A 68,959-nucleotide genomic window follows, 5' to 3' on the forward strand; every position below is an offset into this window, starting at 1 on the left:
TCGACACTGGCATGCTTACAGTGGGTGGAAAAGCTTGAAAATGACAACCACTACAAGATATATGTTGATACAGATGTCGAAGAAAATGAAACTACTGCTCAAATGGTCCAAATGGATAACAACTCCTTTGTCCATGTCCACAACTCGGAAACAGACGAGAACATGTGAAGCAGCAGGTGTAGAAAGCAGCGAATGCACTTTTGGACTTTTCCCAAAAGCTGCTTTTGCTTTTCAGAAAAGAACAAGGGTGAAAAACATTTCACCAAAGAGAATCTGCTTTTGCCAATCGACCCCCATCATCAGAAGCACTCACAAAAGCAGAAATTCAAGTAGTTGTTCTGTACATTTTTATGTTTTGAATTCTGGTTTGAGTTCCGCTCCCTATATAATGAGCTTTAGTTTCATTTGTTAAGGCATCGAAAAATCCCACCATCAGAGTAATCTCATATTAGCCTTAGAAACACTGTACTCTTTCCTTCCTGTCTAATGTGAAGCAGTGTGCTTTCATTACAAATAAGTATCTAATCATTCTCATGGATAGCTAAACAGTTTTTTAGCTGTTACCTAAGAATGAGGCTCTGAGTTTCTAAGTTTGTACTTATGTTTGAATAAATAATAATTCAAGAAAGCTCACCCACTTTGTTATGTTTTCAGTACTTCAAATTTTTAGTTGATATTTTTAGCTTATTTCTTGTACGACCTTTAAGCTTAGAATTGATGATTTTTAGAAGAAATTTTTTTTTTTGCCTCAGCTTAGGATAGAAACAAGCAGCAGTGATTCCACCTGTTAAATTAACTGCTTGGCAGGGAGTCGTTAGGTGAAAAACTTGGGCATGTTGAATGCTAGTTTTGTTTTTCTCTAAAAGTTGGAATAGTTTTTTTTTTAGAAAAAATAAATTTTGAGCCCAAAAAGTTAGCATAGGATGCATTAGGCACTACTTTAGAAAGACTACCCTTATGAGTCTTTTTCCTAAAAGAGTTGTGTAACTTGGCACAATACAAACTTGTTGGTGCAAGTGGGCAAAATACTAAGGATTTATGAGTAAACGGGAATTGACCCTATTCCAATTTCTTTCCTCATCAATTACCTCTGAGACTAAAAGGGGAGTGAACCTGTTTGAAGTGTCTGTAGGGATAATTAAACCACCATTTTGGTTCGGGACCCATCTGTCCTTCCACACATCTATACTCTTCCCATTCTTCACTTGCCACAAAGCATTATCAGCAATAACATCTCTCCCTGCAAGAAGACTATTCCAAACCCAAGAGGGTCTGGGAACTTTCTTTGCGTTGAGGAAGGAGGAGTTGTTGAAGTATCTGGCTTTTAAAATTCTTCCCCACAATGACTTGGGGTTGTTGATAAGTCTCCAGCACTGTTTTGCTAATAGAGCCTTGTTGTAAGTCTGCAGGTCTTTAAAGCCAATACCTCCCTCGACTTTGCTTTTGCAGAGATAATCCCAAGCCCTCCAGTGGATTTTTTCATGTGAATCCGAAAAACCCCACCAAAAATTTGCTATATCCGAATTGATAGCTTTGCATAGAATAACCGACATCAAGAAAATCGACATGGGATAGGCCGGCACCACCATAGCTACAGCCTTGATTAGAGTTTCTCTTCCTGCTTGAGAGAGAACATTGGACTTCCAGCCATTTAATTTATGTTTGATTCTTTCCCGAATGTAAGCTAAAGCCTCCCTTTTGGAGTTACCCCAATGAGTAGGAAGTCCAAGATAAACTTCTAGTTTCTCAGAGATTGGGACACTGAGAGCATCAGCAATATCGTTTTGGACCACATGTGGGGTATTGGCGGAGAAGAAGAGTGAGGACTTATTAAAATTGATTGATTGGCCCGAAGCTAGACAGTACTCATTGAGGATTTTACTAAGATTTCGGCAATTTGATATTGTAGCCTTCAAGAAGAATAACATATTATCTGCGAAAAGAAGATGTGATAAGCCAGGGCACTTCGCACTCAATTTCAGGCAATGAAGATGATTGTTTGAGATGGCTGCAGATATATTTCTTGAGAGCACTTCTCCTACAATCAGGAAGAGATAGGGGGATAGAGGGTCCCCCTGTCTTAAACCTCTAGAAGGGATGAAATATTGGCCTTGCTTTCCATTGATATTGATCGAGAAAGAGACTGAGGTTACCAATTCCATAATCAACCTTACCCAGCCACTGTTGAAGCCAAACTTTAGAAGCGCAGCCTCCAAAAAATCTCATTCGACCCTGTCATAGGCCTTATTCATATCTAGCTTTAGAGCAAGCTCATGATCCGATCTCGACTTTTTCAACTTCAAATAATGATAGGCTTCATGGGCTAAAATGAGGTTATCCTGAATTTATCTTCCGGGAACAGATGCATTTTGATGCTCAGAGATAATTTGTGGAAAGATTGGTTTCATTCTGTTGGCAAGAAGCTTTGCTAAGATCTTGATCGAGTTGTTGCACAAACTGATGGGCCGGAATTGGTTGAGAGATTCCGAGTGAGGGACCTTCGGAATGAGGACAATAATAGTCTTGTTTAGACTGGTCACGAAGACCTCCCCATTGTAGAAGCAAGAGACTGCATTGATGATGTTTTCATGAACAGTGGTCCAATACTGACTGTAGAAAAGGCCGGGGAAACCGTCAGGTCCGGGGGCCTTAAGGGAACCTAGTTGTTTAGTAGCCTTGTAAATTTCCTCAAGATAAAAAAGCTTCATGAGATTATGATTTTGTTTCGGAGACCCAATGGCCTGGACATTGTCAAAGTAGTGCCCCAACTTCTAGGGCCTGATGAAGTGTAGAGCTTTCCAAAGAAAGTGCCAAAAGCCTCTCCGATCTGTGGTTCCCCACTGATCCAGACGTCGTTGTCTAGGCAGAGGCTACTTATTCGGTTTCTTTGTCTTCTTTGAATGGCGGTAAGGTGAAAAAATTTGGTGTTTCTATCCCCATTTAGCAACCAGTTGACTCTAGATCTCTGTATCTATCCCCACTTAAATTTCATTCTATATTTGCTTTCATGGCTGCCGAGCTTCCAATAATAAAATATTGAGTTCTAAACAAAAGAAAAGGCAACAAAGCAAAATTTATAGCAGATTTTTTATTTTCTTATACAAAAGTGAACGGGTCTTAACGCAACTAGATCAAAACTATAGATTAGTCTAACCCTGAGATTTTCTAAAAATAAAGTTGATGTAAGATTTTCATGACAAAAGAAAAGAGTAAGCATATTACCCAAAGGGAATAAATGGGTTTCAATATTTTTGTTTTTGTTTTTTTTCTTCAATTGTCTATCAAATCAAAAGAAAAGTAATAAGTAAGCATGCAAAAGGAGAAAACATACATTCTTCTCTGATCAACGATCAACATGGCCACATGGTCAGAAAGATGCTCCATGGTAAAATCACTAAAATGGTGTGACATGCTAAAAAAACATCAAATAAAGATACCTCGGGTTTTCTTCTCATACATGCCTGGCACATATTCTAATCTGTTTAGTTAATTATTAGAATCAAGTCATTTCCATTTTCACTTGTTTTTTATGTCGTTCATTGGTGAATAACAAATGCTAAGAGCACAATTAATGCTTAAATAACTTATAGATAAAAGAATATTATCTTGGAGATACCGTCGTTAAAGAACTTGTGTGTGTATGTATATACATTTGAAGGAATTTTCATTATTGATAATTTGATATCATTCCTTAGGGTTCCTTTTGGATAGCTTAGGATAATTTCTGCATATTTCATTTTATCCATGCATCGATCACTACTTTCCTGGAAGGTGAACATTTTTTCTAGTTCTAAATTAATTATCGGCATCTAAATTATCAGCACATCAATGTTCACCAATTTCTGGATCTGATGAAGTTGAAACACTACATTTTATCGCATTTCGATATGATACTGTCATTCCGATTTCCTTCATTTTATAGGCAAAGTTGGATAAAACCGAATAATATTCTCACGGCTCTGTAAAGCATAACAAAAGTTTTTGGGTAGTTATAGTCAATGTAGGGGTGGAATTTGTCCCATCAATTGGACCCTATTTTTGACCCACCATATTGCAGAAATTTGATGATTCTACACTACTATTAAAAGAAAAAATTTGACAGAAATGATCCTAGAAAATTAAAAAAATTTCAGAACTAATTCAATCACAAGAACACTAATGATATTTATAAAATATATTTTATTTAAAAAAAATGTACAACCCACTATTTTTTCTCTATAATGATTTTTCTTTTTTTCAATTTTCTGAAATAAATTTTTTTTTTTCACATACAGAATATGTGTGGAGAAGTATTAATATATTACTAACTCAACTAAAGTCTTAAAAAACAAAAAAATAATAAATATAAAACTAGAAAAATAAGACAATGCAGCTTAAATGGATGTTTAATGGATGACATGTCCATCTGTTAATTGACGGTGGAGCCAATCATTCATTCATCTAAACATATTTAAAAATATAATTGGAAGATTAATGAAAACTTGATTTTTTTTTTGGGAATCGGCAAATCTAGTGATGTCTTTTCAATCTAAACATTACCAGTTCATCTCGTCAATATTCTCTACTCTCCCGCTTCACTCCCGCAATCTTGCTCTTCTGTTCGCGATTGGGCCACAGCATGTAAAGAAATTTTTTATATAAAATTGTTGCCATGAAAAGTATATACTTTTAGAAATAAATATATATACTTACATAAATATATTATATACTCATGCTATGTTAACTTTTAATAAGCTCAACTGCTCAAGTGAGATTTTTTGAAACTGATCGAGAGATCCGTATTACTTCAATATACGTAGTGCTCTAATTCTTGACATTTATAATTATCAAGATATGACTATACTTTAGAATATTCTTGAAAGATTGCACGGAAGATAGGAATATGTAGAATATCTTGGTTAGTTAGGAAAAAGTAGGATGAGGAATAACAACACCAATTCGGAGTCAACAGTTTGATGTGAACGGGGGAATATATGCGCATAAACCACCTCAAATTGAACCCAAAACACTCCTTATCCCTTTATCCATTCACACCTTACCTCTCTTAATGTTTGATTCCATGAATGACAATATAGACCACGTGACTTGAAGAAGAGATTACTACACGTAAGTAAATCAAAAACATAATTATTTATAGTGTTCTGAAGTTTTAAAATTTCAGTATTTAGAGTTATTAGATTAGATATATTGTATACAATATTTTACAATACTGAAATTCTATAACTGAGAGTCTTTAGATTAGCTCATTATACATAACAATCAAATTATAAGTTTATAATTCACGATTAGGAAATTTCACTACTCTGAATTAATACATCCAGATTTTATTTTATTTTGTGCGAATCTACCAAGCTAGAAGGTTTGAAGTCGTCTACGACTTCGTCTCTGATCAAAAAGCAAATCAGAAAGAGACTAGTCAGCCATGCAAATGGAGAAGAGGACATAGCAAAGGTCAAACAAATAATTTGAGATGGGGAGACGTGGCAGAAGGGGGCTTAGATCTAGTTGGCCACATGTCCAGTTGGGTCCCGTGGATGCACCCACGTGTCGAGGACTGGGGGGAAGGGGTAATTGGATGTAGGCACATGGGGGGACTGAGTCGATGAGGCAGGGGATGGGTTCATGCAAAACCCGGCCAAACCCTTTTCTTTGCTTTTTGGGGCCTATAAATCAGAGGACAGTTTCAGTCTCTTCCTCATCTGCAAATCTTCACGTGCTTTCTGTACTCTCTAATTTGTTCTCTTCTCATCTTCGTCTGCAAACCTTATCCGATTTCTGCTTTCTGGGTCGTTAAAGAGATAACTATCAACCATCAGAGGAGAGAGTAGTTAAAGTCGTTCGTTGCCTGACAGAGAAAGCTAGCAGTATCAGTAACGACCTAACTAGCTATGGATCAGAACAAGAAGCAAGTAGGCACGACAAGCCATAGCCATGGCTCTTCTTCTTCCTCTTCATCCACGAACCTTGACCATCTCTTTGGTCCTAAGGACTCGTCGTCTTCAGCTTCTTCATCTCTATTCGGCTCTATTTTCCCACCACCACCATCCACGGTACCATTTCGATCAGTTTATCAGTTTAGTTAATTAACCAGCTTATTACATCCCTTGTTTCTGGAGTTTGATCGAAAATCTCATTAATCTGAATCTTTTTTCTTTTTCTTTTTTTCTTTTTTGTTTTAGGGACCGGGGAGAGAAAGAAACTCTGGTAATACTACTCGAGGCAGCAGCAAGGGTTCCGTGCATCAGAATAATGAAGGTGTGGATCGTCCTTGCAACTTTAACTCATCAATCTACTACGGCGGCCAAGAAAACTATGATGCTCCTAAAAGTGGGAGTACTTATGAGTCCCAGCACCACCAGCATAACGTAAGTATATATAATTAAAGTGCCGGCTTGATAAACATGTTAATTCATTGATATATGGGATTACTAGCTTGTAACGTTTATGGCTTTTGTTTCTTCAATTAGTTGATTTATATGAAGTATATACTGATTTACGTTCTTAATTATGATCAGTCTAAGAAAGATGGGGGTGATGATGATTCGAATGGAAATAATTCAAACAGTACTTCAAGAGGAAACTGGTGGAAGGGTATGATATTTTGCTTATGGTTAATGATTAGTGATCAACATTATTAGTGTATTCTTCATTACCAACTATAGGTACTGTACCTAATCCTTAGTATAATTTTCATTTATGCAGGGTCACTTTATTACTAAATCAGTAAATCTTGCTGCAAGTACTATGCGAATTCACCACCCGAAAGAGGTAATTAATTAACCTAAGTTCTTGGCCTATCTTACGCCTTTTAGTATGAAGACTCATTGCACTAATTAAGATGCCTGCAGTATTTGGTTAATTTTCTGACTCAAAGGTACGTGCTTCTGATTTTGCAGGTGTGTATCACTCTCTATGAGTCTGCTGTGAGACTATACAATCTACCTTAATTAAGAGTACGGAAATAAGATGGTGCGTTATAGTAGATATGTACATGGTAGCAAGAGCTAGCGATCTATCTAGCAAGCAGAAGAACCTCGACTTCTCTTAACTAGCTTTGTTGGGTTTTTTTAGTGACTATCTGTGGGCAAGTTATGTGTGATCGTATAATTGTTACTGCATTATGTGTGTCTAAGAGCATCTCTGGCTAAAAGCCAAATGTTTTTAGTTTACCAAAAACAGAATATTCCCTCTAGTATGTTTTTTTAGCCTACCAACAAAATACAGTGCTGCCACTTTGTAGGCTAAAATCAAATATCATCACATCTAACGGCTATAATTTAATTTGATAATGACAAAAGAAACGGCTATTTTTCCCAGCTCAGAGTATATTTCCGAGTATGGTTTTGACGAGGCTATCAATAAAACTAGTTGATTTAGTTAAATGAAAATAAGTATATCATAAAAATTAATGGTTACACATTTATTTTAAAAATTCTAAACATATCAAATATTGGGTTCATATTAAAGATTTCAACAAGATATTTACAATGATGTAATTTTAATATTTAGTAACATTATAAATAACCCATGTATATATGAAAAATGATTTTTCTTAAATATAAAATTTATGTTCTTAATGAAACAAAAAAAAAAGTCAACAGGACCCACTATTTGGCTTACCAAATCTGAGCCCAAATTTGGCCTAGCAAATTTGAGAAGGGCCAAAAAAATTTCTTGGTCCTTGAGATTATAGGTTACGGTGGGAGCATGTTGTAGGCCATAAATAAGATTATAACTTACGATGGGAGATATCCTAACCTCCTTAATCTTAAACTTCCATATACTCCTCCGTTTTATAGATAAATAGCTTTCTATGTACTTATTTTTCATCGAGTGTGTGTTTTGTAATTTTGATTAATAATCTTGATCTAATTTTTGGATGAGTTTTGGTGACCTCATTCTAGATTAACAATCGGATATGGAGACGTTCTTATTAGATCAAGATAAACTCAAAAGCTAAAAATATAAAGATAAACTGAAATTCTCATGTTGTATACTGGTGTTTGTAGAATTAAGGTCCATTCGGAAAGCATGAACAAGGAAGTTGTAACATGCAAAGTCGCAAATTATATTATATTTTTCATGCGTAGCTATATATTTAAACTTGTAACGTGCAGAAACTATAGACTAATTAGGCTTTAAATTAATGCAATACATTTGGGAATGTAAACATATTACTATCACCGATATATCAGTGTAAGCTAGCGACAAGAGTCTAGAGAACCATAGGTCGGGATGCACCATGCTACATAAATAATTAATTACTAATATTGTTCTCTACTTTTCTGCGCTTTTGAAGCTTGGCACCATAATCTTCAAAAGTGCTATGAATACTTCGTCATTTTGCAGAATTTACGCTAACTTAACGTATGAAATTAAAATTCAAGAAAATAAAATAGAAAATAAACGAACAATCCATTGATTACCTCCGCACCTGTAACCCTCGAGTGTAGATTGTTTGCAACGTTTAGGGATGGTGATCGCAATTTTCGGCTTCAGCCCGCGGCTCTGAGCTACTTTAGAGAGTACGATGGCACAGAGGCACCGTGTGTGTTCCTTCTTCACCAGAGCACAACACTTCTTAGAAACCTCCACCTTCTCACTTTGTATTGCTACTGCACACGGCGCCATTTGCTCTACCAAAACCTCCGGGTTCACTTTCCCACACTCGCTTCCAAGCCCATCAACCCTATCAACTAACCCATAAATCGTGCCTACAATTACAAACAAAGCCAAGATGTTGAAAAGGTTCTTGATTGTTGCAACTTGCAGCCTTATTCCATTTTTCTGATTGATTGATTAATTTCTTACTGAAAATATTTTCATTTCTTGTATACATAAATCTCCGTCAAGGGTTGAGGGCAGCCGCACCCGTCCTTTATTCAAAAAAAAAAATCTTCATCTACCTAATTTGCATTAGATCCATTATTAGCTCATTTAATTTCTGGCTTCCATGATCCATAATATCAAGGGCTTTTGTCCATTTACCCCATTTCTAGGGATTTTTTTCCCACTTATCCCATTAAGTTTTTTTAATTCTCTCTTACCCAATACACTCTAAGGGAGTCTTTCCTAATACCTCATTAAGATTTTTTTTTTGTTTTTAATTTTTTTTAATACTGTTTTACCCCTCACCCCTTTGTTACTTAGAGAGAGAGATAGAGAAAATGGAAGAGAGAGAAACCATATGAGACTTCGCCGGAATCCGGTCACCGGAAGCCGGATTCCGGCCAACTTTCTCCGGAATCCGGCTGCCGCCCACCAGAATTTGCTACAAATCTCACCAGAAAGTTTTTTTGCCCCCAATGGACATCTATTGCCCCCCAATAGACATCTATTGCCCCAATAGTCTATTGCCCCCTAATAGACTTCTATTGGCCCCCAATAGACGACTATCAGCCATGTATTGCCCCCCAGTAGATGTATGTTGCCCCCTAATAGAACTTTCGGTCACTGGAATGAGAACTAATTTTCCTAAATTTAGACAAACAAAACTTTGATTAAAGAAAAAAAAAAAGATTACATCAATTCAAAACGTCTATTACCCCCCAATAGACGTCTATTGCATGTCTATTGGAGGGCAATAGACGTCTATTGCCCCCAAATAAAACTTTTTTTTTCTTTGATTATAGGCCTCCTGCCCCATGTTATTTATTAAAAAAAAATGTCCCAAAAAAAAAAAAGGAAGAAATGGTCGATCTCAGACGGAAAAAAAAAAAAATTGCAGAGGGATCTGATCTTCGTCTCCGACAAAGAATCAAAGGAAGGTCCAGATCCGGAGCTTTCTGGAGGAGAGTTAGAGTTCAGGCTGGGCACCCAAGTCAAAAGCAGGCGCCGGTGCTTCAAATCTGTGACTCCGAGATCGTGTACCAGGTCGTCTTCAAACAGCTTCGTCGTCGCTCCTCGACTCCGGCCGCCGCGAACCTACCAAACCTCCGACTCCGGCGTTTCTCTTCGTTCGACTCCGGCTACCACGTAGCTTCAGATCGCTTCCTTGCCGCTGACGAGCCGACCAGGATCCGAACTGTGCAGGCAAAATCGACCCAGCCCTAGCAACTTAGTGCCGACGAGATCCGGTGCGGCATCGACACCGGCGTGAACAAGGACACAGAGAGAGAGAGAGAGAGAGAGTGATCGGAGAGGGACTGCGACGGGGTCGCGCTGGAGAGAGAGAGAGAGGACGCAGTGGCATGTTGTAATATTTTAATTGGATTGAGAGCAAAATGGTCATTTTCTGTTAAAATGGGCAAGTGAGAACAAAAATCTCTTGTTGGAGTAAGTGGGATAATTTTCCCTCATTTTGGGGCTTTGAGTCAAGGACCCTAATATCAAATTGTTTATCAAGACCAATCACGTATATATATTAAGTGGAAATAAACATATTTAGCATTCTCTTAAATATGTCAGCCACAAATTACACCAATATATAAACTTGGTCTATATATCTTTCAGTTGACCCAATATCTTGGTTTCTTGCTAGATGATATATATGAACTAGCAACATGGAAGTGATGGAAACTAAAGCGAAACTCCAACTCAGTGATATGCATGCATCCTCACACTTGCTCTTAATTTCTTCAATTACCCTTCAAGGCATTGTATGACCTGCAACCCAGAAGTCAAAATCAGCTTTATTACAAGCATTTTTAAGAAATAAAATGGTGATCACATTATATGCAGACCTCCGTACGATCGATACGGTTCGGAATGTTGCAACATCTTGGAAAAGTTGGTGCAATTTCGCTCCGTTTGCTTTGCATTAAATCATTAATAGAAAGAGCAGTACGTAGTGGCACAGAGGCAACTCGGTTTTCTGATCAAATTTTTCACCTCAATGCAGCGCTTAACCGAAACCTTCACGTTCCGGTCTTTACTTGCTGCAATGCATGGATCAAACTTCCAACCAGCTCTCTGTGTGCTAATGTTACCACATTCTCCTGCGCCATGACTTTCAATACCACCAAACAGGCAATGCTCACAAGAAGAAAGGCTAAACAGAAAACCTGCTTAATTGGAGCATTCATTTTCGCATTCTGTTATAAAACTTTATGATGGCCTAGCTTGTGCTTTTATGCTGGGTTTAGCATTACTGATAGTGAGACAAGAGTATTGGCTTTACCAGAGTCGTAGTGCATCTTGACAATTTGGGTAAAGAACAGATTCTTTTTATTCAAATTGACAACTTTATGGCTGCAAAAAAATGAGGATAACTTTCCCTTAATCCCTTCCAAATCGAACCTCATTTGTGATTCTATTTTAAAAAAATAAATAAAAAAATAAAATCCTTATTTGTGGGTTGATCGAATGTACTATATGGTCTCTTCTGTATTTGCTTTGACCTTACATACTCAATATATGGAACGACCTTGTTCTTGAGGTTTAAATTCCATGCATGAGACCATGATCTCACTTATTGTAGAAATTAGAATGAACTGGCCATAAATCTTCTGCCCGGCCATAAATCTTCAGAATAGGAGTTTAACACTTTAACCTAAGAAGCAAAAGAGATGCCAAACTACAGATTATAAACCTGATGGTGACATTTGTTCTCTGGCTGATGGAAGTTCTTATCATTCATTTGGTACTTTTAACTATAGATTTGGTTGGAACATTCTATGCGACCTCGTTGATAATCAAAGATGGAGAACTAAGACAAGCAATTGCTTCGTATGGCGTAGTAATTTACAAATCACTCTGTATTGAGATGCCATAAACATGTGCTGCAGATTTTATGACTACCAAAACCATGTCTGAGTGCTTTGAAATCATGTGATTGATTAGCAAATCATTCTTGATTATTTGATTACTCTTATGAGAAGCATCCATCAATGAAGCTATAAGTGTAGCTAAACTCTGTTTTATTTTTGGGTGTTTCTGATTAGTTAGAAAACAAGACAAATGATGCTAAACAATGATAAAATGAAGATTATGAAGAGGGTTAAACTTAAACACAAACACTACTATTTATTATTTCAGGTAGTAAAAAGCTACATGAAGTAGTTACAGAAATAGTGCGATACAATTTCGTAGTAAAAAGCTACATGAAGTAGTTACAGAAATAGTGCGATACAATTTCCAGCACTCCTTGGACAGTCTTCAGGGTAATGTATAACCTGCAAAAAAGAGAATAAAGAGTGTTAATTTCAAATGAGAATGTAAAAAGCATCAATAAAAGTTGATTGAACTCGATAAACAGTGTCGATAAATTTTCCACAAACCTCCACACTTGTAGCCAACAGGACGATCAGGAATGTTACAACGTTTAGGAATAGTAAGAGCAACTTCTGGTTTCACTCCTGAAATCTTAGCAGTATTAGAAAGCATCACGGCACAGAGGCAGCTTGGGTTCTGACCTATACTCTTTACCTGACTGCAGCACTTAGAAGAAACTGCAGCATTCTCATCTTGTGCTGCTGCTGCACAAGGAGCCAGCTTCCAAGCCACAGTGTCTGGGTTGGATTTTCCACATTCACCAGCCCCATTAGCCCCATCGAACTGAGCGACACCCAGAATCACAAGAAAAGCTACAAGGCAAATGTTCTTCATTGCAGCTTCCATTTCTTCAATGCAATGCAGAAACACTAACCCAACTTGCTGATTTATACTACAACAAGCAACTGAAAAGTTACTTACACAGTTACACTATAAACCCACCAGACATATATAAGTGGAGGTAGCACTATGAAGGCGGTATGTTTTTTTATTGCAGCACGGCAGCACCTACTCCTTCAGGCAATGGATTATGATTACCTGGCAAATTAGGCCAATGAAAATTATCCATGGCTCAAGTGTTTGCCACACCATTCCATTACTTTTTGTCACATAATTATCAGCAGAGGCAAATTAAGGAGCAGCAGATAGCATAGCAGAAACCCATTTCAAACATCTCCCCAGCTACCTACTACTTCAATATTGTTTCTCGATCTGGAGTATAAACCCAATAGCTATAGCTGAAATCACTCTTACTCAATTACCTCCTACCTCAGCATTTAATTGTTTCTCTAGAGTACGTTATATTCCAAACCCAGAAGCCATAGCTCAAGTGAAACTTACTGAGAGCTGGAATAAGAACCGAAAGTTCAATTCTTATTACGATGTTAAGTATTGAACTGCCGCCAATCTTTAAATTTTATGAACCAACATTTGCACTATGATGACACCAATGACCAATCCCACTCCGCTCATATAAGACAGTGCTGGTGGGCCATTTCAGATACTGATGCTATTGCATCAGTGTCCAATCTGGGGGTGTTCTATCGTGCTCGAGTTCAATAGTCGGGAGCCGTTACATTAGTGCATTGTATTGAACTAACAATAATCGAGTAATCGCAAAAAAATATCATCACTTCATGTCGACGAATAGTACGTACCACTCATCCTAACATTCCATTAATTCCTACAGTTACAATCAAAATCAAAATAAAAATCAAATCTTCATTGATACACCACTCACATATCTAACTTAATTAGTCAACAAAACCATGAACAAACGAAAACCAAAATTCAATTTCCTCATCGAGTGAAAGCATAGAGAACAGTGACGACGTAGATGACGAGGCCCACGGGGACGAAGATGACGAGAGGAACGACGGCGGCGAGAGTGTGGTAGCTCCCGCAGGCGGGAGTGCCGAGCTTGATCTGGACGACGTTGACCAAGGCGAGCATGAGGAAGACGCAGCCGGAGACGGAGCCGACAGCGGAGACGAGCATCCCGGCGCGGAGGAGGGTGCTGTTGACGCGGGCGAGAATCTCGGCGGGGTGGTAGGAGGGGGTCCGGGTGAGGCGGATCCCCTGCTTGAGGGCGAGGGCGACGAGGCTGGAGAAGAGGAAGGAGGAGAAGGAGTACACGTGGAAGGCCACGAGGTCCTCGACGACGGAGGGGCCGGGGGTGCAGTAGGCGGAGTCTTCTTGCTCGATGAGGGTGTTCGAGGGGTCTCTGGGGTCCGATGAAAGGCCGATGAAGACGGCGAGGGTGAAGAGGGAGTTCACCGTCACGATGCCGTCAAGGGCCGTCATGTGGATGGCGGTTCCGACCGAGGGCATTTTGGGAAAGATGGGAATATTGGTAAACTTTTGCAGACTGCGAAATTTCTGGGACTTCTCAGTGTGATTGTTGGAATCAGCTGAGTGGGGGAAAGTGGCCACCAGACAACGTTTTAACGTTTTTTATTTCCAAAACTACGTCATGGCTTAGAATATAAACAAAATTAAAACGACCAAACGACGTCGTCCCTCTGGAAAAATGAGCAAAGACAACAACAAAAAAAGCGCCGTTGCCGGGGATCGAACCCGGGTCACCCGCGTGACAGGCGGGAATACTTACCACTATACTACAACGACCTTGTTGTTATAGTGGGTCTAAATATTTTTCTTTGTTCACTGTATTTGTTTTTTCTATTTGAAAAATAGCACACTATATATATATCGGGCACAAATTGCACTTTGGCTTAGGTTCCATATGCCTCTATTGTAGTCAAGTTTTCAAAATTTGTTTTTTTTGTTTTTTATCAGTTACTTGAATTACAAAGAGAATGAATAAGACATTTGAACAAGCAATCTCTTGTCAATATATTCCTTCTGCATAAATTAACAAACATTCTGATCTGATGTCTCTATTCTATCTCCTTTTAGCTACATTCAAATGCAAACCAGGGACTTAACAAACAGATTAAATTCCCCCCAACTTAAAATCATAAATACTTAGTTACACCAAGAGGGTAGTAGTAGAGGTTTTCTATCTTAAACTTCCTTTGCATCTCTAGTTCTATCATTTGTTTCCAACACTTTGACTCACATACTTCAAGAGACTGGTTTAGGAGGCAAAGCCTCAGCGGTCAAGTTGGCGCGATTTGGTCCCATTTTGGTGGGAAGAGTCCTTCTGACGATCCAAAGTTTCTGTGCCGTGTATGGAAACAGACCCTTCAACTGTGTTGCTACATATCCTTGGCTTTGTCTCGACACCAAGATAATTTGTCAAGACTTTTCTAACTCCAAAGCCGCGACGAGGAGGCTTGTCAACATTATTGTTGTTGTTGCTGCGGAGAAAAGGAGTCCTCTCTCCCCTTGCAGGGCTGATTAAAGGTGCAGGGGATAAGTTAGGATTTGTAGAAGCTCTTCTGAAAGGAGTGCTTGAGTGAGGCACCGAAAATGTGACTGGAACCTTCTTTCGAGAAATCACACTGACTGCAGTAACTGATGAGATTCTATCAGTCTGTTTAGCCAAGTCATCCACATACAGCAAGTCATCAATGCGAGCCACAATGTTAAACGCGAGGCTCTCCAGAACTCTTGAATAGCTCTCAAGAATGGATTTCCCAACATCCTGAAAGTTTTGAATGTTACCATTACAAGCTTATAAGGAGATAAACAAAATTAGAGGAAAAAGGACTTCAAAGTTATCTAACCTTGTTGTATTGAATCTTGCTGGTGTCCAAGGTAGTTTGTGTAAGACAAGGGAAACGCTGCTTCAATGAAAGCAGGAGGCTTTCAGCTCTTTCTGCCAGCAAAGCTCTCTTATCCACATCAATCACTAGGTCCTTGACCATTTCCCATGATGACTTTGTAGTGGAGCGGTTTGGAATAGTTTGGGATTTTGAGTTACCGTGACCTCTTCGACGCCAAACAAATATTGAGGCTTCAACACGGTTTGCAATCTCAAGAGCAACATGTTCACTGGACAGGTCAAGGCAATCAAGCAGAAACTCTGGCGAGAATTTATCTGATGTAATATATCGGTAGATTATATCCCCAAGGCAGGCCCTCCCATTCTGATCACATATCATGCCAAAACTCAATGTCAGATCATCCTTTCCAAAGATCCAGAAAACATCATGAAAAATTTTCTATCATTTGTAATCTTATAGCTGTGAAGAGCAGCACACAGTAACTCCTAAACTAATTTCTATATATCAGTATGACAGTATCACCTTTAAAAGTTATTACGAACAATTTTGTAACTTCTACTTAAGTTCAAAAAGACTACTAGTATTGAAATCAAGTGCATGTTGTGCATTCACTTCTTGAAAGTTAAAGCATATAAAGAAACAAAAGGTTTGGCAAATCTAAAAAGTGTTGGTTTTCAAACCTTAGGAAGAGTTTCCAAGTACGATTCTGGAACTTCCATGTCTGCTAAAGCAAGGCTATTGATAGCCATTGCAGCTTTTAGTATCTGATTTGTGCATTCCCTTGTGTGATGCAGCTGCTTTCTTGCACTTTCACTGAGACCATCAGATGCTACACGTGGTACAGGTAGCCACCACTTCTCCTCTTGCCGCTGGACTGTTTTGCGAAAAGAGGCTGAGCCATCGGCTTCTGGAGCTATAACTCCTTGATCAACATACCAGAACTCCGTATTGGCGAAACTATCTATTATATCCTAGATAAGGAAAAAAGGGCAGGTTAACTCAGAAAGTTCGTAAAATTGAAAACAGAACATAATGAAATAATCAAGGTTAGGACTCACAAGAAGCATATTGTCTAGCTTGCGCAGTGCTGGGAGATTCATAAAGATATCTGATCTGGGCGTGCAAGTCATGACCTACAGAATACACCAGCAATAAAAACAATAAATATTATGTTGAGGTTTGATGGTGGCCTTTTAAAGAAAAACAGCTGCAGAATTAGGCTCATAGAACACATGTCACACATTAAGTTATTCAAGTTTAAATGTAATTACTTTCCTATCTTTGCTAATAAAAAGGACACAGATTAAGCAAAATTCAGAGCAGAATTAAGACTGCAAAATTCAGAGCAGAATTAGGACTGTATAACAAGAATTTACCTCTAGCTTTTTTCCATCAGGAAATGTTTGCCAAGAGGGTATCAATTCCACAATATGATCACTAACGCAAATTAGCCATTCCATCTCTCGTTTCCACATCGATTTCTTTTCAGAAGGCAAGGGTTCCAATCTCCACAGTTGCCCAAAAATGGTAGCTTCGTATTGAACAAAATTTGAATCAATGAAAAAAATAAAATAAAATAAAGATTGATAATGGATTATACTGAATTTCAAATTTCAAGAATCTGGGAAAATGAACATACCACAAAGATTGGTAATGGCATTTGAAATAGCCATGGCTGTGCAAACCCCTTTACCAGACCCTGACATGTCTTCACCAAGCAACAATTTTGAAAATCTCTCTTTCATCATATCCATCTCTGAATTTACAAACACCCAAAAACAATTACAAAAAAGCACAAATAGGCATAGTTTCCAAATCCAAAAACAGATAATAATCACAAAAAATCCTACAACAAAGGAAATAGTTTCAAACATACTAAAGTTTCAAACTTTCACAATCCTATAGCAACCCAATTAAGCACAAGTCATGAAAACAGAATCCAACCTGCAATTTTGGCAGCCAAATCCTTATACTTTGAATCATCAACATGTTCCTTCTCCTCAGCTTCATCCAAATCAGCTAAAGCAGTTGAGGTTTTGCACAATTCAGCTTTCCTTATAGGCCAGCCCAACAGAGCCGGCGAGTTGGGCCCTTTTCTCTTCCCTTCCTCACTTGAAGTCTCTGAGCTCGATCTACTCGAGCTGCTCTCTCTCGACTCGGCACTGGAATCGGTCAGTGACTCGGTCCCAGCAGAAGACTTGAACCCACTACTTCTCTTTTTCTCACAACTCTCCCTTTTCTTCGATAAAGCTTCCATCTTTTCAACCTCAGAATAAGCTTGAACAACACAGGGAATGCAGAAGAGTTGAGCCAGTGTGTTTTAGCTCAGTTGCATTTGAAACTCTCAAGGGATTTGTGAGATGGGTTTTTAAAATCTGTAGTACGTGAACGTGTGGTGGTGTTAGATAGGAGAAACTGTACCATATGACTTTGTACTCACTCCTTTCTTGGAAAAATTTGAGTTTTGATGAAGGTAACTGTCAAAATGCCACATGCCATTGCCCAACGTCTCTTTTCTTTTTATCTCTCTCTCTCTCTCTCTCTCACCCTCTGAGTAGAGAATACGTTCAAAAAATTAATAAACTATTGGACCATTGTAGAAGAGAGAGTACGGATTTGTCAATTGTAATTACAAGACTACCCCTTAAATTGTATGAATTGAAAGGAACAGGTGGGTTAGGTTTGGATTTGAGATACTTGTTGCTTATCATCATGTTTTAAAAAACCAGTGGGGGGTTTTACGCTTCAAAAAAAAAAAACCAGTGGGGTTTTACACATTGAAGGTAGCCTGCCATTTTTAATCTGTTACTTTTCTTTTATGAATGAAACTTATTCTGATTAATGACCAAAATAATTCAAAACCAACCTCCAAAAATCAAATCATTCCGAAAGTGGCATGTCATTTGGTACCCGAATACCAAATCCTGAACTGTATTTAATCTCTGGATTTTTGCTTTCATTGGCGTAGTGATTATAATTTATGAGAACCATATATTATAGGTAGCAACCATAGACTAATTCACTAAGCCAGAAGGCAAATTTAATTGCTATTTAAGTTTCTGGATTTCTTTTAATGGCTAGAAATAGTGATGCCCATAGTTAAGACCTTTTATGAAGAATGTGAACCAGAAGATGTAATTTGGTGAGGGATTTGGAGCAATTATACAAGGCTATATTTGGGTGAAAACAGATGGAGGGCTATTTTGGTAATCTGGGTTTCCGTTGCAAAATTTGAATGTGATTCCAGATTCGATAGCCGTTTAAACTTTAAGGGGTGGTGTAGGTTCTGTTTCATGTGGGACGAAATGGTCCATCATCTACAGAAAGCACCTCGGAGAATGACTCTTTTACCTTATTCTATTCACCTCCTAAATTTCCTTTTGGACCTTTTTGCTTGAATTTTAGTGAAAAGTGAAAAAAAAAAAACCTACAAATTAAAAAGTGCACAAAATTTATTGAGCTTTAGTGTTGTTTGGACTTTGGTGTTGTTGTGGCATAAAGAAATTTTAAGTTTAAACGTTAGAATTTGGATCGGGTACGATTGAAGATCATGAATTTTTAAAATATATACTTCAAATACTTAGAGAATACTTATCAAATAACGAGTTGAAAATCGTGGACTTTTACATCTGGGAACAGTTGGTTATTGAGCTCTAAATCATCTTGGTGTGGGTGCCTTAGGCATAGATGAGTAAAATCATTCACATTTAAGATTTGGAGCTGCATTTGATTGGTTTACTCAAGTCCTCTAAACTAGGGTTATAAAAGGTTAGTCATTAGTGGAATGTTCATAGAATTCCTCTTTTATTTTAGGTTGAATTCCAACTCCCCAAATGTTGCCAACTTCCAAAAGGTCAAGTGGCCTAGAGGCAAAAGCCCCACAAGTTTATAATTTGGGGTGATTTTACTTGCATGGTGGAGTGGGAGCAGCAACAATTAGATGTCCAAAATTTCAAGATCCCAAGTCCCAGTTAAATAGAAAAATGAATGAAGAACAAAAGCATAAAACTTGACTTGTATATAGCCGTTTGTGACGGCGAAAGCAATAACTTACGAAATCCTTGACTTTGGTATGTGCATTGCTTTTCCAAAGTTTGTATTTTTAATCATTCACTTCTTCCCCCTTTTTCTATTCAACTTTGATGAGTATGACTATTGAACTAACATTTAGCTGTGGACTTCCCAGACATACTATCGTGCAAATAAGTGTTGATGGGATGCTTCATAGCTTGGTTTATGAAAGACTTTGAATTTTGAACAGGTTCATCTCTTTTGCAGATAGCTTTGTACAAGAATTTACTATAAATATAACATCATCTCCTAGTTTTGTTTGTAGAGATTGTATCTCGCTTGTTTATTTTAAATCACAAAATAGATCGGCCTCTACTAGATTATGGATCTGAAACACACCTTGTTCAACTCTACATGCGGGAGAATTTAAGACTTTGTAGACAAGGCTTGGAGCCTATTCCATTCAAATGCCCATAGGATAGAATAAATACATAGTATGGAGTAGTACACAGTACATGTGAGTAATGGGCGCGTCTTTGTCACAAGGAGACCCTTTATTCAAATTTAATGACACATAGAATTTGGGTGAAAGTGTGGAATTATTTATACCAATCTATCTTCTCACCACACCCATTTCCAAAGTGGCCAACAGACCATATGCCTCCTTTTATAGCCCATCAGCAAAGACAAATCTCATTGGGCTTTTCTCCCTCAGCCCACTTGATCAAGAGAAACCATGATACTGATAAGTGCTGTAAGTACTACAAAATCTTAAAACCGTTATGATCTATTTGGTAACTACATGCCATCATACTGTTATCCAATTTGAGTGTTGCTGATGTCTGATTGATTTTATTATGGTGATCAATCCGGATCTCTGCAACCCCTTATATGACCATGATGTTATAAACTTGGTGCCTCCATGTCTCTTAAAGATCATTCAAGTTTATGGAAGAAAAAACTTGGTTATTAGCCCCCGTGAAGTGTCTATTAATGTGTTTGTCTCGAACAAGTTAACCATTTCGCTCTTTTTGGCCCTTCAAGAAACAACTCTAACGATAAGAGTTTTGGAAGTACTACTTGATTATCAAAGCTTAGCTTCCCAACCGATCATGAGATTGCGACGTTGTTGTTACTTCGTTATCGTTTACATCTAGCTACCACGAATCCTTAAGTTGGTTTAGAAATCTGTACGTCACAGATGCAGAGCTACTCCTATATGGCTATATGCTAATGAAATTCATGCAATTGTTTAGTTGGTTTTCTAAATTTGTGGATTCCGCAGCTGAATTGGCTTAGTATCTGTAAAACAGTAATCTTAGAAGTAATGCAGGAAATTCTTAGAGGTCTGCTACATTTTCTTCATTCACTTCCCTCCTCTCTTTTTTGTTCAGCATTGACAAATATTGACGTTGCAATAGAAGAGTCCACAAATATACTTCATTTCAAACTCATTGATATCACTTTGAGCTCAATCTAGATCTTCAGTGTTTGAAAGATATAATTGTTGAATTGGGTTGTAGTTGGTTTTTCAGCTACCACATTTGTCTTCACATAAGTCAGGAGTTGTGTTGTGAGTAGCTGTGAAGGTAGTAGGTGCAACCATCACTGGATCACAAACCCAGAAATGAGAGGGACAAAAATACCCCTATGACTCGGCTTCTCATCCATAACCAATATATAATGGCTTGGACCAAAAACAGAAACAGAAGAATAGAACATTGAATTAGAATCTGAGTATTTTGTCACCAAGGATTCAATTAGCAGCGACACAATTCAGACAAGAATCTTCGAGGCAAAGGTCCCATTTCTCTGATTCAGCAAAGGTTCGGCTTTTATATGATTCCCAGAATCTCGATACAAATTATTATTATGTAAAATAATCTGAAAATATTACATAGGATCGTCTCCATGCTTGCTTTTGATGTCTTGGATCACAAAGTATTGATCTTTAATGCCTTTATTATTGATTATGCTATTTTATTTCATTCTTTGACATTGGTTGATTTAGATGCAAAAGTTGAGCTCTTTGTTCAATCTGTTGTTAATTTCTAATGTCGAAATTCAATCTATTGGATGCGAATTAGTAAGTTATATTGTAAACCATGATTTCCACATTAGATTATATGTATCTTGGCAAATGACTTGCATAATCGAATGTAGACATCTATCAAAACTTAGCTTCCAACAGTATCAATTGGATTAGAATCAAACTGGCCTAACTGAACCTCCTAAAGTCCTAAGTTGATTCATGCTTCATGCCCTGGAAACAGTAGTGATGTACAATTTCTTGATTAAGGCGTGTTTACCAGTAGGAGAAATTAGTCTTTTTCCTTATAATTGTTTAGTTCCGAAACCTTACATTTTCGCGTGTTATAACTGCAACAGGTTGTAGAGAATCATATACCCTAAAAACAGTTTGGGAGAAAGATATGACGGGCTAACTGAGTGAAACCACTTCGACTATTTAGAAGTTCGAGTGTTGTGGTGGAAAACCATAGCGAATTTGGTTAATCATGTGGCCTTCATATCTGCTGTTTAACAAGAGGGAAGATGTAGAAGCATCAGATGGTGAAAATTCTGATTTGGTAGAATCATACCCATTTGAACAGTCACCGAGAGATGGCAAATGCCGTCTTTCTGCCTTGCCATGCTCACACTTTGTTGAAGTGAGTGCTTGTGACCTATCCTTACCTTTCTTATTGATACTGTATATTCAATTTTTTTTTTTTTCATTTTGATGCTCTGATACAATATATGGATCCAAATTCAAAAGAAGACATTAAATTTGAAGTTAGTTTGAATATTTTTAGGTGTCTTGGTGCTTATAGGTCCCACACATAAACCAGCTATATTCTTGGGATTGTGGCCTCGCCTGCGTTCTGATGGTTTTTAGGACCGTTGGCATTGATAGCTGCGATATTCAGACATTGGCAGAGCTTTGTTGCACAAATAGGTGTTTCCTTGTTTACGAATTCAGATCTTTAATTCCTTCTGTTATATACTTTCTCCTGTAAACTCTAGTCTTTATAATTCGTTCGTGTTTCATGAATTAATGAGTTTGGAGATTAGTGACTATAGAAAGTTTAGAACACTGAAACCCTGCCTTGATCTATTGTGAACGTACTCAAGTTCAAGTTCTAGTGCCAGATAAAATTATTCGTTCCTAAAAGGTCTTTTGTTACAGAAGGACTTACTATATCCAATAGATTCCATTACAAAATGAATAACGTGAAATACTTCTCTTCTTTTCTCATTCCATGGCAGATGACTTTATATTATTACATCTTGTGTTGATCAAATAAATGAATATATGCTGTAAAGTTGTAATAAATGCTTGGAACTTTTTTGTTGCTAAATTTCTTAGGTTTATACTTTATGCATCAGTCAGCAGTCACATATTCAAGTGTTGCACTTAGGTTGATATTTAATGTAAGCTTATATGAAAAGTTTCTGATACATCTATCCTAATATCTTATTGCAGCATTTGGACTGTTGATCTAGCATATCTGTTACAAAAGTTCTCTATTAGTTTTTCCTACTACACAGTAACATTTGGAGCAAACCCAAACTATTCTGGCGAGACATTTTACAAGGTGATTACCTCTTATTCATATAGATAATAATTTGAATAACAGCATTTCTTGCTGGTGAGTGTGAAGTGTGACTAGGCTAAAATGGCTGTCTGCAAGTTCCAAAGTGCACTTCCTACTCTAATTGTCTATTCATTATAGATTTGTATATATCATATGACATGAGAAGCAAACTGCATATCAATATCTTTGTCTATTATGCTTTCCAGGCACTAGCTGAATGCATGAATGCAAATGCCACTTATTGTGTATCTGGAAATGAAAAGAAACTTAGAAAAATGTTACTTATTTTTATTTTTAAATGGTTTTGGATGTAAAGATGTTGTTTCACATGAACTTTGCTCATCTGTTATCATCCTGATAAAGTTTTGGGTTATTTATTCTGCAGGAGCAATTACCTAATGATTTGGTGCGAGTTGATACACTATTTCAAAAAGCACTGGAAGCTGGAATTAGGATAAAGGTATAATTGTTTTGGGGAAAATTAGTTAAAAAATTGCCCTCCTGTTAAATTCATTGTAGTACATTTGCAAAGAAAAGACAATTTGCAAAAAGGGAGTCTTCCTGAGGATGGGTTAGTTGGGGGCAGGGACTACAGTTTGATACTCAAGTATGACCGGGGAGATACATGCTATATTTCATAAAGTGTCACATCACATCTAAGGCTTGCATTATGGTGGTATTCTTTGTTTTTCTTTTGTATGACCTGAAGGCATTGGTTGTTTCATAAAGTGTTGCATCTCATCTTAGGCTTGCATCATGGTGGTATTCGTTTGTTTTCTTTTGTGTGACTTGAAGTTTATGTATTCCATTGGAGGTAATAAGGTGGTTGATTTTCTGCAAAAGGACCAAAAAAATAGAGCTTTGCATTTATCTTTTTCCAAAATCAAGACATCATTTTTATTTTCTTGGAGCAAGGCAATAAACCTTAGTTTTTACAGTGCAGGTCAGTCAGTCGAGAAGAAATTTGTTTCTTGATTCTCTGTGGGAAATACATTGCCATAGTACTGGTTGATCAGTATAAGTTGAGGTACAACTTTTGCATATGCTCATCTTTCATTTTCCCCCTTGATTGGCAAGTTTCCTCCTTTATTGTTTGCAATACATATGAGATATATGTCTCCTTCCTCTATGTTATTATGAATAGTTTATTAGCATTTCATTTGGCCATATTTCTTATGTACATCTCCATTTTTGTATCTTTCCTCCAAATTCTCCTTGTTTATGGTTGAGTTACAATTAGAGTATTTAATAGTGTGCTAATGTGAAATATTTCTGGAAAACTTGTGTCACAGCCCATCTAGTCAGGACAATGTTTTTATTTCAGACCGTTGTGGGAGCAACTCTGATTACACAGGTAGGACTATTTCTTTTGGATACACGGTTTCAGTAAGAATTTAAATCAAAGTTTCCTGCCAGTCAGTGTTGAGAGTTATGCCTTTGGTTTAGTACAGGCTAAATATATGGTTTGTGACAAGCTTAATGGTACTTTTGTTTTTATTTTTCTGATGAGAAAGAGAGAGCTTCATTGAGGCAATATACTGTAGATGTATCAGTGTATGAAAGGAAGTAAGAATAAGTTTGTCTTAGACTCTAGTGATACATTTAGTGAAATTTATTCTAGCATATATATCCCTGGAGATGTAAGATCTTTCTACACATTGTTCAAATGTAGTGGGACAGGTTGTAGACTACTTGGGTTCACAACGATGATAGCATGGCTTCTGGGCCTATGGGCCACTGTTTCATGTTAATGACTTTCCTAGAAAGGTAGTCGTACGCAGAAATTAGTTTTATCGTAAGATACCCCTCTAACATGATAACCTTCTTAGTACACAGCTTATAGTATAACAGTTATAGTTAACCATTTTCCTGCGAATTTTGGGTGCCTGGATGAATTGATTACAGAGTCATTTGTTCTCTTATATAGGTCATTATGTGATAATTTGTGGGTATGACACTGCTACGGATGAGTTTGAGATTAGAGATCCGGCCTGTTCAAGGTATTATCTTCGCTGCGACTCAATTTCTGTTGGTAAGAAAGACTAGTTGTTCATTATCATGTATCAACTCTATGACATTCCCTTTACTGGGTTTGAACATCAAACAAATATGAGTACTACCACAAGAAAATCACAATGAGCTAATCATAATCTGCAAATGTAACTTAGAGGCTGTGTTATGCTGGAATGTAGTTGATACTGCTGAAGAAGACAAATTGGATGGATATTTTTGTTACTGAACTGGCTTTGATTTCTCGTACCTATAGATAATAATTACATGTACCAGCATTAACACTTGGAACTCTTTTAGGCACTTTCTTGGATGCACATTTGAATTGTACTCCTACTATTCACATTACATCTTTTATTGGGTACCCAAGTTCATCTAGCTTATTGAAGTGTGTATTTGGATAAACTGTGCAGGAAACGTGAAAAAGTATCGTCAACATGCTTAGAAGCAGCCCGTAAATCCTTTGGTACTGATGAAGATCTTCTCTTGGTAATCCAAATAGGCCTCAACCATCTTTCACTTGCTCATTAGTTCTTAATTGCTAGGTGGTTGTTGGCATGACTACATAGATATCTATGCATTCATCTCTTGTGAAGTTTTTATCTGACATTATCCAGGAACAGAAAGAATGGAAAATGGAGAAAATTATCTGTGCTGGGAGTTGAAGCTTATCCCGATTAATAAATTTTGTCTGGATTTGCTTGCAGATCTCTTTGAGGAAGAGTAGGAAGCCAGATAGCCCCTCAATACAACTTTCTCGGAATGATAATATTAATTCCTGACATGTATTATTGGTCGAGAAGAAAAGCATATATCACAGGTTCTTCGTGTACAGCATGTCTTACAAAGCAGAGAATTATTTGTCTGTTGATAAATATCCCATTATGGACCAGCCGATTTGTGACGCTTGCACAGCAATTATACATACCAATTAATTGTATGCCATGTAACTTGTATCAACTTTATACCATCTCCAGCGACAGATTCTTAAAGCTCCATAAATTAAGATCACATGATCTTTCCTGGTTTGCTGTCATTCCTCAAGTTCATTTGGATTTAATCTCCAGTCAGTACACTTTAACCGTTTTAGCCATCTTCTTTCAATCTTCCTAGTTTTTTCCAACTCCAACTCTTGCATGCAAGATGTTATTGTTTCAGTTGAGAAAGCAACTAAATTTTCAGACTGATATATACTTGTGGCCCAATTCTTCTTATCTGAGATTTCCGGGGTAAAAGCGAACCATGAAAATTGGGTCCTCGGCCTTTCAAGTATATTCACACGAAATACCTACCGACTACCGTTGTATAAATTTGGGCAAAGTAGGAATATGAGGGTTTGAGACGGTTGTCTCATTTAGCTGCACATCGTATCCAACCGACAATTTAGAGAAGTTGACAGCCTAACTTACCAGTACCTAAGCGACATGCATGCAAATCATGTAGCCATCGTTTTCTTCCATGTAACTTCATCTTATGGTTCATGCTCTCCTCGTCAGAATTGTAAATGTTTCTTTAAACGATCTTGGTTCTGGACTTCGTTTTCATGGAGACTTCGTGCCACCATGTGTGGTTTTGGACCTAATTAACTAAATGCATTAATGCTCTGCTGTAAATATGTTTCAAGTGCCGACATTGGAAGAAGACACACACATGCACGTGTGCGCACGTATATGTATTTTGTAATATACCAAATTCCCAAGGTGGGTTTTAGACTTTTAGTCCTTGTCTCGGCCTCTCGGGGTAGTCTTTCTCCACAATTGAGGCACCACTTCCATGTCTGCGTCTTAATAAAACCCTAAAAAACCCTAATCTAAAACAAACACTACCCTATAAACTATAAACAATGGAAGATCGAGTTGGCTATGGTCAAAGCCTCAAAGGAGGGTTCTTGGTTTTTAGCCATCCAAGAATCTCCTAAAACAAAGATTCCGACAGGCAACCCTTTCTTTCCCGGAGAACAATGAAACATGTTCCTCCATACAAAGCCCATAAGTAGTACTATGTTTTATACATGTATGCATGATTCTCTTTGATTTCTTTTATAAAGGCAAGAATGGTAAGCCATGCTCTTATCTGGGTCTAAAGTCTATGCCACCATCATCATGTAGGTCAAAATAATGGTCACCATGTAGGTGCATCTTCTGTTGCCCTCTTATTCGTTTTAGTTCTGAAATTACAAGAAATAAGCAGACAAGCAACAAAAATCGAATAGATGCAGAAAACCTATCAAGTCATGGAGTCATGGAGTCATGGAGATAGAAAAGCTAACCCTAGTTGGCAATGAAGATGTTTAGATTCAACACAAAACTAATACAATAGTTCGGAAAGATAATACAAAACCTGATATATTGTGACACAAAAGCTCATTTATATTTATATTTAAGTTCTATAATATGAATCAATGTATCCATAAGCTAGGTGAAAATAGATAATATGAGTTAAAAGCATTAGTAATTGAAAATAGTAGAGACGACAGCCCTACGTAATCTCAACTCAAAGTTCTTCAATGCTCTCAACACACTCCGTACGTGTTGCGAGCTTCTATGTGAACAACTAGGCTAGTCAATTAGTCATCGCGAGCGGCCCATTGATCATCAAGTCTTGTATCCAGCTATTTTGTGCGACACTTTCACATTGCTTGATTTAGCTACAGAATATATAAATCATGGGTCAGATGGATTCTCTCTCTAGGACTCTTATCCTGTCTGTGCGTTCTTTTCCTTTTTTTCCTTCCATTCCTGTTTGTTCAATATGTTTGGCCCCAAAGAATGTGATCAAGAAAGCTAAATAGAAGGAGAAGAAGGAAGCATGTGAATCCTCTACTTGTCCCAATTGATTGAGACTATGCGACACCAGAATTGGAAGCACGTATATATTTTGCCCCTCTCATTACACGAAGCTTGAGACACCGACACCTCTAGTCTCTGTCGATTCTCTTATATATCTATTATTTCTGCCCTGGTTTGGTTCATTGGTTGATATTTTAGGCAGCGCCGCTAGTTACAGATGAAATAAATTGGCTTCTGATTAAATCAGGTCCAAATTCAATGTCAGAAGAATAACACTCTGGATTTGGTGAGTTTTGGAGGCAACTAGGCTTGGGACACACACACACATATACTGGATCATGGATTCACATCATAAGAAGAACTAGCCAGATCCAATGAACCAGTTACTTCAATGGAAGTGGGAATCAATTTACGAAAATGTCGTGTAAACCCGAAGATGTGGTTTCGTATCAATTAGGGAACAAGCGAAAAATTTAATAGCATGCAAAAATATGATACAGGAGATTGAGATAGATGTCTGAATTTTTATATGGCGTTAAAAGCTAGCTACGTACATTTCGTTCAAATGCAATTTCACAAGCCTTGTGTGTGATTTTTGTGTGAGATCTGACATATTTCTAATGTTCAAATAAATTTTGCACATGCCCACCAGCCCAATCTATATATTTATGGTCGGTCGTAAAATATATTGACACATACAATTATTCATCAAAACATCCAAGTCATTGTAAATAATCTCTCACTCATCGACAATTGATCATCTCAAGATCAATCATGAATGGACACATTTTACATAGTGGATTTAGTAACTTTTCAAAGAAGACAACATAAACTTATAATATTTAAATTTATTTTGAGATAATTTTTCAAACATCTTACTTTTACAGAGAGAGAGAGAGAGAGAGAGAGAGAGAGAGAGCATGCCTCCATACACAACAATATCTCGCACTATGAGACCCAAAAAGGATGTCAGAATCTTCGTTTACAAGGTTTGATCGTGCGCAATAATGTAATCCTGTATCTCTTAATTGAGAAGGAGGTACTACCATGTGGTCGGATGAGTCACACGATATCTTAATTTAGGTTGCTACACTAGTCTTTTGATTGTGGAATATGAAATAATGTTAGACCTCTTGCATGTGACCTTTCTTCGGTAGCAAGATTCAATGAATTTTGTTAATATAAAAGGTGAGAAATATCGATCAGCTTTTTATGATAAGATTTTATCAGTGGTGATTGGTGAATCTAGAATATGGAATAGCTTAGATCTGTTTCTCCTCTAGTTACCTTTACTAGAATTTGGTTGATTTGTAATTCCTCGAATATTTTGTAACAAATATATATATATATATATATATATATATATTAAGGTTTTTTCTTTTAGTAAAAAAAATCTAATTTAATCATTCAAAAATTCAAGTCTAACGGCTCATTAAATACAATTCAACTGCTAAATACCATAATATAACAGATAAGAAACATCATTGTACGTAGAATATAGTACCAACATACATACTATGCAAATTGTGTTTAAACAAAAATTGAACTTTAGGTGAGCTTTCCTTCACCAATGCCGGTGCTTCATAAATCTTCTCAATTCAGTGTATAACATGTCATAATGTGTAAGCATAAGCCAGAAAATTACAAATATTGAACTTTAGGTGAGCTTTCCTTCGCTAATGTCTGTGCTTTAGAAATCTTCTCAATTCAGTGTATAACATGTCATAATGTGTAAGCATAAGCTATAAAAAATAGGGTCATTGTAGACAAAGCTCAATTACCCCATAACTTCCACCTGGAGCCTAAACTTAAAAGTCAAAACAAAACTCAGCCACATCCTAAACGGCCATAGCTGCAACACTTCCGCTCGATAAAGCGCAGCCTTGGTGATTAACTAATTACTCACTCCCTCCATCAACAAACTCAGCCACATCTGTGTTTTCAGTTGCCCCCATTTGAGCCGCAAACAGTCGATCTCGAACATATTCCCATCGAGAATCGCCTTCGTGCTCACTATCCTCGCCGAATCAAAATTGCTTCGGTGAGAAGCAGTAATAATGATAGCTCCAAAACTTAGCTTTGATGGGTGACCGTTGAAAAACACCGACGTTGGATGGCTAAGATCAAACAACGAGATGTGGAGAGGATACCTCCACTTAGAAGGGAGACCGGCGCCGGTCGTCATGGTTGAAAAACGAAGCTCAAGTGGCTAGGTTTCAGAAGCAACTAAAGCATTTATATTTTCAATCCTAAACCCTATATAATATATATATATATATATATATAGATAAGGCCCTTCCACGATCCTTTTTTTTGTCATTTAAATGATCTCTTGTGAGACTCACTTTTGAATCGTATTTCGGCATCTCGATTGTTTAGTTTTTAGGTCCTAATGTATATATTATTTTTGCAAATTTTCAGTCAAATTGAAGATCGTTAAGGTATTGAACTAGATTAAATCAATAGACCAACCGAATCTGTCCAACCTAACCGTTCGTGTTCATAATTGTAAATTACAGTTATAGATGCTTTAATGATTATCAATTTGGCTAAAAATTTGCAGAGATTATCTACACATATATACTTAAAAACTGAACGGTTAAGATGCGAATATATGATCGAAAAATAGGTCTAATGAGCGATCCCTTAAAGTGCCCAAAAAAATGGATCCCTCACGCGTGTGTGTGTATTATTTATTTAATACGTATGTGTCCACGCATTATATGTTGATCAAATGGAAAAACAAATTCTCTCTCCACGAGAGAACCCTAAAGACCGGCGGCGGCCCGATCTGCTCAATCCTTCTCGTCCGGCGGGGCTCGGACGAATGGGCTGGCCTCTGGCCTCGCCGTCGTCATGGGATCTGCTGCCGGACGGGTAGTCAAGGCTATTGCTCTTGTTCCATCAGAGGGAGTTTTGCTCGAGGCTGCTTGGTGGTTCTGGCTGGGATGGTGAGCGGAGGGTTGTCGTGCTAACAAGTCCGGCGATCGAACCCTGATGGTGGCGTCATCAGTCTGAACTTGGTGGTGGTGGGAGATGAATTCCTGGATAGGGGTTTGGTTTTTCTCTGTGGAGGCGTGGGTTGCGGCGGCGTGGTCTGTGCAGTTTGGGTCGTCGGCGGTGGGCGCTAGTGGCGACGCAGGTTGGGGAGACGCAGATTGAGGCAGGTGCAGGTCGTGGCGGCGTGCGGCGGACCGAGCAGGGTTGGGCGGATCGTACGACGGGGATGTGGAAGTGGGTGGACTGGATCGGATCTGGCTGAATGGGCCTTGGGTGGACTTTGCTTTGGTGGGCTTTGAGTTTCTGGGCTGGGGTTTCTACCCTAGTCCAATAGCTTCTAATTTGGGCTAGGGTTTAGGCTCTTGGCCCAAACCTATGTTTTTAGCTTTTGTCTAATTACAATAAGTTTCTTGTATTAGGAACCTAACGAGCGTAGTTTGGCTTGTCTATTCGCTATGTTTCCATAGCTTTTAGGCTCGCTTTTAAAGTGAGCGATTAGTTCGAATATAATTGGTCTATCCTATGTACTACTGTGGCTCCTCCACGAAACCTTGATCTGGTCATTGTTATGTGTCAGCGGGTGAGTATGTAATGGCCTTCTTGGCATGTGCTATTATCAATGGAATTACCATTATTCAAAAAAAAAAAAAAATTATATGTTGATCAAATCACTTAAATTAGACTCCGTCTGATCTAATCAAATTAGTAAAGAATCAAAAATTAAATATGCTTGACTGAAAAATCAGTTGTCAAATTAGAACATTTGATCCATCTCCCATTGTTGTTAAATTATAATAAAACTTGAATTCATCAACAAGTATATCTTTTGCACCGTATAGAGACCCGACCGACAGAGAAGAAATATGTTGCCCGTACCATGCGATACGGCAGACCAATGGAAACATTAGCAAATGAGTGAGTGTAGACCTATAAATGGACTGGATTTGGAGCGATCAATTTAAATCCGAATTCGTTTAGTTATAAAAATTTACAACCTAACCTGATCCGTTAACTCAGCAGATCGTTGATAGCTCAATCCAAATCCGTGTATGTCGGATTAAAGGATAATTGATCCGCTAATCGGATTTGTTTGTAATAATACATATTTTTAGATTTTAATAATAATATTAAATTGTTATCATGATAATTCATGAAATATTAATAAAATATAGTGTATTTATTATTTTATATTAAAAAGTAATGAGTATTCTTACGATGTTATAATTAATATTTTGAAAATTAATATTTATTAATATAAAATAATATTTAATTATTATAAAATCAGACCGAATCATTAACGGATCGGATCAATTTAAATCCGTGTTTGATCGGTTAAATAAATGGATTAATAGATCCAGACATCCGTTAATACAAGCGGATCAAATTTTCAATCCAAACTTGTTTAATAACCACGAATTTAAAGAGGATATGGATCAAAATTTAATTTATTTACAGGTCTAAGTGAGTGAGGTGATTTCATTATTTTTACAGTGGATAAATAAGAATAACTTCAAAAACTTTCTATTATTTTGTTGAGTTTTGATCGATACATTTGACCGTTGACCACTCCCTTTAGGGCGTTGCCCATGTGATGCTCCCTTGATTGAGTAAAATGGTAGCTTCAGTTCTGCTCATGATTTAGATTTCTAAAACAGAAGATTGAATCTAAATCTAATCACAGCGATGGAATAAGCTTGCATGTGAGGAGTGGGGCTCAGCCAATTCAAATAAAGCTTCGATTTTTTCTTTGAAATTTTTAGGTCACGAAATCTAAAACCATTATCCAATAGTGTTCTCTTCTCAGTTGTCACCATCACAAAAATCCTAGGGATTTTGTTTGATTTCTTTCCAACCTGGGGTTCTTTTTAACCAAAAACCTAAACGTATGAATTGAGATGGAAACAAATTTATAGCACTTGAACCACCAGCGTATTCTTACATTAATAAAAATGAACCGTCTTATAATATCAAGCGCATTAAAAATAATTAATTATAATTCTATAAATATTAAGAATTGAAATTACCTGATAAATGGGTGTAAGTAAAAAAAATAAAGATTTTTAACAATTTAATTTAAAAAAAAATTATTGTGTATAAGATAAATAATCACTGGATAGGACGCGGTGGTATCGTAACACTGTGTAGGGTCCAAGTTGTTAAGGTAACCCTACCGAGTATGCGGATGCCAGCGCAGAAGAGGTAGAGTGTACACGTGGGGGTGAGTTGAGGGAAATTGGAGGGAGAACATAATTGAGAGTGATAGAAGGAAGCTTGTGATTTACTCAAACTTGTGAGGTTGGTGCCCTTAATTATATGCACCACCTACGCTCACCATCTTCCATTCAGGCTTCAGCCCCCCATCATCAGACCTAACAAGTAGCCAGCTGTGGTACTCTAGTATTGTACCATTCTATCTGTCTTTTTTTATATGTTTTACAACATTTTAATTTTAGACCGCACGGTGGTCAATGAGCCAAGACGTATTAATTAGTTGACCTATTAATACTATCAAAATTATTGATTCAAATATTTCTGACACTACGATCAAGGGTGTGTGATGATAAAAAATAAACAAATTGTGAATATTTTTTTTCATGCAAGTGAGATTAAGAAGCCCTGCGTTACTTGATGCATTTCAACAACTATCTTAGACTCGGTCGTTGCGATGGGAACTAGGTAGCGGATGTTCTTGCTAATATTGGTCTCTCTTCGTATAGTTTGGTTTGGCAGGACGTGCCTCTTCCTTCATTATTTCTCAGGGCAACATAGATTATTTGAATTTGCCCAATTTTTGTTTTCGTTAGTTTGTTGATTCTGACTGTTTATTTGCTTTGTCTTTATGGGGTTTGACTTCTATCATTCTAAACTTAGGTGGTGTTTGTTTCGCAGGACTGTCATACCCCTCCTTATTTTCTATAATAGTCCTAGACTCTTACAACTTGAACTGTGCTATACTAAACCATGATTCATGTTTGTTGCTGCGTGGAACAAAGGCTACTGTACTGCCTTGTTTTATCAGAGAAACTCATCAAAGTTCCAACCTTCAATTCTAAGTGCAGAGAAAACGACTCCATATTACCTACTAGACCTGTGGAAATGTAACAATCAAACAATGCAATCATAAATCCATCTATAAACACTTCTTAAAATGAAAAATCCCAATAACCAGTAACATTCATTGCACGCTAGATTGCTGAAAGTTACAGCACACAAAACATAGCTTGTAAAGTTCAAATTTTTGGCATTGTCAATTGAGATTTCAATGCTCAGTAATGCCATTATAACCAAATGTTTCAAATTGGGTCAAGTTCTATTTATCTAAGAACACCTTGAAACCGAAGAGGAAAACTTTTCTCTGTTTTCAAAATTCACTCAACAAGCCCAAACACCTTACATGGCAATGCCCAATCATACTCATTTATCAGCACAGAAAATGCACCATACCCAATTTGAATCTCACAATCTCTGTACTCCTCCAAAGTCCTTCAGAAAATTTTATCCCTCAAGAGCATATTAATCACTGTCGAACGACACATCGATGCAAAGCTTCAATCTTTGGGTGGCCCATAGAGCAGTAATCACTGATTTTCGAATTTGATTATGTTTTGGAAGAATTGGTCTATGGGTTTTCAGCCACCGTTGGGTACACCGTTTGTGGGGTGGTTTCGAGTTGACGACGACGGTACTTGAAGAAGTCAATTGGTGACTGAGAACCTCGCACTGTTGGGGCTCAATTTCGGGATCCTTTTTTAGGTTTTCCATCACCCAGTTTGCGTGGGAGCTGTGTTTGGTTGGGTGGCGAGTAACGGCGTCGCCATAGGGGTGTGGGAATGAAGTGATAGATGGGGCGGGGTTGAATTGCAGGTAGAGAACGATGAACAGATGGAAGAGTAGTGGTTTCCACAATCTCATGGTTTTTTGTGGGTTTGTGGTAGAAGGTGTTGGGGGTATCTTTGAGATTGTGGAGTCTCATTAAAAAGAGTATTCCTTGCTGCCAAACATGGAATAATTGTGATTAGACTAGATAAAGATGTCCAATCCTGTCTAATCCCATATAACAAATACTACCTTAATGTATCCTTTTATTTTCTTTAATAAATACGGGATCGTATCTTTCGATCTCTGTTTCATGAAAAAAAAAAAAAGAACTCGGTCGTCAAACAGTCAACAGTTGCTTGAGTTAACATTCATGGCATTATTGATTCGTCTTTTTATTACGTACATGAGTTATGTAATAAAGGCAATTAACGAGTCAATCACATCGTCATAATCAATCATTCCTAAGGAGAATTTATGTACTAAGTACGTGGGTTATGAGCACCTAATGTCCCAACGATGGAGACCAGAGGTCAATTAGTTTGTGGGAGTTGGTTAACTACTTGCCAAACCGAAGTTGACCTATTTCGCATCCAATCCAACATGAACCCTAATGACTCACTCGTCACTACCCGACGTCCCGACCGCGACAAAAGTGAGGTAGATAAAAAAAGACAGCGCAAAGATTCAACGAAGCACACTAGGGTTCTTGGATCCTAATTAAGAAAATCCCAAAGTGCGAATAGAATGGTCGATTCCATGCGAACGAAATCCGCCCGTTGATGGGTTCGGATTTCGAACGACGAGAAACTAATAAATGCCCCGCCCAAGTCTGAAAGTGACGCCACAGCCCGGTGCTCCGACCACCGAGGGCGGGAAATTGGAAACTTTTGGCGGGAATATCGATTTTGGGTGGTACATTTTTTTTCTTAATTATATTCAGAACTTTTGCATTTATTACGGACATCTTTTTTTGGAAAAGACAATAATGCCCAAGTCTAGTCCTATCCTCGTCACGTTTGAGTTGACAGCCTTTGGGTTCCCGCCACTCTCGGCTACGGCAGCTCACTAACTGACGTAGACTTGGTGCAAAAAGACAATAATGCCACAGTGAGAGAGAAATTTCATTTCTTTTGGCTTTATAAAGAAAAATCTCGGTCCACGTGGAATAATATTTTCTGGCATAAAAGGTGGTGGGTTTAATTTTCAAAAGGACTTCCCGCGCTTTTGACCAAACGGTGCTGCTGCCACTTTAAATTTGGCAGGTAAAGCATACGGTGACTGGGCCCCACGATGTAATTTTTTTCCAAAAAATTATTTTTTCCATAATTAAAAAGAAGAAAATGAAAAATCTAATGGCGGGAAGTTTTATCAAATAGAGTTGAGAGGTTGGGTTTTGGGTCCGGGTGGCTTTATTTATTCTTTGTCCTTTTGCAAACGCCGTGAAAACTGCGTTACCGGTTAACGGGGGGCCGTGGCGGTAACGATTATGTGGGAAGAAGCCGTACGGCGAGACGGAGACGGAGACGGTGGGTTTTGTTATTGTGTATAACAGGCAGGAACAGGAGAGGTTGACAGTTAGGCTGCCGACTCCACTGGAGCCGCCACGTCACCAGATTCAGAATCTGAATTGGGTCATTGGGATTTAGGGTGTGGCCCAGTTGGGGGTGGTACTTCTATCACTGAGCAAATCACGGGATTTCTGTTCTACCGGTCCAATACTTTTTTTTTTTTTGAGATCGAATATTTTCTTTTCATAATTTGATGTGAATTTTAGTATTTTACTAATTCATCTCTAATTAGTTTAGAGATTAAGTAATGTAACTTAAGTAACTCTTATAAATTGGGTCCATAGCTCAGTGGTAGAGCATTTGACTGCAGATCAAGAGGTCACCGGTTCGAACCCGGTTGGGCCCTTTTAATTTTCAGTATTTAAATAATTTTATTGTTTGTCTTATTATTTTTAATTTACTACAAACAGAATCATTGAAAAGTTCTAATAGTTCTAATTACTGCGCAAACAATCATTATTATGTCTACTACTTTAATCAACAAAACGGTAATTGGAGCAGTTTTACTCTAATGTGGTGCTGAACGATTGTAATCGATGGAAAGAAAAAGCAAAGGGCAAATTGTTTAAGGTTGAACGCAAATGAGATCACGACAGCCAGATTTCTTAGTGTATTGGGTTGCTTAACAATTTAGTCATGGTAAAGGAATCTTGTTACGATTTCTAATGATCGGATTATGGATTGTTATTGTCAATTGAATCATCAATTACGTGTATTTTTATACATGTTGGCGTGTACTCACAGGTAAAGTCATGCAATATGTATGGTTCTGTAGGAAAAAAGATTGTAGAGTGTTTAGAATTTGAGTTCTTGATAGATTTTGATTTCAATTTGGTATTCAATGCCAATTTAGTATACAAATAGGTGATGGCGAAGAGTATTTGTGTGCTTTTCAATCAGTTAGAGTTCGACATATTTACCTTGAAGCAAATGGTGTAGCGGATAGGCTTGCTCACCTTTTTAGTGGGTGTGATATTGATGATTTGTGGTTAGATGAGATGCCTGTAATCATTCAGGATATTCTCTACGAGGATCAATGTAACTGTGTCTATGTAGCTCGGGGTTCAGGTTTTATGTCCCCCCCCCCGATGCACAACCCTAATATTAATATAATAAATGGAACCGGGCGTGGGGCTGAGTCTCCCAGCTAGGCTGGGTTCCAAACCCCTTTAAAAAAAAAAAAACAAAACAAATAGGTGATGGCGAAGACTTCCTTGAATCAATGTTTCTGCACTCAGTAATTGTAATAACATTTGAGAGTGAGTGAGCAAGAAATATATATTTTTTTTTTTTTATATCCTCCTATTTTGAATGGTATATTTTATCATTAAAGATATTTCCAGACTTATTTAGTCTGAAATTCTAAATGAATTACGCCAACCTTAAAATAGGCGATACATATTTCATATCGTTCAATGAAATTATATAATATCGTCCGTTTTTATATCATTTAATTAAACGAGTTAGTATGTTATGCTGCAAATCGTTTGAAATTTAAAAGGAATCTTTGAGAGTTTTAAGTTATTCAATTGAATGAATGTTTGATTGGAAGTTGCTTGCTTAGGTCACACTAGTGATCTCATTTGTAAACATATTCGTGCTGTGGACATGTATTAGTGCTCTAGCAACGAGGAGCGAAGACATTGCAATACCTATTGCTTATAGTTTAGGCTATGGGTTGACTGTATTGCCATTTCATCTGAGACCATAAGATTGACATCAATGGACCTCATTGACAGATCTAAAATCAACGGAAGGGGGGAAAATGTGCTGAATTGACTTATTGCAATTAAACTTTTAAGTATCCAATGTCATAATGACATCTCGTCATTAATATGCAATACTTTTTTTTTCAGTAAATATCTATTGAACTTTCTGAAAAGAACTTATGAGTTTTAGAGAACAATCAAACGAATAAGTCTTGAAAACAACCACTGAATACTAACATAGTGTTTACAGCTAACGTGTATGTTAGCTAACCACCAAGTACTGTTAGGATTACATAAGAAAATAATAGGAAATTTCGGGTAAATTAATTAGAAACAATGTTTACCACTTCACTGAATAGACTTACAGAAGAATGACTAAAGTTCCACAAGCTGTCATGTTAGATCTCACTAGATTTCTCATGTTGTCTCATAGTGGCTATTTTACAAGGGTAGTTAGGAGCAATCATCACAGAACATTTTAAAAAATCGTATGTGCAAAAATCAGTAAACATTCAATAAATGGAATCAAGTAGGATGATAACTCCAACTCTTTGCCTAATGGTGTTCTTCCTTTTGTGTTCTATTTTGTTTTTCTTCCTGTCATTGCATATCTTAATAAATCTCTAATAAAAACCCTTTTGAAACAAAGCACAAATCCAAAACAAAGTTCAGTGACCAAAATTTAAAAATGGAGGTAAATTCTATTCATTCTTTATGTGACCAACACAATCAACAACAGTGCATGGAAGTAGGCAAAGTGACAAAAGTGAAACGAAGCAACAAGACAAGGCCAATGGTGTACGCAATTTGAAAAACCCGTAGCTGGATTACGAAGAATCTGAAAAAAAGAAGAAAAGAAAGAAAATTGAACCAAATCTAAGCAGTAAAAAACACCCACTAATCTCTCCTCAAAAAGCCTGTAAACCCAACACCAATGGTGTAGTTCATTGATTAAACAAAAGGCAGGTGGGTTTGGATAGAAGGACAAATGTCTCCAACTACTGGGCCACTCCCTCCAGTTGTTTGCACAATCCCATAGCCCCTTCTCTCTTTCAAATTTTTCCCATACCTTATTACTTTTCCATATAAATTTTGAAGCTGTGTCTCAGATAGACCCTGAAACCTTAATAAAGGCAGCTTGTCTTCCACAAAGTTCCTCCTCAAGTCTCTCTGTCTTTCTCTCTGTCTTGTTGGGTCCTTGTCCCTCCACTCACAGCCTGCAAAACCCAAACTCCCTCCCCCTTCATTATTATATCTTCCCTAACCAGCAAGCACTTCTCTCTCAGACCCCTCTTTCCCTCTTCCTTTTATACTGAACCTTCTCTAAGCCTTAAGCTCCTATGGCTAAGTCACCGGAAGATCCCAGCTTCTGGCTCCCCTCTGATTTCCTTGCCAACGACGACGTTCACCTCATGGACAACAAAGGGCTCAGCTTCCGCAGAGCCGCCGCTGTCTCCTTCCCCACCGAGTTTCCGTACGAGTTCGACTCGTCCGGTTCCAACTCGGCCCTGAGCTCGCCGGTGGAGTCCGATGTGGGCTCCACCGAGACGGAGAGCAGCGACGAGGAGGACTTTCTCGCCGGGTTAACTCGCCGCCTGGCTCAGTCCTCGCTCAGCCAGACTCAGAAGCTCTCCGTCCCCAGCTTCGCTAATGAAAAGCAGCCCGAGGTAAAGCTTTCGTCTTTAATACAGTGACTTTTTTTTTTTATACTTAGTTTTTTGGGTGATAGAGTTCTTAATTTTTGGGTGCTGTGTTGACTCAGTGGGTCATGTCCGGGTCACCTCAGTCGACTCTGAGCGGAATCGGGAGCTGGTCTAGCAACGGAAGCCCGGCGGGTCCTTCTTCCCAGGTGCCGTCTCCTCCAACGACGCCGTTTGGGGGTCAAAACGACACCTGGGATCTGATTTACGCCGCCGCCGGACAAGTGGCGAGGTTGAAGATGAACAGTGTTGAAGGAGCAGCCAAGTTCAGTAACAACAACAGCAACGGCAGAGGGCTTCTGGGCCCACCTCGGAGCCCAAGTCCGTCTCTTCCTTGCGTCCAAAACCAAAGCCCCTTCACCCAGGTAGGAACAGTATGAAAGATTTCATCTTTGAATGAAAAGGAGGGATCTTTAGTCTTTAATATTTGAAGGTGAAGCAAGTTCTGATCCAATTTTGGGGTATTTGATATGCAGTTTCAGCAAGTGAGACAAGACCAAGTACTACAGTCACAGAGCTCTGCTGCTTCTTGGGGAAAACCAGTGAAGCTTAACTGGTCAGCTCAGCAACAACAGCAGCAGCAACAGATCCAAAACAGAGGAAGAAATATCGGTCTGTATGAAAGTGGAAGATGTGCGCATGGTGTGAGTTTGCCCCAATCTCAAAATGCATGGCCTCCTCTTCAAGCTCAACACCAAAACCAACAACACCCACATCGCAATACCCGACCCGTTTTGCCTAATGGGTCTAATGTCAAGAGGGAGTCTACCGGCACCGGCGTCTTCTTGCCTCGCAGATACTCCAACCCCAATCCGACTCCTGAGCCACCTCGCAAAAGAGCAGGTAACTAGTGATTTGGTTAGTTGGGGTTATTGACTGATTGTATGTACCATTTTTGGGGGTTTGTTTTGACATTTTTGAATTTTTTTTTTTGGTCATTAGGTTGCCCTACTGTTTTGCTCCCAGCCAAGGTGGTTCAAGCTCTGAACTTGAGCTTTGAGGACATGAATGGTCATCATCAACAACACCATCTTCAGCCACGATTCAACAACACTGCTTTGGCTCCAAACCATGGTAATGCATTAGCTTTCCAAATATGGAACTATTTTTGTTGCAGCAGATCTATTAGAGTATATTAGTTTAGTTTTTGTTGGTTTCTAAATTTGGATGTATTGGGATTTTTGCAGAGGCTCTGGTGGCGAGAAGAAACGCGCTATTGACTCAGCAAAGAAGGGGTTTAAGGCAAGATGGGCCACTAAACTATGAAGTGCGCTTGCCTCAGGAATGGACCTACTGATCTGACCTGACCGTTCTATTCTGGTTAATAGTCGCATTCCATTCCTAAGGGGTTTTGTGACTTTGGCTTGTTGGGCAAAAGCAAAAGCTAAAAGCAAGTGTTATAAAAAGTAGTAGTAGTAGTTGTAGCAGCAGCAGAGTTTGTGATATTTGGGTTTTATTTATTTATTATAGTGAAGGAAATTCAAGAATGTTTGAGCTTAGTTTAGGATCAATAAAGATGATGATATCCAGGTTTTTTAATGGAGGATGTTGCAGCAGCTTCTGTGGGGGGCTCTCTCTATAGCTTTTAGGTCGAAGGAAGAAGAAGAATGTGTTGTAATAAATGGGCTAGGTTTTCGAGGGTATTCAAATTTCTTGTTGTGTAAGTCAAATTTCACAACCCTCTTGTAAGATTATTCTACTAATAAGAAAATTTTTAGTATTGATTTTGTCATTTCTCTATTCTGCTATTTTGAAGATATAATATTCTCCCCCGTTTTTCTTAACTTAATCTCGGGCAAGGTAAAAAGATTTGTACTTTTAAACTGCTTCCAAAAAAGGCAGGTTACACCGAGCAAGAACATGGTTGAGGGTCCCCATGGAAAAGCTGGTAATCTGTGTAGAGCTGGTTACAGTTGTAGCACATTATTTAACCACTAGAAACTTGAAGCTGCTGAGTATCTGAATGGTGGATATTTGATATGCAAAAATCTGTGGAAAAAAATCCATATCCCATGAAAATCATTGAATGAATAATGTGAATGGGAGATTGGTGCCTGCCATTTCTGCTATAATATCTTAATTTCAAACACTTAAAAAGTCTAAATTAACGGCACAGTGGTGGTAGTTTTTGCTTCGGAGTGAAGTGTTGGTGGTGGAGACTGTGACATTAGATATGGGGCTCCCTTTTACGTGTTTGAAATTTTGATGGACGTTTGTATCCAGATAATCTGATTTTGGTTGACCCACCATTATTTTTCTTTTCTTTTCAAACTACATCTACCGAGAAACCGATCTTAGACCAAATGGACAAAAAGAAACCTCTTGATTTCGAAAGTTAGTTAAAACCTGATTTATAGACGAAATCCCCAGTAAAATCAAGCTATTCCGAAAAGCAAAAAAGAAGTCTAAAGAACCCTAAACATGTTTGTGTCAAGTTCTACACTTTGTTTACCGAAATTAGAGCAGAATGCAATGGCTTTAGTAAAAGGTGAAAGAAAATCATAACTAACATTGGAAGAACAGAGCTGTAAAGCCCAGCCCTCCAGTTGGTTAAACCAAGTGAGTAGAATAGTATTAGTGGAACCAGTGTTAACCAGTTGCTAAACATGCTCGTGTCTGCACAGTTTGAATTAGACAAAGCCTGCCTCCTCCAATCATAAAGAAACCATGCTTGTTTTACAAGATCCAAGGCACTTTTTTCTTCCTCTGAAAATGGTTGATTATCACAGTGAAAGGAGTGAACTGTTTTTGCTTTAGCTTTGACCAATTATGATTAATCAAAAGGAAAAACAACTCGTACCACATCTTGCTTTAATTTTGGGAGTTGGGATTTCTTGTGAGAAGATCCGTCAATCACAAGAGCAAAGTGAAGGTGGATATGGAGTCATAGCAACAGATATTTAATTTAAACTTAATATAAGACTAATACTTGCAAAATCGGACTGTAAACAACGGGAGATCGGAGAAAAAAGTAATATAAGATTGAGATAATCTATAATTAAATATTCTAATGTGTTAGAAAGTTTTTGAGAAAACAATTTATAATAATCACAAAAGTGTAACTACTTGATCAACCCATAACTTGTAAGGGTTGTTACGATAGTGCACCTAAAAATTCATAGTATTTGAATATGTAATTTACGGTCAGAGTTGAATTTTAAGTTTAAAGAAATAAGTAAGCAACTAAATGGACTCCTTTCACTTACCTGAAAGACCATTGTTGAAGGAATATTTCAATTCCTTAAAGTACACATTTGACAATGCCCTGTTCCTAAACATCAATCATATAAGTCAAGATGAGATGTCCTGATTTCTAGTTAACTAAATCCATACATAAACTAAAGCCCTTATTTATGTAGTGGAGGTCCTAAATCAGGTAGTTCACGGTTCTTTAATTTGATTCTCTTTCTGAAAAAACCTCATCTCATTCTCTATAAAATTGAATTATCAAAGTGCGTTTGATATTGGCCAGCGACTAACCAAACCAATCAAACGAATGAGGCCAATCAAGGAAGATGGGAGATGCCTTTTAGGTGATTTTTGTCACTAATATTTCAATGAATTTCGTTTATTAAAAATAAAAAATCAATTCGATCAAGAAAATAGGATTTTAGAGGGGCTGGAAGCACATGGATACCCTCCTGGCTCCTGGCTTTGACAGAAGGTTCTAATTTCCAAACCAGGAAAAAAAAACAGAAGAAAAAAGCATGGGGAAGGCTTTTTGATGTCTGGCCCATCTCTAGCCGTCAATCACGTTCTGTTGGGTCCAACTTGGGCCGGATCAGCTCCGCGATTTCTTTTGTGCTTTATGATTAACGACATCCAAATGATATTCATTCGCTTTGCTTGGAGCATACGCATGCTTTATCCACAATCATTAACATGCATGATGGAAGATCTTCTTACTTCTCTAAATCCTTTCCATCATATTTCTATCATCCACTATTGATCTCTCCTCAGATAATTTTTTTTTAGGCATATATGGGTCCCATATTTATATAAAATGCTTCTTCTCATATAGCTTTGTCACAGTAAACAACTACGTCACGGATTGAGCTCTCACAGCTACTATCTCTCTATCACTCTATGCGTTATGATTCGTTTCATACCCCTGATATTTCAGGATTGTCCTTAGATTAGCAGTGGATTAGTATTGTTTGATACAATGTAATGAAAGCTCAATGCATTATTAGTAATGAGCATGCTATTATGATTATTGCTTTGATTTTCATTAATATCAAGAGCTAGGTGTAGCTATACTCATTATTCATTTTGATTATCATAATTAGCCAGATAGTGCTAATCTGACAAAAAGTTTTTGTCTTGCAAAATTAATGGATCACATGGGCTTTTTAGCAGACTGCAGACCCTTGATTGTTGAGAGTGGGCTTCGTTTGTTTATTAATGGATCACATGGGCCTACTGGCAGCAGCTCACAAGATTGCTGCAACTGCCATATATTGTTATGGAAGGAAAGAGAAGCACCATATGGCCGAAGCCTGCTCTTGCTCTAGATGAAAGTAATTTGTGTTGATTGGGTTGTGGTACTATTTTTGATTTTTTCCTTGAGAGGCTTAGAGCAGGGAATTTTTCGGGTATTTCACCGAACAAGGTTTTAACGAGGCTGCTCTAAACCGTTGCTTGTATGATGCGTATTCATAGCGAAATTGTCATTTGATAAAGAAAATTGTGGGATGTGATCATGTGGCAATATCCCTTTATATACAAAAATATTGATGACTACAAACCCTGATTTAAGTAATGCTACAAATTCCAATCCCTCAATTTTTGGACTCTGATCATGTGGCAAAAATCAACAATATATCCTTGAGAATATTGAATACCTCATTGTCAACATCTCAGCTTATCTCAATTTTTGGACTATATCCTGGTTGTCACTATATATACAAAAATATTGATGACTGCAAACCCTGATTTAAGTAATGCTACAAATTCCAATCCCTCAATTTTTGGACTCTGATCATGTGGCAAAAATCAACAATATATCCCTTGAGAATATTGAATACCTCATTGTCAACATCTCAGCTTATCTCAGTTCTATAATGTTGGATCTTTTGTGAGATAATGTTCAGGAAAAGACTCAAAGCAACAAACCAGAAAGAAAACCCAAAGCTTATTTTACAATGATTTTTATTTTTGAACCGATGGCTACCAAGCAAAAAGAAGTAGCACCCAGTGTTCAAGGTCACACCAGAATCACGATATAATAGAAAGTCAGAAGGCTCCACTAACCCCCAGAACAGAATCTGTATAAGGCATAGAAGCATAGTGCATTACAACTCTACAAGCGGAAACGATAATGATATTCCCTGATAGAGATATATACTCAGTCAAGCAGCACCATAGAATTAAAGTCTAAAGGGGAATGGGATATTTGCAAATAATGCAAAACCCAAAGATTCTGAAATTAACAGCCAACATCAACTACAGACCAGCATAATGTAGTTCATAGTTTTGTTTATTTATCTAAGGTCTATAGAGTTCTAAATCAGCATCCAGTTGAGCTGCGGGTCAGGATCGTGCCCCTTACTTCCACTTCTTGAACTTGCCTCCACCGTGCTTCCCGTGCTTCCCAAACTTGCCGTGCTTGCCCCCATGCTTCCCGAATTTACCATGCTTAACCTTGCCGTGCCCCCCGAACCCTGGCATGCCGTGAGATGGATAGTAGCCGCCATGGGAGACTTGGTGAGAGCCTTGACCATGATGGCCTGTCAATTGGTGAGCGCCGTATGCGGCTGCAGCAGCAGCTGCACCCCCTGCTAGTATTCCCCCCATACCATGGCCTCCTGAACAAACATAACACAAGCACTCAATATTAAGTTCAGAGATGAAGATAAGAAGAAAATGCCAAATGCTTTCACATTGTCTAGACAAGCACCAATATAATTTGGTCGAAGCAAAACTAGATCCAAATGTAAGTAGAAGCCAATATCAGATGATGATCACATTATAGGGCCTAAAGAGTCATAAGATGAGACTACAACGATGACTTTGTATGACCAGAACGAAATCGATCCAGAATCATTCTAGGCAGTAATAGAAGAACACTTAATTGAAATGATGGATCAATTTCCTAGAACACACACACACATATATATATACATTAACATCATGAAAAACAATAAAATTTATACATATCACAAATTGATCAGATTTGTTCTAATGTTCATAGATATAAAAACTCTCACACAAAAAAGATTTCCATTTCATTGGAAATTGTATGCATCCATATCCAATTGTGACAAAGTATCAAAAACAATTTAAAGCAAGTCAATCCCTAAATTTAGTTCAAATCTCAATTTATCAATTGACACAATACACATAGAAAATGATAGAAAGCTAACATCTTTACACATATCAATCAACTCCAAGAACACAAACAACTCAAGATCAAACAAAGACAGAAAATTTACCTCCAGAATGACCGCCGTGAGCGGCGGGCGGGTACCCTTGTGGAGCGTAGCCCTGCTGCGGCGGGTACCCAGCTGGCGGGTACCCTTGTGGGGGATATCCACCCTGCTGCGGTGGATAGCCCTGTGGAGGGTATCCCTGTTGCGGTGGATACCCCTGTGGAGGGTAGCCATGTTGTTGAGGTGGGTAGCCATGCTGTCCTCCGGCAACGCCGTGTAAAAGACTACCGAAAAGGCCCTTGTCAGTTTCTTCACCACTGCCACCACCTTGATGCTTATCCTTACCACCACCCATGTTTGTTTGTCGATCAGTTCAAAACTTAGCGCAGAGCAAAATAGACAAAAGAGAAGAGAATAATGAAATAGAATGGGAGATATGTTGCGCTTTATATAGTTTTTTATGGTGTGGGAAAATATCGTTGACATTATTGAAAGGACGCGCTTCTGTGCCTTACCCGTTAAGAGTATCGAATCCGAATCGGTTTCTTTTCTTTCTTTTTGGGATGAAACGCGGGGATGAAACGCGGTAGAAACACGGGTCGGATTCGATTTCGGCTCTGTGTTTATTGGACGCGGTCCATTTCCGTTTTTGTTTGTTTTTCTTTCGTTCTTTGCCATTTGTATTAATTGGACACATTCTCCATCACTCTTTAATCACCAAACTTGGTGGCTTATAAGTTAGGCAGGATGGCTTTGGCATCCATTTGATGATTCAGTCCAATAATTTGAATATAATTCATAAATTCAAGTAAAATTAGAGGAACCTATCGGATCTCATGGATTTCAGGGGTGAAATTGACTTTCCAAGTGGTGGTTTCTCCTACGATCATTGTAAGTGTTTTCGAGGACGTTAGTTGTAAAATCTCGATAAACTTTCATCCTTATTAAGAGGTTATCGTTGTTTCGTGACCGTTGCCGATAAGTCGATAACAACAACTTCAAAGATGTTGAGAGCCTTACAACCTCTACATATGGGGCGGGGAGATTTTGGACTTCAGGATTTTGTGGCCTAGGCTAGACTAATCTAGATGGAAGTATCTTTCTACTATCATTCATGATTCATCAGTCATTTTTTTTGTGTTTTTTATTCATTAATCATTACTTAATTTGGAGTTAGGCGATATACTCTTGACAACCTCATTCCTTACTTTGTAGTTAGGATAGTTAGGGTTAGGGAACCTACTACAATGGTTAGTCATGTTATATTCTTATTTAACTTGTGTTACATTACATTAGATTGATTCAACTTACTTTTGTGTTACATTAGATCGATTCAACCCCTAACTTACACTTCTCAGGCATAACTCTGCAAGAGCTTACAATTTTTCTTTTGCTTATATTGTTTTCAAGAGCTTAAAATTCTAATTTTTTTTTCTCCAGGAATTAAGCTTCCGCACTCCGTAGATGCCCAGGTTGAAAACTATAAAATATTATTAGCACCAAAATACATTATACATCGAAAAATCCAAACGACCAAAACCCAACAACGCATTACATTATACAAAAGCAAATTCCATTACATAACCTCTTACTCTCTTAGAGACACACCACACAGGCACATACACCTCAACCTTTTATTCCACAACCATTACCACATTCTGAAAAAGCCCGTCATCTAGTCAGAAATCTGAATGGCCTTCACATCAGGCTTCTTGACCTCCACCTTTGGCACAGTGACAGTAAGCACCCCATTCTCCATTGCCGCCTTCACCTGCTCCACCTTGGCATTCTCCGGCAGCCTGAACCTCCTCAAGAACTTACCGCTGCTCCTCTCCACCCTGTGCCACTTGTCGCTCTTGTCCTCCTTCTCCACTTTCCTCTCGCCGCTGATCTGCAGCACCTTCCCTTCCTCCACCTCCACCTTCACCTCCTCCTTCTTCAGCCCCGGCAGGTCCGCCTTGAACACATGCGCCTCCGGCGTCTCCTTCCAGTCGATGCGCGTGTTCGCCACCGCCGCCGTCTCCGAGCGTGGAGCCGAGCGGGAGTTGATCAAGGGGAAGTCCTGGAACGGGTCCCAGATGTCGAGCGAGAACGGGTCGAAGATGTTGCTCCGTCGACCGTTGCCGAAAAAGCTTCCCGGAATGAGAGACATCGTGTATATATCAGCTTTGTGCGTAAGTTGTGAGTTGTACTACTTGCGATCGCTTTGGAAAACTTGATTCTTGGTTTTGGGGAGTGAGGAGAGGAGATATATATATATATATATATATATATATTAGGAAGAAGATGAGGGCAGTTTCGTAATGAAGGATTCTTTGTCTCTTCCTGAAGTGTCTGGTACTGTCTGGCCAAAGGAGGTTCCAGAGAGATGGTTCTCGAAAAGTCGCGAAAATGAAGAAGGCGAGCGCACTACTAAACCAGGCTCAAGCCTGCAGCCCAAAAGTTAAAGAAGCCCAAGAGCGAGGGGATTATACGTGTAGTTGTTTTGTTTAATATTATTGGGTGTTGTAAAACGCGCAATTGTGGTATTAACCTAACATCACTTTTTAATTATAGAATGAACCGCTTGAAATATGCTATTAAATTTAGTTATCAATTTCTATAGAAATCATAATCCGAATAGACAAGCACTTGACAATTAAAAAACGATCATAACACTAAAAAAATATCCAAAATCTTGGGCCAGATCGCCCTAAACGCTAATTAACTAGCTGAGGTGGCAAGAGGAGCCCAGGTTGGACTGCATCCCCAAGGTCCAAATCCCCCAAACTTGAGCCCTAGCCCTAAAAGCCGAATCCAAGAGGAGTAAGGAACAACATAAGCATCAATTTAATCGTCACTAGTTAAATACCTGAAAAAGAATGCAATTGATCCAAGAGGAGTAAGGAGCTCTACACTAAAAATGCCCTCAAAGGCTCAAACCCTTAAATGATAGAAATAAAATACTTGAAAAAGAAAAGCAATTGTGTTTTTCATCCATTTTTTCCTAGTATGCTGATTAGTTCTGCCACTAGTTAAATACCTGAATACTACTTTAAAGATGACCCACCTCGTTGATTTAGTTTTATCACGACTTATTTAAAAACCCCATCATTGGGTCGAGTCCTCCAACTTAATTAGAGTATTCAATAACTGTCAACAGATCATAAAGCGGGGCAACAAAGTACCTACAAAGTAAAATGAACTAGAATGGATGATGAATGAAAATTTCGACTACAATATGATGAAATTCATCCCTAATTTGTACACAAACCAAAAATTCATTCTAATTTCCCTTTTCAAAAGTAAAAATGGTATTCCTCTCACCAACTTTGTAAGAACGCAGCTGATCAAGAGCTCAAAGATACAGCCACAGCTTAGTTCAGTAGTACCACAACCATCAATTACGATCTCAAGTCATATTATATACTGAATTTTATTAATTAGATTGGTTGCCACCATCAATAATGCACTGTATGAAATTATGAATGCAGAAGCCAAATAGACCCTACAACATCTCAGCAGTTTATAACTCACTGAGTAACAGTAAAATATGTAAGAGCATGAACAACACAAATGCACAATGACGAGGCTGAAAACAATAGCTTAACAAACTAGCTTGCTGAAGGGGGAACTAAATCCTTTCACCCACCAACCAACATTCACCTTTCGAACTCAATAAAGTTGTCGCTTCAATGGAATTAACTTCACCTTGGAATTGTCAGTCACATTTAAGGTATAGATGGATGAAATTGACCGGGAGGGACTGTAAGCGCTGGCTAGCTCAACTGATAAACACCGAAAAGATTGGTGACCAACCAATAGTGGTTGCTTAATTGTTTGGCTATGAACATGCAAACCGACTGTACAATTCCAATCAATAGCACATTCCTTCTTCTCTCTTTGTAACATGCATGCCTTAACTGCAAGGGGGAGTATTCAGAGCACCGCCGTGCACTTGCACCAACACAAATAAATAGTTAGATTGCATTCAATACACTTTTTGTTTATTAAAAATAAAGTTGATAATAAATATCAAGAGTTGAGATTATTTTATAAGGGTTGAGTCACTTGCACCGTCGGTGCATAAAATAATTTCCATAACTGCAAAATTTCATAGTATATGGTTGCCTTTCATTATGTTCCTCATAAATGATGGTCCATCTTCGAATTTATTTCTTTGTGATAACTGCATGTAACCAACAATAAGATCAAGATTCATCAGAAAGGTTGTTGGCTAGGTTGCCCTTATACTATAAAGATTCCTAACCTAACCAGGCACGAAATTAAATACAATACAATAAACATATATAGGCTAGGGGGAGTGGTATATACACACTCGCTTGAGTGTGTGTGAGCCACATTCAGACAAGTGTCAGCTTCTCATTGTTTTCTATTATTTAATTACACAATAACAATTAATGCTACTTTGAATTTATTGTTTTCCATCTCTACCCCTAACCATATTTCTCCTCCATTTTTTACTTTCCCTCCACTATCTATTTCCAGATAGAACACTGAATAGCTAGAACCCATTTAATCAAAACTCATGTGACTGTGAATATGCTTATAACAAAAAATGGGTACCACTTAATACGCTATTACGAGCATTATAAAACACGATATAATCAAACAAACTAGTTTCTTCATTCTTGACTTATTTGGCTAAAATGGTGCTGCATTTATTAGTAATAGCAGTTAGGTAGGTTTTTTATTTATTATTATTATTTTTTTTTTTTTATGACAGCTAAGTAGTTTATCAAGAACTAACATTTAGCAAACTTGGTTGGTTAGGTGCTATAAGATCCTTTTTTTTCTTCAACCATTAAGATCAACAAAAAATAAGAACAGCAAAATAAGATCATTATTTCCATTAACGTTTTGCAAAATTACATCAGAAAAAAACTACTATTCAACCAATTTTCACTATCTAAGAAATTAAACAAGGCTAATTGGACAATATAAATGATAGCAGGTCAATTAACTAATTTCCTACAATCACGTCAAATAAAAGAGGAAATCAGGTATATAAGAGTAAGAACTATCTCACAATAGAGTACCGATTTAATTAGGGACCATCATGAGTATATATCAATACCAACTATCAACACAAAAATCGCATAAATTGATTAAGAATCTTACCTCAATGTAAAAGGCAACCCACAAAAGTAACTAATATAGCAGGAAATTGCATCTCAAAAGCTTGTTTTTTTCTTTCTTTCTAAATCAGGGATCTCAAAATTTTACTTTGAGGTAATTAAGCCCTCAGGCGGGAAAATTGAAGCTTTAATTGGCTTGTGGCGGGAAAGGAAAGTAGAAGGAAAATGGTCTCTAATCTCTATGTTTTCCAAAACAGGGGTAGAGATGGAAAAAAATAAATTCAAAGTTGCATTAATTATTATTGTGTAATTAAATAATGAAAAACTATGAGAAGTTGACACTTGTCTGAGTGTGGCTCACACACACTCAAGTGAGTGTGTATATAGCACTCCCCATAGGCTAGAGACCAAAGAGGCCTGAAGTTTTAAGCAAACATAGTCCATGAGTCCTTGTAAACTTCAAATGGAGCAGAGGAAAGGCCGGAGGTTGATACTCTTCCCATTTCCCTTGCAAGGCCATATAAACCCTATGCTTGAGCTGGCCAACATTCTACACTTCAAAGGCTTCTCCATAACAATCATCCAAACAAACTTCAATTCTCTCAACCCTTCAACCCATCCACAGTTCACCTTCCACTCAATCTCAGATGACTTATCTGAAAGCGAGGCTGCTGAAGATGATCTTCTCCTTCTTCTTTCTCATCTCAACACAAAGTGCAGTGAACCTTTCCGGGAATGCTTGGCCACCTTGTTGTCTAGTCTAACAGAGGAGCCTGTTGCTTGCTTGATCTGTGATCCACTCTTTGACTTCACTCAGTCTGTTGCCGAGAGCCTTAAGCTCCCATGGATTCTGCTAAGGACCAGCGGTGCTTCTTCCACTGCTGTCTATTCTGCATTTCCACTCCTGTGGGAAAAGGGTTACATTCCAAAGCAAGGTACAGGTTTCAAGTTTCTTGTTAAAAGGGCAAAATGTAGATTAAAAATCTTTCCATTATATTGCTTGAGCTTGTCTACCGCTTACTTTGGAATCCTTATGATTTCCTAATTTCTATTTTTGACACTAGACTCTCGACTGGAAGAGACGGTGACAGAGCTTTCACCTGTCAAAGTTAAAGATCTTCCGATGATCCACAGTTCCGACCCAGAGAGATTTTTTAAACTAGTACGCTCCATTACATATGAAACCAAGGACTCATATGGATATATCTTTAACACTTTTGAAGACCTTGAACAAGATGCACTGGCTACAATTCGCAAGAAATTTCACATTCCAGTTTTCCCAATAGGTCCATTTCACAAGTGTGTCCCAGCAACCACTTCTGCAAATAGCTTATTATCACAAGACCGGAGCTGCATTTCATGGCTAAACACTCAAGCACCAAAATCTGTTATCTATGTTAGTTTTGGGAGCATTGCCGCAATAAACGAAGCTCAGTTTTTGGAGATAGGCTGGGGACTAGCCAACAGCAAGCAATCCTTTTTGTGGGTGGTTCGACCCGGGTTAGTTCAAGGTTCGGAATGGCTAGAACCACTGCCTAGTGGTTTTCTTGAGAGCTTAAATGGAATGGGACACATTGTGAAATGGGCACCCCAAAAAGAGGTGCTTGCTCATCAAGCTGTTGGAGTATTTTGGACTCACACTGGTTGGAATTCTACATTGGAGGGCATCTGTGAGGGAGTCCCTATGATTTGTATTCCATTTTTTGCTGATCAAATGGTGAATGCAAGATACGTAAGCGATGTTTGGAAAATAGGATTGCAGCTAGAGGTTGGTATCAAGAGAGAAGAAATTGAAAGAGCAATTAGAAGACTTATGATGGAGAAAGAAGGGGAAGAGATAAGAGATAGGGTGTCAAAGCTGAAGGATATGGCAAATCTTTGCCTGAAACAAGGTGGCACTTCATACCAATCTTTGGATGACTTGATTAATCATATCTTATCACTAGAATCATTAATCACAAAACTTACAAGTCAGTGATTGATTAAAATGTGGATGCAGGGCATCATCTACTAAATAAAATGTGTATGCTTTGTGCAACTTTATTCATGCTGCAAATTAAAGGTGTACATCTACGTAGCCTAGCAGCACGAGAGCAAATAACATAAAATTATTTGAGAACTGCTTCAATCTAAACATTTTTAAATAGTAACCATTATAAAAATATTAAGAGTAATACAATTTTATCTATAGGCCATGCTAAAGTTTGGATCCTTCTTATACATATATACATGTTAAGAAAGAAACAAAACTGAATTCAGGAGCAATTAATATAGACTTCAAGAGTCAGGAGCAAAGGATACACAAACCAGGAGGCAGCTGTATACGCTGACTCTAAATTTTAATGGAGCAAACTAGGAAAGGCCGGAGGTTAATACTCTCCCATTACCATTTCAAGGCCATATAAGCTTCTCCATAAACATTACTGACACCTACTTCAGCCCTCTCAACCCTTCAACGCCATCCCACGTCACTGTTCATTGCCACAATAAATGAAGATCAAATTTTTGGAATAGCTTGGGCAGGATTGGTAAATCTAATGGTGGTTGGATGCAAACAAGTAGACTGTACTTGTGAAAATCTTACCAATACTACATTCCTTCTCTCTTTGTAATCACTACAACAATATTGGGCAAGAGACACACATCTATTGCCATGGAATGAATGAACCGTGGGAATTGGGGTCATAATCACTGCTCGATCTACAACACGTTGCTGGGATTACCTCCCACGTACAAGCATAAAGTGTGGCTGATGTATTATTTTATAGGATTTTTGTTCATTTACTCTAATTTTAAAAAGTTTTTTCCCACGTACCCCATTAAATTTTTTAATTTCTCTTTTCTCTTTACCATGAACACTCTAATAAAGTCTTTCCTAATACCTAATTATGTTTTTTTTTTTTTTATAATAATTTTGAGACTATTTTACCCTCACCCCTTTATTACATAGAGATATATAGAGAAAAAAATGGAAGAGAGAGAAGCCATAGGAGACTTCGCGGGATTCCGGTCACCGGTTGTTATGCATCAGACTTCTCTGAAAATCTCACAGGAGGTCCCTAAAAAAGTTTTCGGAGATCTCACAGGTCACCGGAAATGTTTATTGCCCTCAAATTGACTTTTATTGCCCTCAACAAACCTTTATTGGGGGGCAATAGAGGTTTATGAAACCTTACTGGAAGTTTCCAAAGTGTTTGTCGGAGATCTCATATAGGACCGAAGAGATTTATTGCCCCCCCCCGGCGCGAATAAACCTGTATTACCTCCCAATAGAACTTTCGATATCCATAAAATTAGACAAATAAAACTTGTTTGTTCAAGTAAACACGTACGACATAGCTCATTTTATATGAATTTTTAAAATTTTCTTTTATTTTTCGTCATGAGTGATTATTTTAAGAGTTAAATACTGTTTACTCCCTATACTTATAGGATTTCATCGTTTCAGTCCCTGACCTTCGAATTTTCACCTAAAAAGTCCATGAACTCTCAATTTCCTCCAAATTGGTCCATGCCGTCAAAGACTCTGTTATTTTGCTGATGTGGTGGTTGTTTTACCTCTAAAAAGTCTATTATACCCTCACTTATTTTATTTTTTTATTTTTAATTAATTTTACTCTCTCTCTCTCTCTCTCTCTCTCTCTCTCTCTCTCTCTCTCTCTCTCTCTCTCTCTCTCTCTCTCTACCTCTTCTTCTTCCACATATAGCGTCTTCTTCTTCTTCCAAAAACAAACCCAAAATAAACCCAGCTCTCTCTCCATCTCTAGACCTTCGACGACGCTGAACAATTGAAATTGAACAAAAACCCCAAACTCCGACCTTGAACAACTACAAGAAGAAGAAGAAGAGGCCCAAAACAACGAAGATGCCCCTTTTCTCTCTACCTTCTTCTTCTTCACACCCAAATTAATCACCATAACCACCACTGAGCTCTCTCTCTCCATACCCAACCACCAATTCCATTGCAATCAACACCAAGCCTAAATGCCTTCATATCTTCATGAAATTACCCTTTACATTCTCAGGAAACCCACTTCATCACTTTAGAATTACTAGGCCTGATCTGGAAACATAGTGGAGAATGAACAACTCTTTCATTCTTACGAAACTCTGTTCATCAGCTAACTTCGGGGACTAAAATCTCCATCTTCAGTTTCTCAGATAGTCACGACTTTATCATAAAAGTTGTTCAAAATCGAGTCTTCTAAATCGTATTCAAATTTCATGAAAATCCAACGGTTGAATCTTCCAAAATCAAGGTAAAACCAATGACTGTTCATACAAAATTCTGTTTTGAGATGAAATGATGAATTGACTCCAATTCGTATTTACATGTCCTATTTCCTGTCAAATCCAGTCCCTCTTCGAAATGGGTCGAGTTCTTCTCTTGAGATTGAATTCAATTCATGAAGTACTCATTTCAATCTTGAGCAAGTTGAAGCCATCAAGGAGAGAGAGGCAAAAGGAGAACATATGCAATCTGGGTGCCTCGCCCAGCCCAACACCAACGCCGCCCAAGCTACCCAGCGCTCGCTTAAACCCGCCTATCTGTTCTGGGTATTTGAGTTTTTGGTAAGGTTTTGCTGGGTGAAGTGTTTTGATTCAAAATCTCATTTGGGTATCTGAGTTTTTGTGAGGTTTTCTATCAAGATCGAATTTTTGGGTTTATGTTAGTTTTGGGGCACACATTTTGATTGGAATTGGGTCCAGTGTAGTTTGGAATGAAGTGATGGGATTGTACTCAATTGAGCTCACTAAGCTGTGAATGAATTGAAAAAATTAAATTGAATTAGGTGAGGTTGGTATTTGTGATTATATGGAAAGTGTTGACGTAATGAAAGTTGCATGCAAGTAATTATAGTTCTTAATCATTGAACATGGTTATGCAACAGTTAACGAAATCTGGGATCTAGTTAGGGGTCATCATGGGCCGGGCTAGGGCCGGCTCTACCCTAAATTTTAGGGCTTAGGGTAGGGCCGTGCCTAGTCAAAGTCAACAAAATTTAGGGCTGGGTAGAGTAGGGCCGAGGCTTAAATATGCTAACCCTTACCCGTCTGAAAAGCCCGAGTCACTAGGGCCAAAAGGGCCGGGTCGGGCCGGCCTTCCAATTAGGGCCAAATAGGGCCGAAATGGGCCTAAAATGGCTTTAATTTGTTTAACAAAAGGAAATTCATTATTCTTTTTTCCTTAAAATGTGGCTCCATGGTCATATAGGCAATATAAGACTCATTGTTTTTTGTTGATCATATTTAATATATAATATATATATATATATATATATATATATTGAGATTAACTTATAAGTTATAACATTTATAAATATTAGTTAATGAGGTTATATTTAATTAACTATCTCTCTAAATCTCTAAATTAATTTTTATTTAACAAAGAAAACAAGAATTAAACAAAATAAAGCTTAGGAAATCAATTACCAAAAAAGAGATAAGTTGTATGCTATAGAAAAAAGAGAAATTTATTTTTAAAATATAAAAAATAGAAAATATTAGGGCTTAAACGGGCGGGCCTAGAGGGCCGGGCAGGGCTTGGCCCTAACGGGCTCAAACGGGTAGGGCCGAAGGGCCGGGCCGGGTTTTAATTGCATGGCCCTTACCCTACCCTATTTGAGAAAGGGTCGGGCAGGGCGGGCTTAGGGCCAAAGGGCCAAATGATGACCCCTAGATCTAGTGATGATTCTGGTCATGGGTATGCATATTCTCGAACCAGCAAGAAGATGCTAGAGGATGAGAGCTTCAGGATAATAGAGGGTCTTTGACCAGACGGAGATAAACAGAGGAGAGGAGAGATGTGGAAGAAGAAAAGGTAAAAAGCAAAAAAAAAAGAATAATAAAAAAAGAGTGAGTGAGGGTACAATAGACTTTTTGGGGGGAAAAAACCGCCACATCAGCAAGATAACGAAGTTTTGACGGATGCTTGACGGTAGGGACCAATTGGGAGAAATTGGGAGTTTAGGGACTTTTTAGGTGAAATTCAAAGGTCAGGGATTGAAACGATGAAACCCTATAAGTATAGAGAGTAAATAATATTTAACTCTTATTTTAAATTAAAATTGATGGAAAAGAATCCTTTTTTTTTTTTTACTTCAAATATATTTGCCTCTTAGTTTTTTATTGACTTCTTTGTATTGGACCTAAGAAACAAATATTCAAAACTAGAGAGGGCAAGAAAGAACTTGATGCCATCTTCTCAAGTAAAACTGTAACGTCCTGAACCTGAACTTACCGGTTTACTAGTAATTTGGAAGGTAAACGACCTTTACATTCACTTTTACTGTCGTTTCGGTACTTTAGTTAGGGCTATCAATGGGTCGTGTCGGGTCAAGATATTTATCGTGTTTTAAGATACGAACCCAAACCCAACCCATTTAATAATCGTATCAAAAATGGAAACCCAAACCCAACCTATTTATTAAACGGATTACTCGTTTCCAACCCGCTTAACCCATTTAATAAATAAGTCGTGTCGTCTTAGACAAAATGAAACATTTAAGGGTTAACAATGCGACCCATTTAATTAAAAAAAATGCATAAATTGATTAAATTCACTAAAAACTCCACAAGACAAAAAATATAAATAATTATATATAATTTATAAATAATTAAATCTAATAATTATAAAGCAAAATATTTCAAATTGTCTGATCATATGATCAAATACTCCCAACGTCTAAACTTTTAAGAAGAAATATAGCATAATCGGGTTATACGGGTTCACTTCGTGTTGGCGGGTTGACCCACGGCTGACCCTCTTTTTAATCATGCGGGTTCAACCCGCTTTATTTCGTGCGGGTTTCGAGTTTTGTTGGAATTGACAGTCCTACTTTTAGTGGCCCTAAAAGTTGAGTTTTTGATCGGGTCAAAATTTGAGAAAACTTTCTTCATGAAAATCGTAGAGGACATTAAACTGAGGGCGTACATATGTGGTACGTAAAAATCGGAGTTCGTATGCGAAAATTATGAATGAAAAACAGAAGTTACTGTTCATGGTAAATTGAGTATAAATATTGGAATTTTTACTGTGATAGGTTTCCAAATCGGGAAACCCACCCTTTCTCTCTCTTCTCCCCCGAGCTCTCTCTCTTTCTCTTTCAGTCTTCTCCTTCTTCCCTTTGATTCACCGCCGTCCGGCCACCAACTGGTGTGCAACTAGCCATCCCAGGAGTGCCTCTTCCTGCTCTATACCCTAGTGCCCGTGGGTTACGGCGATTTGGCCGGAAAACCCCAAATTGAAGCAAAAACCCTCACTGTAGCAGTTGGAGGTTTTCCAATGATTCTTCCAATTTTGGCAATCTCCGACCACCAAACCGGGTCTAGTAGAAGCGCCTTGAGCCATTGATCAACTTCCCTCAAGTTATTAGCTCCAATTCACAGCGTGGAGGATGAATCGAAGAAATTCCTGATTCTAGGGTTTGGAATTTATGGGTTTTTATTCACCGGTCGATTTCGACTGTTTCAAGATAAAATTGGAACTTGTGGTAGTTGGGAAAAATGTTGGGTTTGTTGAGTATGTAGTGTTGCCAAAATTTGGTGGCCATCAGAAGTGGTGGCTGCTGGCGCGTGGGCCACCACCTCCACCGACACACATAGGGCAGGTTTTTAATTCCTGTTTTAGCCCATTTAAATCCTATAATTGTTATAGAACTTGTAGATGTGAATTTGGTTGAAAATTGGAGAAGTTTTGTGTTGATTATCAATTTCCGGAATTTAGAATTCAATTATCGAGTTATGAGAATCCGACCGTCGGATATCTCTCGGTTCTGCCTTGGAACCTTTAAATTAACGAATTGGGATTAATGGTAAAATGTGGGTTGAATCCGAGAAGAAGTGGAGAGATGATTTATGAGGATTTGATTTTAGGAATCGTATTTAATTGTTGAATAGTTATTCATAGAATATAATTGTGTACAGGGCGACGTACCGAGCTATTGTTCGACGAAGGAACTCGCATGCGTGATCGCCTAAATAGTACTGTGAGTAGACTTTTATTTTCAAAGAATGATGCATGCAATTATTTTTCCCAAAATAATAATTTATTTATCATTTTACTTATCGAGCATAATATGCTTTGGATTATAATTTTGGCATTATTTTTCCATATGAATTTTGGATACGAATTTATTATGCTCGGATTTGGAGTTATGATTTATTTTTGGGAATATGATTTAATTTTCAGAGATTAATTATGTTTTATTTCAATTATGTTTCGGAAATAGATTTTGAGCCTTTTATAGTTTATCTCTGATATATGATTTTAATTGAAATCATGATTTATGTGATTCTCGACGAATTATTTTCCTAGGTGATTTCCGGAATTTAGTCATATATTTTATTCGTCGATTTTGAGATTTCTGCCATATTATCGGACTTGAGGTTTTTGGAAGGATTGTTATATTTTATGATTTCTTGCTTATTTTTTTATGTTTTCGAGAATGTTTTGGCGTGCGGGGCCACGTCATTGGAATATATTTGTTTTCTTGTGAGAAATTGGGGAAGCCTTATGGATTTACTGGATTTGAATGTTTTCTTCACCATACCGGGGTCGTTCTATTAGTTCTCCTCCTCACATACTTTGTGTGTGTGAGTGGCAGTCGAGGTTATTAGTTTTCCTCCTCACATACTCTGTGTGTGTGAGTGGCAGTCGAGGTTATTAGATCTCCTCCTCACACAATCTATGTGTGAGTGGCAGTTGAGGGTAGAGCCTAAGGGGTTCCTTTACTCGTATGGTGATATTACTTACCCATATCCTATTATTACTTGACTAGCGGGGCTAGTCCGATTTCTTTTAACTAGCAGGGCTGATATGTTTTCAAGAGATTTTGAGTTTAAAGAAATATATTTTATAACGTTGCATGCATCGAGGTTTTATAAATTTAAATAAATAGGAAAGTATTCAAGTTTGCTTCATTTAAATTATCTTGATTATTTATTTTTGTCTACTCACACTAACGTGTTTTCAATACGTTTTCCTTAGACCATTCGGTTTCAAATGCCTAGTGTACAGGCTAGGTTAGTTGAGGTCGGGGGTATATGGAGTTGAGCCATAGTCAACAACACAATTCCGCATATCCATATTATCCATGTTTTACTTATTTACCTTTCATTCTAGAATTGCTCTGATAACCTGTGGGATGAATGTTATTAAGTTGAGATTTGTACTTGTAAATAAATGGGAGATGTTGAGATTTGGGGAGTATGGTGGCTCCAGGAAAATGAGGATGGATGATTTAGAAGTATAAAATTTATTTGGGAAAAATTCACCAACGGTGTCTAGACACTTAGGGGACTTTCAGAATGATACATGAAGTTACAAAGTTATCAATGTGATACCTGGACTCATTTTTTCATATCAATGTCGTACCTATGACCAATTTCGGTCACGGAGCCGTTAAATTTTGCACGTGCGATGCACGTGAGTCACTTAGTGAAGACAAAAAGACCGATTTACCCTCGAGAAAAATTCACCTACGGTGTCTGGACACTTATGGGACATTTAGAATGATACCTGAACTTACAAACTTATCAATGTGATACCTGGACTCATTTTTTCATATCAACGTCATACCTACGACCAATTTCTGTCACGGAGCAGTTAAATTTTACTCGTGCGATGCACATGAGTCACTTAATGAACACAAAAAGACCGATTTACCCTCAAAAGTTTTTTTGCCTTTTCTTTTCTTTCTTTCTTTCTTTCTTTATTCTTTTTTTTTCCTTTTCTTTTCTTTATTTCTTTCTTTATTCTTCTTCTTCTTCTTTTTCGGTTTCTTTATTCTCTCCTTGCCAACACCACCGCTTTTGGAGGACCCACCATAGAATATGCAGGAAGAAAAATGGGGGAGAGCCACAACAACCTCCACCACCGCGCAATGACGTTGTCCTCCGCTGCTTCTCGATTGGGTTTGGGGATAAGGACTACTTCTTCCTCCACCTCCAGTGAAATCATGGAGGCTTAAGGCCACATTCTAAGGGCCACCGGCCGGAATGACCACTACAGCAAGGTCTGCACCGCCAAAGGCCCCAGGGACCACCTCGTCCGGCTCGCAGGTGCACATCACCATTTAATTCTACGACGTGCAAGACTGGCTCGGATACGACCGGCCCAGCAAGGCGGTTGATTGGCTCATCAAGAAAGCCAAGGCCGCAACCGACAAGCTCGACGTGCCGTGGAACCAGAACTCAATTTTTGTTTAGACAACATCTTCTCCGATGGTGCCGATATCCGCAGCGCAGGCCCTCCATTTCTCGATGGTGGAGGCTCCGAGTTCTTTGTTTGCTAATATGCGAGGAGCAATGGTGGGTACCAGCAGAGTGGCAGAGCTGGTGAATCAAGACAGCTCTAATTTTCTGCAGGTGAGGATGGTGTGGAGGCCGAAGTTGTTAATCTTTGTCTGCCTTCAATTGCCTCTAATCGAAGTTGGACTAAAGGCCGAAGTTGTCGGCTAGACCGATGAAGTTGTAGGTGAGGATGGTGTGGAGGTGGTGTTACATGTCGAGAACGACGGAGAGGATGGCGGGGTAGGATTGGAGCTGTGATTTGAGAGTGAAGGGCTGGCGAGGTCTGAGTTTTTGATCAATGGTGTATAAAAGGGGCTCAGATGAGAGAACGAGAGTGGTGGTGGCTAAGTCGTCGGCGGCGGGATGAACTGGGAGTGAGCGGTGAAGCCTCAGTGGACAATTTCAATTTGCTGTAGGATTTGAATTGGGGGGAACCAGAAACATCTGCGGTGCATAAAGGTGGATTAAGATGCAGCGGCAGTGTTTGATCGGTGATCGGCGGTGGGAATCGGACGAGGAAGATGATTTGAATCTTGATGATTCAAATCAGGGGAAGAAGAAACCAAAAAAGAAGAAGAAGAAAGAAAGAAAAAGAACAAAAAGAAAGAAAGAAAGAAAAGAAAAAGAAAATAAAAACTTTTGAGGGTAAATCGGTCTTTTTGTCTTCATTAAATTACTCACGTGCAAAATTTAACGGCTCCGTGACGGAATTTGGTCGTAGGTACGACGTTGACACGAAAAAATGAGTTCAGGTATCACATTGATAACTTTGTAAGTTTAGGTATCATTCTGAAAGTCCCCTAAGTGTCCAGACACCGTTGGTGAATTTTTCCCTAAAACAAACTGAGGGCAGAATGTCTTTTTTGCCCTCATTTTTGGGCTCACGTGACGGAAGTTCGCCAGAGGTATGACGATAATACGAAAAGTAAAGTCTAGGTATCACATTGATAACATTCAGAGTTCAGGTATCATTCTAAAAGTCACCAAAGTGTCCAGACACCGTTGGTGAATTTTTCCCAATTTCTTTCTATAGGTTTTGGGTAGTCCATTTTTAGGGGAAGTTCCGCCAAATTTTTAGTAGAATTTCTTCTAAGGTGGGTCCCGCAGGGCCACTTCAGATTTCAGGGTGAAATCCGGGGTGAGTCCTGTCAGAAAATGTGGAAGATCTCCACCGATTTTTCATAATCAAGTGGAAGTGAAATAAATGAATAGAAGATGTATTTTGATTTAGAGAATTATTCTCCATCCCTACCAATGATTTATTTGGTATTGCCCAAAACTCAATATGATTCCACTTCTCTAAACTTAGCGAGTTAGTATTGATATTAAGATTGTGCATGGCTTTGAATTATATGATCAAGTTTCCTTTTTTCTTGGCGAGGGAGTTGACGATGATTCTAACAATGATGACAGCGAGGAAGAGGATGAGGTAATTAGCCAAATATTTTCCTTTTCCTTTTCCTTATTTGATAGGGATAATTCCACAAATGGTGACTCAATTATGACTCATTCGACACTTTGGTTACTCAAGTTTCAAATATATCACTTTGGTCACTCAACTATTACACTGTCAATTACTTTAGTCACCCAAGGAACATTTGATCTCCCTTTGATCACTTCTCCCAATTATTCTAATATATATTTCTCAATTTTTCATAATTAGTTGAACGAAAATATCATTAATATTATGGCATATAATTTTTTTTTAATGAAAAAAAATTAATGAAGTGACTAAAGTGAATAACAGAGTTAAAGTTGAGTGACCAAAGTGATATATTTAAAAAGTGAGTGACCAAATTGTCGAATAGGTAAAAGTTGAGTGACCATTTGTGATATTCTCCTTATTTGATAAACTAGTTTTTAGTATTTTTTGGTTGAAAAGTCTCAGATCTGGTAATATTTTTTATTTATTTATTGATTTTATTCTATGGAATTATTGTTATTTGATCTGATTTCACTGCTATTTGAGATGAAAATTTTGAACAAATAATTAAACCTGAATAAAATTGAATTTATAGAATCTGGTGGATATTTAGTAGACTCAATATTTTTCAAGATCTAATTTTTATGAGTTTATAGCAATTGGTTTTGGCCCTCCTATTACTGCATATGCTCATGAATTTGTTATTTACAAAGATCTGGATATAGGTTTTTTGGATAATCTATGATTCTGATACTGTTCATTACTAGTAATAGGTTTCACACTATTGCCACAGCATTTTTTTTGTTCACCCTACAAATATTTGAATTATTGAAAAACTATATTACCCAAATTCAAAATGACTCATATGTACACTAATTTTCTAAAATTTAAATCTTTAAGGAAAACTAAATACATAACTAATTAAATACAAAATTACTTAATTTCTCATATGATAACATTAATCTTCATCTTCTAAATTTCAATTTATTACAGTTTTGTTTTTTATCTTTTTGTTGCGTCCTCATCGTTAATTCGTTATTCAATTCACAAAACCATTAATGTTAACTTCATCAAAATCTTTATAATACCTTTATAAATACCGAAAGTAAAAAATTTAAAACACAAAAAAAAAAATCAATCTTTTTTTCATTGCTCATAGTAGCACTTACTAATTTTTTAATATGGATTGAAATAAATGAACATTGAAACTGAATGGAAAAAATAAAAAAATGGAAGTAAATCAAATTTTGATTTTATTAGGAAATTTTAATATATTTTAGAACGTCTTTTTAATTGATATAAATTAAATGAAAAATTTTCGTTAAACAAAATTTCTTTTTTAATTTGATATGTCATATGATAGATGATATTCCTGGAAAGAGAAATGGGTTGGATAAGTAAATATAATAATTGAAATTAAAATATAGGGTGTAATGAGCAAGTAGGGTGAACAAAGAAAATTATAGGGTGGCAATAGCCTCACCCATATTAATATTACTTTTTTTTTTTGGGGATTTCTTAAAATTGTCCTTGGATAACTGCTTTATTGGGAAAACTTCTAATGTGAACCATTAAAATGAGGACTTTATGAAGACTTTCTAGTTAACGAATTGGGATATCTGTTTTTTGATTACATTACATCAAATTGAGGACAATTTGAAGACTTTCTTTGTTGTTTATAAATTTTCTGCTTTATTTTAAGGGTCGTTGACCCAAAGCACCAAAATCAACTAAAATTATCTCAATTATCCCAACAACAAATTTTTATTCCCATTAACCCAATTTGTAGTAAAATGACAATTTTAGCCTTATTCTAATTAATAAATTATATTTTAACACTTCTCTCTCTCTCTCTCTCTCTCTCTCTCTACTTCGATGCGGCGTCGAACTCCGGCATCACGCCTGAAGCTCCGGTCGAAGCTACCGGGTCGAACTCAATCTCCAACACAATTCTTTCTCTCCCTCCCCGATCTCTACCGGTTTCTCTCTCTCTCTCTCTGTCTGTCTGTCTCTCTCTCTCTCTCTCTCTCTCTCTCTCTCTCTCTCTCTCTGTCTCTCTGTCTCTCTCTCTCTCTCTCTCTCTCTCTCTCTCTCTCTCTCTCTCTCTCTCTCTCTCTCTCTCTCTCTCTCTCCACATTATGTGCGGCATCAAACTCCGGTATCACATCTGAATCTCAGATCACCATGTCCTTGTCGTTGTCGTCCTTAGCAAAAAAGAGACAAAATCTCTGGTTTCCCGTGAAATTTGATCAATTTGGGTCCAGATCAATTTGACCTCTCTCACGGCGCTGCACATGATTACAGTTCAAACCTGTCCTTACCGGAGCGACTAGCAGTCCCCTAGCCGGTCCGAGTTCGACTACATCCGATCTCCCAAAAATCAGGTCCCTGGCTGCAATTGTCAAAGTCGAAGATGGGAGGAGAAGAAGATGTGGGTGCCCAGAGCAGTTTCTGGGTGCCCAATTTTTTTTTTTTTTAAGTAATGGGTAGAAGGAAAGAAAAAGAAAATTGAATGTCTATTGGAGGGCAATAGATTTTTTAAATTAATATAATCTCTTAGTTTTTTTATTTAAACAAATTTTTATTTGTCCAAATTTTGGGAGATTAGTTTATATTTTGGCAACCGAAAGTTCTACTGGGATACAATAGACGTCTACTGGGGGGCAATACACTATCGGGGCAAAGACGTCTATTGGGCGGCAACAGAGATTTATTGGGGGCAAAAAAACATTTCTGGTGAAATTTCAGCATATTCCGGTGGGTGGCTGCCGGTGACAGGAATCCGGCGGCCGGTGACTGGGCTCTGGCAAAATCTCCTATGGTTTCTCTCTCTCTCTCTCTCTCTCTCTCTCTCTCTCTCTCTCAGTTTCAAAGGGGTGAGGGTAAAATGGTATTTAAAAAAAAAAAAAAATCTTAATGGGATATTAATGAAGACCTCCTTAGAGTGTTTTGGGTAAGAGAGAATTAAAAAAACTTAATGAGGTAAATGAGAAAAAAATCTCTCAAAATGAGGTAAATGGACAAAAACCCTTATTTTAAAGTGGCTAAAGCTGGTGATTGCTTTTCTGCAAATTTATCATTTAGGGTGTGTTTGGTATGACTGTGCTTTTCAGAAAAGCTGGCTTCTGCTTATTTATGAGAAAAAGTAGCTGAAAAGCAAAGCAGCTGAGTGTTTGGTAAACTGGCTTTTTTTAAGTGCTGTCAGTGGCAAAAAGCAGTGGCAAAGTGTTTGGTAAATTCAAACTGGCTTGTGCTTTTTGTTTGTGGAATGACCAAATTGGACATAAGAGATTATTTTGCCTTGATTGTTTGATAATACAATGTTGATCAAATGCTTTTGTTATTAATTTTAATCTTTATTATGTCCTTATTCATTTTTGTCAACTTTTAATTTTTATAAATTATGGTGAGCATATGATTAATATTGGACAATTTTAAAAATAACTTATACAAATATATTAATAACATTAACAACAATTGGTTTTTGGTTTGCATCAAGTAACCACAAAAAATTTCATAACACATTCAAATGTTCAAGTTCGTGCACTCATCAAACTTTGAGTAATGCTATTTCTTATCATTTCCATTTATTGTGCACCATGACCATGATATTCTTCTTCTACATCATCATCCATCTCTATCCCATGACTTGACCCATGACCATGATATTCTTCTTCTACATCATCATCCATCTCTATGGGAGAAGCTTCTTGGTTGATCAGCAAAATGGAAAGAAAGTTTGGCAATCAAAAGTAGCCCAAGCTTTAGTACCTACGGAAGAAAAATAAATGCAAACCCCATTAAATAAGATGAAGAGGGTATGGATGACTATGAAAAGGATAAGATAAAGCAATCAACAATTAATGAGAAAGAGATTGAACATGGTTAGTGGCTAACCTAACAATTGCAAATAATTACTGTAAGAAATCATCTACCCTCAAAATTTCTTAGCAAAATGATAAAGAAGATATAAATTACAAAAATAAAGGGACACTGTCTTTAAAATCATACGTTTTGTAAGCAGTTAGAATCAAGAAAAGGCACCATTTGGAATAGATGCAGTCCAACAACCCAAGTTTCATCAATACAGAGAGAGAGAGAGAGAGAGAGAGAGAGAGAGAGAGAGAGAGAGAGAGAGAGAGAGAGAGAGAGAGAGAGAGAGAGAGAGAGAGAGAGAGAGAGAGATGCAAGACAGTTTTTTGGAAGATTTTAGGTTTTTGGTTGTAGTCACAGGCCAAATCTTTTCAGTTCTACTGTCCTTCATATTGTGTATGATTATATTGTGATTATATATAGTTTGTTGTTTGATTTGATCTTCTGAATATTGATTAGGTAATATTTGACCAATACTAACTTCATCAAAAGAGACAACCAAAGCCAAATAGCTAGCTCTCACAATGGGAAGGGCCGACCAATTTTATTAGATATTATTTCTATACTCGCCAATGCACTCAATTGGTAATGCTCACAGTTAATAGTCCAAGAAACTCATTGAAACAATAGATAGCAATCTCCACATATTTGTAGTGAAGCAAAACTGTATATTAGAAAATCTAATAAAAAAAATTGAGTTATCCCCATTCCTTGACACCAAACCATAAAGCATTCGGCCTCTAAACAACATTAATCTCCTTGATTATGGAGCTAGCAAGAAGATAGAGCTTTCAAAGAACAAAAAACTCTAAAACTCCATGCTCTGCACTTGGATCCCATACTTGTGTAAAACAGTACCAAAATGTTAAAAATTGAAACTTTATTCATATTACCCTAATTCAATTCTTAGGGGGCTGTTATTACATTACATTTACGTACATTTATTCAACTCTATAGTAATCAAGAACAAAATAAATCTAGATGCTTTTATGTAAAAGAAGATCAAATGGATACTAGAAGCTACAATGGAAAAGAATGAATGAATGAATGGTACTGGAAATAAAAGATATAATGAATATGAATTTCTTAATCAATCTTAACCACTTTAGGTAGATAGTGTGCAAGGTTTTAAAAACCAGAAAACGTCCAAGGTTCTTGCTTCTTTTCCATCAGCAATATAAACGCTTTTGGTTTTTTCCGTGGAATCATCCTTGGCTATCACTTGTTTAGAATCATCCTTGGCTATCACTTGTTAAAAACTAAAAGTCCACAAATCCAGTTTTGTATCTCCATGATACATCAATTATCATCGACAGTTTAGGAAAAAGAAAGATAGAGGTAGATACCACATTCCAAGTGAAAGAGTTTGAATATGAAAGATGATGGCTCAGATCCTATGAGCTGTTTGAGGATATTGATAACCCAGCAAATTTCTTGATTGGATGTTCAAGAGGGACATAGAGCAGACCCATTTGACCCATTTTATTAAAAATTCTGGATATAGCAAAATCACAGGGTAGCAGATATATGACCCAACAAGCATTCACTCGATTCAATTTTCCTCCCTGAACGGAGAAGAATGAACACAACATTGAGCAGACAAACACGAAAACTTAGTGGTGCCATTGAGCAGACAAGTTTGAAGAAGAAGAAGAAAAACCCAGATTTTGAAAGAAATAATAAATCAAAATCGACCATAACCCAGATTTTTAATTGTCAGCAAATCCCAGACAATTTGCAACTTGCAATCCACACAAATACTCAACCAACAAAGACAAGCCATCACATTCCCAATCAGAAAACCAAGCAAGGCATTAAAAATTAACTATCATGAACAAACACAAGAAATGAAAGATGAAATAGGAACTGAAATGGAAAAGGGAGGAGTTATTACCTGCAGAGCTTTCGATTTTCAGAGCCTGGTACGAAAATCTGGGGATTGGATTGAGGCTTCGAACACGAATGAGAGGAGGCAGTCAGCGAGATGTAAGAGCAGTGTTCACTGCGCGGCGCTGGAGGCTTCACTTTTCAATATGGAAGATAAGGGTTTGATGGCAGTGTGGTGTAATTGCTGAAAGGAAGAGAGGGCACAACCCGGTATTTCAAAATGTTCATTAAACTACAGTAACTCCCTCTACAGTGGAAAAGCCAGCGCTGGCTTTTAAAAGCATGGGGTTGCTGGCTTTGGCTTTTCGACTAAAATTAAAGAAGCAGCGGCTTCTGCCAAAAGCTGGGCAAAAGCAGGTTTACCAAACGCACACAGGTCAGTTGCTTATAAGCAGGGGAGCAAAAAAGCCCCCCCCAAACGCACCCTT

The 68,959-nt window shown here is 37.8% G+C and overlaps 9 protein-coding genes, 1 long non-coding RNA gene and 2 other non-coding genes across 15 annotated transcripts; 5 read left to right on the forward strand and 7 right to left on the reverse strand.

Annotated features, from left to right (window-relative positions):
* The first annotated feature begins 5,663 nt into the window (after positions 1-5,663).
* On the forward strand, positions 5,664-7,199 carry LOC112181738. Its single transcript, XM_024320123.2, has 5 exons — positions 5,664-6,050; positions 6,180-6,365; positions 6,516-6,591; positions 6,703-6,768; positions 6,897-7,199. Exons 1-5 carry the CDS (start codon positions 5,932-5,934, stop codon positions 6,945-6,947), a joined length of 498 nt encoding a protein of 165 aa, XP_024175891.2. The 5' UTR covers positions 5,664-5,931; the 3' UTR covers positions 6,948-7,199.
* A 4,739-nt stretch (positions 7,200-11,938) lies between these two features.
* LOC112179481 (non-specific lipid-transfer protein) lies at positions 11,939-12,587 on the reverse strand. Its single transcript, XM_024317902.2, has 2 exons — positions 12,219-12,587; positions 11,939-12,113 (listed from the first exon to the last, which is right to left on the reverse strand). The coding sequence occupies exons 1-2, from the start codon at positions 12,556-12,558 to the stop codon at positions 12,097-12,099; spliced, it is 357 nt and encodes a 118-aa protein (XP_024173670.1). The 5' UTR covers positions 12,559-12,587; the 3' UTR covers positions 11,939-12,096.
* A 776-nt stretch (positions 12,588-13,363) lies between these two features.
* Positions 13,364-14,325, reverse strand: LOC112181640. The gene has a single exon (XM_024320015.2). The coding sequence runs from the start codon at positions 14,041-14,043 to the stop codon at positions 13,513-13,515; it is 531 nt and encodes a 176-aa protein (XP_024175783.1). The 5' UTR covers positions 14,044-14,325; the 3' UTR covers positions 13,364-13,512.
* Positions 14,269-14,340, reverse strand: TRNAD-GUC. Its single transcript has one exon. It is a non-coding gene; the product is annotated as a tRNA-Asp (tRNA).
* A 316-nt stretch (positions 14,341-14,656) lies between these two features.
* On the reverse strand, positions 14,657-17,919 carry LOC112175752 (rop guanine nucleotide exchange factor 5). Its single transcript, XM_024313491.2, has 7 exons — positions 17,349-17,919; positions 17,044-17,160; positions 16,781-16,935; positions 16,463-16,537; positions 16,085-16,375; positions 15,405-15,767; positions 14,657-15,322 (listed from the first exon to the last, which is right to left on the reverse strand). The coding sequence occupies exons 1-7, from the start codon at positions 17,659-17,661 to the stop codon at positions 14,828-14,830; spliced, it is 1,809 nt and encodes a 602-aa protein (XP_024169259.1). The 5' UTR covers positions 17,662-17,919; the 3' UTR covers positions 14,657-14,827.
* Positions 17,920-21,091: 3,172 nt separating this feature from the next.
* On the forward strand, positions 21,092-26,057 carry LOC112170609 (guanylyl cyclase 1). 4 transcript variants are annotated; one of them, XR_002925302.2, is made up of 11 exons: positions 21,092-21,241; positions 21,804-22,084; positions 22,247-22,371; positions 22,900-23,011; positions 23,397-23,471; positions 23,950-24,038; positions 24,304-24,365; positions 24,526-24,577; positions 24,684-24,778; positions 24,939-25,011; positions 25,435-25,503. XR_002925302.2 is itself a non-coding variant. In XM_024308160.1 (10 exons), the coding sequence occupies exons 2-10, from the start codon at positions 21,932-21,934 to the stop codon at positions 25,801-25,803; spliced, it is 840 nt and encodes a 279-aa protein (XP_024163928.1). In that variant the 5' UTR covers positions 21,092-21,241; positions 21,804-21,931; the 3' UTR covers positions 25,804-26,057. The 4 variants fall into 4 exon arrangements, 3 of the variants coding, with proteins under 3 accessions (XP_024163928.1, XP_024165930.1, XP_024166623.1); XM_024308160.1 differs by lacking the exons at positions 24,526-24,577; positions 24,684-24,778 and adding an exon at positions 25,729-26,057 and having other exon boundaries at positions 25,435-25,510; XM_024310162.1 differs by lacking the exons at positions 21,092-21,241; positions 24,526-24,577; positions 24,684-24,778 and adding an exon at positions 25,729-26,057 and having other exon boundaries at positions 21,944-22,084; positions 22,229-22,371; positions 25,435-25,510.
* A 10,414-nt stretch (positions 26,058-36,471) lies between these two features.
* TRNAC-GCA lies at positions 36,472-36,543 on the forward strand. The gene has a single exon. It is a non-coding gene; the product is annotated as a tRNA-Cys (tRNA).
* A 2,442-nt stretch (positions 36,544-38,985) lies between these two features.
* LOC112182870 lies at positions 38,986-41,338 on the forward strand. Its single transcript, XM_024321429.2, has 5 exons — positions 38,986-39,573; positions 39,669-39,971; positions 40,083-40,449; positions 40,549-40,680; positions 40,794-41,338. Exons 1-5 carry the CDS (start codon positions 39,247-39,249, stop codon positions 40,901-40,903), a joined length of 1,239 nt encoding a protein of 412 aa, XP_024177197.1. The 5' UTR covers positions 38,986-39,246; the 3' UTR covers positions 40,904-41,338.
* A 3,447-nt stretch (positions 41,339-44,785) lies between these two features.
* On the reverse strand, positions 44,786-46,404 carry LOC112182871 (glycine-rich protein A3). The gene is made up of 2 exons (XM_024321430.2): positions 46,041-46,404; positions 44,786-45,413 (listed from the first exon to the last, which is right to left on the reverse strand). The coding sequence occupies exons 1-2, from the start codon at positions 46,330-46,332 to the stop codon at positions 45,154-45,156; spliced, it is 552 nt and encodes a 183-aa protein (XP_024177198.1). The 5' UTR covers positions 46,333-46,404; the 3' UTR covers positions 44,786-45,153.
* Positions 46,405-47,442: 1,038 nt separating this feature from the next.
* On the reverse strand, positions 47,443-48,217 carry LOC112195475 (17.8 kDa class I heat shock protein). Its single transcript, XM_024335899.2, has one exon. The coding sequence runs from the start codon at positions 48,127-48,129 to the stop codon at positions 47,653-47,655; it is 477 nt and encodes a 158-aa protein (XP_024191667.1). The 5' UTR covers positions 48,130-48,217; the 3' UTR covers positions 47,443-47,652.
* A 3,262-nt stretch (positions 48,218-51,479) lies between these two features.
* Positions 51,480-53,128, forward strand: LOC112182736 (UDP-glycosyltransferase 76B1). Its single transcript, XM_024321274.2, has 2 exons — positions 51,480-51,990; positions 52,120-53,128. The coding sequence occupies exons 1-2, from the start codon at positions 51,498-51,500 to the stop codon at positions 53,031-53,033; spliced, it is 1,407 nt and encodes a 468-aa protein (XP_024177042.1). The 5' UTR covers positions 51,480-51,497; the 3' UTR covers positions 53,034-53,128.
* A 13,075-nt stretch (positions 53,129-66,203) lies between these two features.
* LOC112182232 lies at positions 66,204-68,795 on the reverse strand. Its single transcript, XR_002929341.2, has 2 exons — positions 68,539-68,795; positions 66,204-66,542 (listed from the first exon to the last, which is right to left on the reverse strand). It is a non-coding gene; the product is annotated as an uncharacterized LOC112182232 (long non-coding RNA).
* Positions 68,796-68,959: the final 164 nt, after the last annotated feature.

Source organism: Rosa chinensis, chromosome 1 (genome assembly GCF_002994745.2).
Source record: "Rosa chinensis cultivar Old Blush chromosome 1, RchiOBHm-V2, whole genome shotgun sequence".
In the NCBI taxonomy this organism is placed as follows: Eukaryota; Viridiplantae; Streptophyta; class Magnoliopsida; order Rosales; family Rosaceae; genus Rosa; species Rosa chinensis.

What these genes read in the sequence shown, in the direction of transcription:
- LOC112181738 (XM_024320123.2), top strand. Translation starts at nt 5,932, where the DNA reads ATGGCTCTTCTTCTTCCTCTTCATCCACGAACCTTGACCATCTCTTTG. An exon ending in CCCAGCACCACCAGCATAAC is followed by an intron (nt 6,366 to 6,515) that starts GTAAGTATATAT and finishes AATTATGATCAG; the next exon opens with TCTAAGAAAGATGGGGGTGA. An exon ending in GAATTCACCACCCGAAAGAG is followed by an intron (nt 6,769 to 6,896) that starts GTAATTAATTAA and finishes CTGATTTTGCAG; the next exon opens with GTGTGTATCACTCTCTATGA.
- LOC112179481 (XM_024317902.2), bottom strand. Translation starts at nt 12,558, where the DNA reads ATGGAAGCTGCAATGAAGAACATTTGCCTTGTAGCTTTTCTTGTGATT.
- LOC112181640 (XM_024320015.2), bottom strand. Translation starts at nt 14,043, where the DNA reads ATGCCCTCGGTCGGAACCGCCATCCACATGACGGCCCTTGACGGCATC.
- LOC112175752 (XM_024313491.2), bottom strand. Translation starts at nt 17,661, where the DNA reads ATGGAAGCTTTATCGAAGAAAAGGGAGAGTTGTGAGAAAAAGAGAAGT. An exon ending in TGCCATTACCAATCTTTGTG is followed by an intron (nt 16,936 to 17,043) that starts GTATGTTCATTT and finishes TTCAATACGAAG; the next exon opens with CTACCATTTTTGGGCAACTG. An exon ending in CTGATGGAAAAAAGCTAGAG is followed by an intron (nt 16,538 to 16,780) that starts GTAAATTCTTGT and finishes TGTATTCTGTAG; the next exon opens with GTCATGACTTGCACGCCCAG.
- LOC112170609 (XM_024308160.1), top strand. Translation starts at nt 21,932, where the DNA reads ATGTGGCCTTCATATCTGCTGTTTAACAAGAGGGAAGATGTAGAAGCA. An exon ending in GAGCTTTGTTGCACAAATAG is followed by an intron (nt 22,372 to 22,899) that starts GTGTTTCCTTGT and finishes ATCTTATTGCAG; the next exon opens with CATTTGGACTGTTGATCTAG. An exon ending in CTGATGAAGATCTTCTCTTG is followed by an intron (nt 25,511 to 25,728) that starts GTAATCCAAATA and finishes ATTTGCTTGCAG; the next exon opens with ATCTCTTTGAGGAAGAGTAG.
- LOC112182870 (XM_024321429.2), top strand. Translation starts at nt 39,247, where the DNA reads ATGGCTAAGTCACCGGAAGATCCCAGCTTCTGGCTCCCCTCTGATTTC. An exon ending in CTAATGAAAAGCAGCCCGAG is followed by an intron (nt 39,574 to 39,668) that starts GTAAAGCTTTCG and finishes GTGTTGACTCAG; the next exon opens with TGGGTCATGTCCGGGTCACC. An exon ending in ACCAAAGCCCCTTCACCCAG is followed by an intron (nt 39,972 to 40,082) that starts GTAGGAACAGTA and finishes TTTGATATGCAG; the next exon opens with TTTCAGCAAGTGAGACAAGA.
- LOC112182871 (XM_024321430.2), bottom strand. Translation starts at nt 46,332, where the DNA reads ATGGGTGGTGGTAAGGATAAGCATCAAGGTGGTGGCAGTGGTGAAGAA. An exon ending in TCACGGCGGTCATTCTGGAG is followed by an intron (nt 45,414 to 46,040) that starts GTAAATTTTCTG and finishes ATGTTTGTTCAG; the next exon opens with GAGGCCATGGTATGGGGGGA.
- LOC112195475 (XM_024335899.2), bottom strand. Translation starts at nt 48,129, where the DNA reads ATGTCTCTCATTCCGGGAAGCTTTTTCGGCAACGGTCGACGGAGCAAC.
- LOC112182736 (XM_024321274.2), top strand. Translation starts at nt 51,498, where the DNA reads ATGAGTCCTTGTAAACTTCAAATGGAGCAGAGGAAAGGCCGGAGGTTG. An exon ending in GGGTTACATTCCAAAGCAAG is followed by an intron (nt 51,991 to 52,119) that starts GTACAGGTTTCA and finishes TTTTGACACTAG; the next exon opens with ACTCTCGACTGGAAGAGACG.